The sequence below is a fragment of the Tetrao urogallus genome, assembly GCF_951394365.1.
Source record: "Tetrao urogallus genome assembly, chromosome: 29".
NCBI lineage: Eukaryota > Metazoa > Chordata > Aves > Galliformes > Phasianidae > Tetrao > Tetrao urogallus.
In genome coordinates this window covers 628918-698589 of record NC_136842.1, presented here as the reverse complement: position 1 = coordinate 698589, position 69672 = coordinate 628918, and the positions used below count along the sequence as shown (strand labels likewise).

The 69672-nt window shown below is 59.0% G+C and overlaps 3 protein-coding genes across 3 annotated transcripts in view; 2 read left to right on the top strand and 1 right to left on the bottom strand.

Moving 5' to 3' along the window:
- The window catches only part of LOC306956416 (uncharacterized protein), a gene marked incomplete at both ends in the record, with an annotated part of 3652 nt that extends 568 nt beyond the window's left edge, over positions 1-3084 (top strand). The window contains 9 exon segments of the mRNA XM_079547694.1: positions 282-373; positions 529-627; positions 884-1008; positions 1208-1381; positions 1383-1568; positions 1787-1900; positions 2052-2170; positions 2336-3027; positions 3031-3084. Coding sequence (XP_079403820.1) covers positions 282-373; positions 529-627; positions 884-1008; positions 1208-1381; positions 1383-1568; positions 1787-1900; positions 2052-2170; positions 2336-3027; positions 3031-3084 — 1655 coding nt within the window.
- A 20357-nt stretch (positions 3085-23441) lies between these two features.
- LOC306956415 (uncharacterized protein) lies at positions 23442-27090 on the bottom strand (the record flags this gene model as incomplete). Its single annotated transcript, XM_079547693.1, is given in 10 exon segments — positions 23442-23495; positions 23499-24190; positions 24356-24474; positions 24626-24739; positions 24958-25143; positions 25145-25318; positions 25518-25642; positions 25899-25997; positions 26153-26244; positions 26883-27090. Coding segments are annotated over 10 exon segments (1863 nt in total).
- Positions 27091-55566: 28476 nt separating this feature from the next.
- On the top strand, positions 55567-59164 carry LOC306956414 (uncharacterized protein; the record flags this gene model as incomplete). Its single annotated transcript, XM_079547692.1, is given in 9 exon segments — positions 55567-55777; positions 56416-56507; positions 56663-56761; positions 57018-57142; positions 57342-57515; positions 57517-57702; positions 57921-58034; positions 58186-58304; positions 58470-59164. Coding segments are annotated over 9 exon segments (1815 nt in total).
- Between the last annotated feature and the right edge of the window lie 10508 nt (positions 59165-69672).

The following is a 69672-nucleotide window of genomic DNA, read 5'->3' as shown; positions in this document are numbered from 1 at the left end:
CAGCTCGCAGCTCCCCATTGCCGGGCAGAGGGGGGCTGGGGGTCTGCCTGCGGCGGAGAGGGCAGGCGGGGGCAGGCCGTGCCGCTCTGCTCCTTGGCCAAGCGGCCGCGGCTGAGCTGTGGCTGCCTGCTGGCGCCGCTGGGCCTGCAATGCCCCTTCCTCTCCTCAGCCTCTGGCCCTGCCCCTCAGCTGGCACGGCCGGCACGGAGCAGCCCCTGGGGCAGCCCCCGGGGACACCTGGCCCCGCAAGGCGCTCACTGCTGTTACTCTCCCTTCTTCAGCATGCGTGCTGTGTGGCCGAGTGGATGAGCATTCGAGCATCCTTGGGCACAAAGTGCAGATCGGTGGATTCTATTTCCATACTTTCTGTGCGGTGAGTTCCCACGTTGTGGCTGTCCACGTTGTGTCCTGACACCTTTGTCCACGTTGTCCTGACACCTGTGTCCACGTTGGCTCCTGACACCTTCCTCCGAGCAGGGATTCCCTGCTTCCTGCCCTAACAAGATCATGCTCTTTCCTCTTGTACAGCTATTTGCCAATGGTCTTTATCAGCGTGTGGAAGGCAATATAAAGACCGGTTTTCGCACAGAAGATCTGGTACGCACCATGAAGCAGGCAGAGCAGACGGTGAGCACCGGACCACAACAGGGAGCTTTGTGACAGGACAGGCATGGCGAGCTTAGCCTGGCCCAAAGAAAGCAATCCCAGCCCTTCCAAGCAGCTCCAAGAGAAATTCCTGCTCTTGCAGACCAGCCCAGTTCACCAGGCAGCTCTGCAGAGTGCCACCCAGCCCTGCCCCCATCCTGTGCCCTGCCCACAGGTGCGGGCTCCGCTGCATAGGCCCTGGGGCTGCTGCTGATGGGGGCTGCTCTGCTCTTTCCAGCTCTGCTTCGTTTGTGGCAATCTGGGGGCCAGCATCACCTGCGCAGATCCGGGCTGTGACCGCAGCTTCCACCTCCCCTGCGCCTCGGAGGGTGAATGCATCACCAAGCACACTGGAGAGTTCAGGTAAGGGCTGCCAGCTATCACCTGCGAACCTCCACCCCCTGCTGTCAGCACCAGCCAAAGAAGCCAGGAACACAGGAACGCGCTGTGACACCTCCCAGCAGCCTGACAGAGCCACAGCCAAGGCCTGGGGCTCTTTCCTGTTCCTCTGCCCCTTCTCACAGCCCTTCTCTCCTTGCCCATCCCTCCCATCTTCCCCCAGGGCCTTCTGCTGGGAGCACCGCCCACACCAGGCAGTGGAGGCAGCACCTGCGCAGGACACGACCTGCATCGTCTGCATGGAGCCCGTGGGTGACAGCAGGTCATACAGCACCATGGTGTGCCCAGCCTGCCGACACGCCTGGTTCCACCGGGCCTGCATCCAGGTAGGAGCCCTCCCCTCACCCTGCAAGCACCGCAGCTGCTCAGCAGCACCAGGCCTGGCTCACACTCACACTGCTTGTGTTTCTGCTGCAGGAACAGGCTCTGCGCGCAGGGATTTTTTGCTTCCAGTGCCCCCTCTGCAGAGACCGGGTCAAGTTTATTAAAGACATGCTCTTTATGGGGATCCGAATCCCATTCAGGTTGGTGTCTTTCAGACAGCTCTTGAGATGTGAGGGCACATGAGCTGTGCCTGCCCAGGGACTGTCCCAGCAGGCCTGGCCCTTTGCAGCCACCAACATGGCCCTCAGCACCATTGGGAATCTCAAACTGGAGACAGGGTGGAGGGGGAGGGATTCCTTGGATTAGTTTTAGCCCTGGGGCAGCGGGTGCTCATCACATTCCCTCCCTTCTCTGGCAGAAGACCAACATGGGAGGACGACAACACCTACACATCTCTACTGGAGAGGCACAGGAGATGCGATGCCAGCGACTGCCGTTACCCACGCGGCAGGGAGCGGGCAGAGGGAGAGGGGTGAGTTGCCTCAGCAGCCCTCTGGGGCTCTGCGTGGGATCGCGGCCTGGCCACAGCCTGGGGCAGCACGGACTGAGCACCAGAGCCGTGCCGGGCACTCCCTGGCTCAGATCACTTTGTCCTCATGGCCGCAACCCCTTGGTTTCCCCAGGCCCTGGCAGCTGCTCCTCTGCAGCTCCTGTGCTGCGCAAGGCACTCATCGGCGCTGTTCCAACTTGAGTCAGAGCACAGCCAGCTGGGAGTGCAACGCCTGTGCTGGAGAGGGCACCGGTAAGAGGCAAACGGCCGCGTGCTGCTGGGCTGGGGCCAGGCGAGGCCTGGCAGCGGCTGCTCAGAGCGGCCTTGCTCAACTCCCTCTAGCCCTGGACAAATGGGAGCCAGTTCCACCCCGTGGCTGTAATTCCGTCCTGCTCACCTTCCTGCCTCCCCTTACAGCCTCCAGCAGCAACTCAGATCTTGCTGAATACAGCACCGTCAGCCAGCAGGAAATGGAGCCATCCCAAGGCTCTGCGACACCAGAGAGGAGCAGCTCCAGCACCACCAGCCAGCCACCATCGGGGCCAGCTGACTGTTCCCACGTGCCTGAGAGCGGCGGCCTGTCCAGGCAGCGCAGGACAGACCGGAGGAGAATCCGCCCACATCTACACCGGGATGAAAATGGCTTTAATGAGCCCCAAGGACACCGTGGGAGTAGCCACACTGCTGCCCCAGTTGCCGAGAGCAGCACCCTAAACTCTGCCAGCCAGGGGACATCAGAGTCCTCAAGGAACTCCCCTGCAGTTGGCTACAACCTCCGGAGCAGACAGCGGCGGCGAGCTCAGACAAGAAGCCGCTCTCCGTTGCAGCGCCGGGCCCCAGATTCTCCAAGCCAGCCCCGAAGACGCCAAACACGTGGGAGCAGGCAGGCACCGACCCGAAGTGCTGAGAGCGGCACCAACAGACGCACAAGACGGGGAGCACCGCGGCCCTCAAGGGCTTCCACAGCAGCTGATGGAAGCCGGTCCAGACAGCCAGGGCGGGCCCGGACTCGAAGCCGCTCCCCTCTTGAACATCGGGCTGCAGAGACCCGCAGCCAGCCCCGAAGATGCCGCAGGAGCCGCTCCAGGCGGCGAGGGCCAGCCCAGGGGTGAAGCCGCTCCCGGGTACCACGTCGGGCCCTGAACATCAACAGCCAGCCCCAATGATGTCGCGGGAGCAGCCATGTGCAAGCTCCAATTGTATCCAAAGTCATCACAGTCCATCACAATAAAACTGAGAGTTCCATCACGCCACTGTCAGTTTTGTTCTTCTCTGCCTTTCCCGGGGTGGGCAGCTGTACAGGCTGGCCCTTCCCCCCAGCACCCAACCCACTCCCTCCTCCCTGCGGCCCGGCTCAGGCTGAGCTGGGTTCTGGCCCCGACTCCGGCGGGGCGCAACGTTTCCAACACGCAACGCAGGCCAGGCTGGCAGCTGCGGCCCCGTCCTGGGGGCGTTTCCGTCGTCTTGGGCACGCCGCTGTGTTTGGGACATGCAGGCAGCCCTGGGGCTGCTGCCGGCTGCGGCGTGGGCCAGGACCCGGCCTTTCCTCCCGCATTCGGCCAGCGCCACAGTGCCACAGCTCTGAGGGCTGCTGCTGCTGCTGCTCTGGGGATGCTGCCAGGCAGGGGGTGACGCAGCCCATCGAGCGCGTGAGCCACTCTCCTCTGCCCCAAAGTCCGGCGTCACGCCTCCTGTGCGAGCAGTACCAGTGCTGCCACTGCTCCTAAGCGGGACGGCCACCCTTTACTTACTCGCTCCAACTGCCCAGAGAAGCAGCCCGCCGCTCTCTCCCTGCACCCAGTGTGTTCTCCTAACACACCCAGCGCAGCGCGTGACGTTTTGCTGCCGTGCCACAGCCGTCTTGCAGCCCCGAGCGCGGTCGCAGCCCCCTTCGCTCTCGCGACACGGCGCGTTAGCGGCCTCGTCTCATTCCAGCTTTGCAAACCCTCCTTCCCACGCCCGCTCCGGGCCCGTCGGCCGCACTCCGCCGCGCACCCAGCGCTCTCCGGCCGCTGTCCCCGCGCCATCCCCCGCCGGCCGGGCCGTCTGGGCGCGTTCCCTCCCCCTCCGGCTCTCGCTGGCCGCCGCGCACCCGGGGACGCCCCGCGCGGACTCACGGCGCGGGTGCGGAGCGCGGTCCGCTCGGCGCCTCCGCCCGTCTCCCAGCAACGCGCCCGCCCGCTCGCGCGGCCCTCGCGGCTCGCCGTAGCGCGGCGGGGCGCCGAGCGGGGCCCGGCACAGGGGCTGCCCCCGGCAGCGCGACCTCAGCCGGGGGGGGCGGAGAGGCCGCGTCCGCGTCCTTCCGGGCCGGGGCCGGCGGCTCGGTGGGAGGCTGCCCGCTTCTGGCCTTGGGGACGTCGCCGCGTTTGGCACGCGCGGGCAGAGCCGGGGCTGCTGCCGGCCGTGGGTGGGCCGGGACCCGGGCTTTCCTCGTGCGTTCGGGCGGTGCCGCGGGTCTGAGGGCTGCCGCTGCTCTGGGGATGCCGCCGGGCTGGCGGTGCTGGCCTTGTCTCCTCGCCCTTGCCGCGATGGAGGGTGGAGTGCAGCTGCCAGACAAAGCTGCGTTGGCTGGCCCTCCTGCCCATCCTGTGATTTAAAACCTGGCCTCCCTCGTGCCGTTTGTTCTGCGCTTCTTCTACAAAGGGTTCTGCTTGTGGCCGCCCAGAGTGGGGAGTCCAGTGCCTGGCCTCAGTCAGAGCCCACGTTTGCTGGGGCTGCATGGGCCGGCTTGTTTTCAGGCACCGAATCACCGATCCGGGCGGTGAAGAGGCTGATGTGTGTGCTGCTCTGCCCTCTCTCTGACCTGCTCCGGTGGGATATGCAGTGTGGCAAGGCAGCGGTGCTGCGCCCTCCTACTTGTTGAGGGCATCCAGAAGCTCAGGACCCTGGCCGCTCACTCCGCGAGGCACTTGCCGAGTTCCTAACTTGTCTCAGACCAACTTGCTACATGCTCTGTATAAGATGCGTTGCAGAATCACAGCATGGCTTGATTGAGAGGGACCTTATGGCCCCCCAGCCCCACCCCTGCCATGGTCTGGCTGCCCCCCAGCTCGGGCTGCCCGTGACCCCTCCATGGCCTGAGGCACCTCCAGGGATGGCACCCACAGCTCTGGGCAGTACTGCCAGCGCTTCACTGCCCTCTGAGCAAAGAACATCCTAATATCTCACCTAAATCCCCCCTCTTTTAGTTTGAAGTTGTTACCCCTTGTCCTCTTACTATCAGACGGTGTCGGAAGTCACTCTCCCTCCTGCCTGTAAGCTCCCCTCAAGTACTGGAAGGTCACAGTGAGGTCTCCCTGGAGCCTTCTCTTCTCCGTGCTGAGCAACCCATCTCCCTCAGCCTGTCTCCATAGGAGAGGTGCCCTTCGTGGCCTCCTATGGCGCCGCTCCAACAGCCCTCCTTTACTGGGGCCTCCAGGCCTGGATGCAGTGCTCCAGCTGGGGCCTCATGAGGGCAAAGCAGAGGTGGAACGATCCCCTTCCTGCCTGCTGCCGCCCTCTGCTGATGCAGCCCAGGATGCTGTTGGCCTTCCAGGATGCGAGCGCACGCTGCTGGCTCCTACAGAGCTTTTTGTCCATCAGGACCCCCATGTCGTTCTCTTAGGGCTGCTCTGAAAGAGCTGTTCTCCCAGTCTGGACACAATCTGGTATTGCCCCAAGCCAAGTACAGCACCTTGCCCTTGGACTTACTGAGCTTTGCTAAGTTCACATGGGCCCGCTTCTCAAGTTTGTCCCTCTGGATGGGATCCTTTCCTTCCATTGTATCAGCTGCCCCACGCAAGTTGGTGCAATCCACAGCCATGCTAATCCCACTGGATATGTCATTGGTAATGATGTTGAAGAGCACTGGTCCTAAGACGGACCCCCCGCGGGACACCGCTCGTCACTGGCTCCCACCTGGACATAACGCTGCCAACCAGCCACTTCCTCACCCACCAAATCGTCCACGCTTCAAATCCGTATCTTGGGAAGGACTGGGGAAATCCTGGGAAGATTTTGGGCAGTTGGACAAGTGGATCTGAGAGCAGGATTGGCAGCTGTTCCCGGCTTTGGGCTCTTGTGTGGTGGCGTTAGTGGTGGCACTTTGACTTCTTTGGCTGAACCCTGCTGTTTACTCCAGGTGCATGAACCCACAAGAAAGGGGGAAGTCCTCAGGTGGCAGCATCCTCCCCAGCAAGTTCTGTTCTAGGTGTCTGTCCTACCTCCGCTCTGGAGCTGGTGCCTGTGAAGAATGACCTCTCGGGGTGCTGGGACGGCTCTGTCAAGGAAGAACTGCAGGCTGAGCACTGGGCCAGAGAAGTCCAAGGTTGCAGGTACGGGCTGAGCATGCTTTGTATGAGCAGGACCGCTGTGGATCAGGGTGAGCGGCCCTGGCCTCACCTGAGGTCATCTGCATTGCAGTTGCGCTTATCTTGCTGACAAGAGGCATAGCGGGACTGCAACAGTAAATGTCTGAGCTGAGGTGAGGTTTTGGGAGGGCCTTTCCTTGCTGTATGAGCAGCTCAGGTCACAGTGCCCAGATGAGGCCTCAGCAGGGCAGAGCAGAGGGGGAAGATCACCTCCCTCGACCTGCTGGTCACGCTCTTTGCAATGCACCCCAGGATGCCATTGGCCCTCTTGGCCACAAGGGCACACTGCTGGCTCATGGCCGACCTGCCGTCCACCAGGACACCCAGCTCCCTCTCCGCAGAGCTCCTCTCCAGCAGCTCATCCCCCAACCTGTACTGGTGCATGCCATTATTCCTCCCCAGATGCAAGACTCTACACTTGCTTCTGTTAAACCTCATCCGGTTTTTTACTGCCCAGCTCTGCAGCCTGTCCAGCTCCCGCTGAATGGCAGCACGGCCTTCAGCCAATCCTCCCAACTTCGTCTCATCAGCAAACTTGCTGAGGCTGGCCACCATCCCCTCATCAAGGTCATTGATGAAGATGTTGAACAAGACCGGACCCAGCACCGACCCCTGAGGAACACCGCTGCTTACAGGCCTCCAGCCAGACTCTGCACCGCCAACGACGACCCTCTGCGCTCTGCCAGCAGCCAGTCCTCAACCCACCTCACTGTCCACTCATCTATCCCACACTTCCTCAGCTTTGTTATAAGGATGTCGTGGGGGACAGCATCAAAAGCCTTGCTGAAATCAAGGTAGACTACATCCACTGCTCTCCCCCCATCCACCCAGCCAGAGACAACATCATAGAAGGCTACCAGGTTGGTCGAGCACGACCTCCCCCTGGTGAACCCATGCTGATTACTCCTGATCACCTCCTTTTCTTCCAGCTGTCTGGAGATGACATCCAGCACAGCTGTTCCATCACCTTTCCAGGGACAGAGGTGAGGCTGACTGGCCTATAATTGCCTGGGTCTTCCTTCTTGCCCTTTTTGAAGACCGCAGTGGCATTGGCTCTGCTCCAGTCTTCAGGCACCTCCCCCGTCCTCCAAGACCTCTCAAAGATGACAGAAAGCAGCTCAGCAATCACCTCTGCCAGCTCCCCCAGCTCCCGTGGATGCATCCCATCGGGTCCCATGGATTGGTGAACATTGGTGTTGCCTGGGCGCTCCCAGACCACCTCTTCCCTGACTGAAGGGAGGTCTTCCATTCCCCAGACCGTCTCACTGGGGGGGAGGGGCAGAGTCCACTTTGGGGGTGGGGGGGGCAAAGGGGGACATTTCCTTCAGCCTCTGTTAATGATCCACCCCCCCCCCGCCCTTGGGCAAAGAGCACAGAGGGGGTGGGGACAGCGAGAGACAGTCCTGGGGGGCACCATGTGAGTTCTGGGGGAGGGGGGCACATGGTTAAGGGTCCTTTTAGGGGTTGTTACATCCAGGGGTGGGGGGTCCATGGAGGGAGGAGGGTCATGTGAGACCTTTATTTTTGGGAGGGGACATGTGGCAATAGAGATTTGGAGAAACAGGGTTCTGTGGGGTGATCCCAGGATCTGGGTTCCAGGTTTGGGAGGGGGGAATCCCACACCTTTTGCCATATAGATTTCCCACAAGCTCCCTGTACACCCCTGGTGTCATGCAGAAGAATCTGGACGTGTCCAAGAGGGGTCCTGGGGGCGTCCAGGGGGGTCCTGGCAAAGCTGGGGACACCTTTCACGTCACCCTGGTGGTGTTGCATCCCAGAGTTGGGGACTCCCTCCCCCCTCCCCCCCCAGTGTCACACCTGAAAGTTGGGGACTCCCCTCTGGGGACCCCATCTGTGTCCACCCCCACAGACCACACTGTTCCCATGGGGTGGGGGTGACTTTTGTCATTCAGTTTATTTTTTGTTAACGGGGGATTGGGGGATGCCCCCCCCCACGCCCCCATGTCAATAATGAAGGGCAGAGGAGCAGCTGTGGGACGCCACGTCTCGCGTCGGAGTGGGAACTCTGGGGACAGAGTCACTGCAGCATCCTGGCCCCATAGCCGCTGTGGCCCCATAACCACTACAGCCCCATCTCATAGCCATCCCATCCCATATCCATCAGATCCACCCCATGGCCACCACATAGCCATGTGCCACGACTTTATCCCATCCCATAGCCCATCCCATAGCCATCAGATCCACCCCACAGCCACCTCAAACCCATCCCATATCCACACCCCATCCTGTTGGGTTTGTTATGAGGCGACTAAGCGGGGATTCGGGCTGTCACGGTGCAGGCAGTTGGACTGTTTCATGATAAGAACATATGGGAGTTATTTAGGTGCTTGGAACAGCGCATCCATCGGCCTTGAGGAAGAACTTAAGCGAGGCAGAAGGAGCTGGAGGAACAAGAAGATGGACACCACCTGGAGATGGCCACCATGGCACAATGTAACCATGAAGGGCCAATGGCAGGACTGGTGCTGGGCAGCCTGGGCTGATACCACCAATGAGGTTCTGACAAGTGGACTCTGGAGGGTATAGAAGATACTGTTGCGGCACCGGGTGCCATTTTGCAGCATCCTCCGTGTGGGTGTCTGTGGTGCGATGGTCCCAGCGAGGAGAGATGGCGGGTAGAGCAAGGAGGGATCGCTAGCCCCTGCAGTGAGGGACCTGTAATGGCGGCGTGTCTGCGGCAAGTGGTGCCCGGTGTGAGGAGCGTGTGGCTGCTGTCCCTGCCGTGTGAGGGTCGTCTGACTGCAGTCCCTGCTGTCCCTTGGAATAGCTGAGCAGTGGCCACGGTGGACTCGGTGATCAAGGTACTGTTACAGCTGGGGAGGGACGATGGCGGTAAAGATACGCCTTCTAAGAAGGAAAGAAGCACCGTGGTGTGCCGGTTAGAACGGGAGGGGGTCTGTGCGGACCGCAGGGATGTTTTGAAGCCCCGCAAACGGGACGAGATTTCTCTCGCCCTTGCGCAGCATGCAACGACTGCGCGAAAGGCAAACGAGCTGAAAATACGGGGCTTGCTGCTAGGAATGCTTGGAACAGCTATAGAAGAAGGGGAGGCAAACGGAGCTGCCCGGCAGCCTCTTGGTGCTGCCCCGTCAGACTCATACAGAAGGAGCGCTCTGCAGTCGCGAAGGGCAGGCGGGGCAGGCGGGGGGGAATGTTTCCTGTCGGGATCCAGAGGCTGCGACACAGCCCTCCGCGCCCCCGGGAAGCGTCTGTGCGCTTGAAGGAGTTCTGCCGCCGTACCGCGACCCATCCCCCGCCCGTGGAGCTTCTGCGGTTCAAGGAGCTCTGCCCCCATACCCCGACCCATCGCTGCCGCTGCCACCACGAACGGAGCGTCCTTGTGCCGATGGCAGGGCGTGTGGCGCTGCTCGTGGCCACTGCGGAGATGGCAAGGAGGGCAGAACGAGCAGGGACGGTGATGGTGACGGGGAAAGGAGTTACCAGGGTGGCGGAAAGGGTGGATTAACGGACTGGGGAAAGTGAGATCTGGTCTGGTTGAGGAGGGGTTATCGTTGGATGCTGTCCCGGTCGTAATTGGCGATAGGGGAAGCCGCGAGCGGGTTTCCCTCGATCCAAAAGGAGCGACCCGCTGATTAGATCGTGTGGGCAAACGGGGCTCAATTCGCCCCTCACTCGGGATGCTTTGCAGGCTCTGACATCCGTGGGTCCCCTCCTCCCTCGTGATGTCCCCCAATTGGATGCGTGTGGTGCTGTCCCCTGTGCAATCCACTTCATGATGGTCCACGCAGTGGATGACGAGCCTTCGGGCAGTACTTGCGGCTGCTGAGGGGACCCCCAGCACCCGTTCCATGATTCCTCCTGCTGCGTTTGGCAGGGATGGCCGGGGGATGGGAACTCCCCAGGCCCGAGCAGCTAAGCTCCGAGCGGGGCAGCTTCTAGCAGGCGCCGATGCCGGGATCCAGGCATTGCAGAGGGCGGCTGGGGGGCGGAGTCAGCGGATCGTGGGAGCGAGGGGACTCCAAGTCCGACAGTCAGCGGCATGTGGAGTGGCGGCAGTCAGCTCTCAGCAGCCTCAGAGCTGCGTGACGGCTGTGGGCAGGCAGGCCGCTTGAAGGCAAATGGCCCCGTTGGGCGCGGGGGGAGGGGCCCGGTAAGCGCGGGGATCGGGTTGCAGCGGGCCGTTGGAGCTGCGGGCGGCGCGGACGGAGCGCTCGTCAGTGCCCAGTAGGGGAGGTGCGTGGAGCGAGCGGGCAGAAAGACGGAGCGCAGCAGGGCAACGGGAATGGGGGGGTCCCGCAGGCGCAGGGTCCCTCCCCCTTCTCTCGGAACGGGCCGGTTTCGCCGCTCGGGTTCGTCGCACGCCCGCAGCGGCATTAACGCTCGATGGCCGGGATCGGCCTCTCGTTCGAGCGATGGTCAGCTGTGCCGGCGACTCGCCTCCTGAATAGGCGGGACCGCGAGCCATTGTAGGTACGGCCTTGATAGACTGCGGGGCGGATGTTGCAGTGACTGCAGCGAGGGAATGGCCCGATGGGCGGCCGCGAGTGCCAGCCCGACAGATCCAAGGGGTAGGAGGTTTCCTTTGGACTGAAATGCAGAGACGAGGCTGCAACCATTTCCATGGACAGGGAGGGAGAGATGGAACGAGCGGTGCTGATTGTCCCGCTCAGAGCTCAGGTGCCCGGCACGCTGCTGGGGAGAGATTTTCTGACAGCTCTTAGGGCTCGCATCACAAATTCGTACTAGGGGCCACTGCCTGCCAGTTCTCACTACCTATGCAATTCCTTTGTATTGGAGGCAGGATGCTCATCCTGTCTGGTAGATCAGTGCCCCTCCTGCACCATAAACTCGAAGCGCTCAGACAACTGGTTGTGCAGGAATTGCGGTGTGGGCACACAGAACCATCGCTTAGTCGATGGAACACACCTGTTCTTGTCATCAAAAAGTCTTGTGGGGCTGATCGCTTGTTCCATGACTCACGTGCTGTTCATGCTCAGTTGGTTCCTTTTGGAGCTGTACAACAGGATTGGCCGACGCTTTTGTCGGCCATACCCAAAGGTTGGCCCTTGGTGATCGTTGATCTCAAGGATTGCTTTTTCTCCATTCCCCTTGCGGAGACAGACCGGGAAGCATTTGCTTTCACAGTGCCTACGGTAAGCAGTGAAGCGCCGGCGGAAAGGTATCAGTGGCGGGTGCTTCCCCAAGGCATGATGTGCTCCCCCACGATTTGCCAGCTGGTTGTCGGGCGGGCCTTGGAGGACGTCCGTAAGGAATTCTCTCAGTTAGGGATTGCCCATTGCATGGACGGTCTTTTACTCGCTGCCCCTTCCTATTTACAATTGCATGAGTTGGAGACCCAATTCCATTCCCTATACTGGAGGGGAAGGGAAGGAACGGGAGGGGAGGGGAGGGGAGGAGAGGAGAGGAGAGGAGAGGCTTACAGCGTATTTCCCAGCTCAGAACACTGCACCCAGATTGTTTAGAACCTTCAACATTTTTTGCTATTGCAGCTCTGTGAGAAAGCATTTATTAGGGAACTCAGTCGTTACGTGTCTGAAATACGTTACTAATATGTGTGTGGTGGTCTGACTTCCCACACCAGCCGTTCAGCTATTTCTAAGGATACGTCCCGGCTTAACTCTTCAGACCAATTGCCCTTCCCACCGTTCCATGCAGACACAGCTTCCACTTCCCACCCTGGTGGAATTTCAGCCTCGTGCTGGGCTCAAAGCCCCGGGTTCCGTCCTTCCTGGGCGCCCTGGGAGGTCACAGAAGGCGCCCTGCGCCTCGGCAGCCGCCAGCCAATATGACATCAGAGCCCCCGTCACCCTCAGCAGCAGCGCCGCGCAGCACTGCAGTCCCATGAGGATTGCGGAGCAGGCGAGGGGAGAGGTGCTCGTGTCCTGGCACGAGAGCCAGCTTTTGCCTGTGTCTGAGTTGGAAGGAGCCAAAATGCCGGCCCGGCGGGGCAGGTGGGTGCAGCAGGACCCAGAACGTGGGGAGGGGAAGCCAGGAGCACCGCGTGCCACCGGGCTTTGGGCAGCCAGGAAGCCCCAGGGTCTGCAGGAGGAAAACGGGGCTGCGGAGCAAACTAACGGTCTCTCCCACCTGATCTCCCCACAGCTGGAGCCTTTCCTCCTGCAGAAGCCCTGGCCGCGCTCCTTGTGCCTCCTCCCATCGAATGCCTTTCTCTTCCAGATGGCGTCAGCAGGACCTGTGCCTGAGCTCCCGTCTCTGGGGTAAGAACGCTTCCTCGCCCTGCGCCTGGCTCTGCAGGGTGGCCTTTGCACGCCTTCGCCTATCCACCCCAGGCATCATGCAGAAAAACCTGGAGAAAAAACCACTCCTAGAGTGGTTTGGGGCATTCAGGCGGTCCCCAGGTTGGTTGCGGGGGTCCCTTGAAGGATCTGGAAGCTCCCAGGATGGGTCCAGGAGCTCTGAGGAGCCACTGGGCTGATCTGGAGGTGTCCCAGTAGAGTCTGTTAGGGTCCAGAGAGTCCTCACGTGGGTCTGTGTGGTCCTGGAGTCATCCAGAAGGGTCTGGGGATGTCCCAGAGAGGACTTGGAGGGTCCAGGAGGTCCTTGGATTCATCCAGAGCAGGGAGCAGCTCGCGTTATGGCTTCTATGAAGCAAGGAGTGAGCATGCTGAAAATGCTGGGAAAGCAGGCAGGGGTTTCACTGTTGTCTAAAGCCCTAACGGCGCTGATTAATTGGGTTCAGCGCTGTGGTTACGGGAGTACTCCTACGGAGTGCTTATCCCGTACAAGTTAGATAAGGTCTGGCAGTGGGTCAGGTAAACACATGACAACAGGACAGCGTGGACAACTGTGATGGTAATTTGTATTTATTGGCACAGCGCAGCATGGAAAGCCCCGTTGATGGCAGCGGTGGTTCTCTGGCTGTCAGGTGATGCCCCCAAATCCGCACGCCGGGGGCGCTCCCACCTCCTGACTGATGGTGGAGAGGAGCAGGAGGGCAGAGGTGATGCTGTGGGGGGGGCTGGGGGCTGCAGGGCTTGGTATGCTTCCAGGCTGTGCGATGGATGATGCCCCCAGACTGACAGCCTGGGGGTGTTGCTCCCATCTCCCGAAGGGTGGTGGAGGGGAGTGGGAGGGCGGTGCTGATGCTCGGGGGGCTGCTGGGTCAGCCGGCTTCCCCCAGGCAGCGGTGGTCCGTCTCGGTTGCCCCCAAGGCTGCGCTCTGCTGGGCTCTCTTCCATCCCCCGATGGATGCTGGAGGGGAGAGCGAAGGCAGAGGTGGGGCTGGGGGCTGCCAGGCTCTCCAGCTTCCCCCAGGCGGTGGCTGCCCCCAGGCTGACGCCCTGAGGGACCGCTCCCGACCCCCGAAGGATGGCGGTGGGGTCGGGGGGTGGTGCTGATGTCGATGGTGTCGATGCTGTCGCTCATCGGCCAGGGTTCCGGTGTTGGGGCGCAGGCCGATGAGGACAAGCTTCCAAGCCAGGCAGGTTCCTCCCGTCCCCTGATGGATGGTGGGGGGGGACGGGGGGTGGTGTTGGCAGGCCTGGCAACCAGGGGCCGCCCTGGTGGTCGATGTTTCCATGGCCGCCTTCTCACAGATGTTTCACAAGTGGCCGTGAATTTCCAGCCGGTAAATGCAGGTGTGTTCAACGTTCCCCCAGTTGCTCTGCACATGAAACATGATGCGGCCGAAGGCTTTGTGGGGCTCCACCTGCCAACACAAAGAGGAGAGGCTTCGTTACACGTGGGAAGAGCCGCGGCGCAGCCGCTCGGCTCCCTTGGCCGAAGCCCAGCTCTGCTCCGCTGCCGTGGGACGGCGCTGCTGAAGGAAGGCAGCCGCCCTCCTCCCTCCCGCCGGCCGTCGTCCCTCCGCACCCGCAGGGGGACGGTTTGCCTCCTGCAGCGCCTTCCTGCTGCTGCGGCGGCTCTCTGGCTGTCATGGCCGCCCCCAAAGCCGCCCGCCACCTCCTGAGCGATGGTGGAGAGGAGCGGGAGGGCAGAGGTGATGCTGGGGGAGCCTGGGGGCTGCCGTGCTCGAGCAGGAAGAACCATCGCTGCCAAAGGTGGGACGGCCGCCTCGTCTGTGTTCCCCGCAGGAGGGAGAGCAGAGCAGGGCCCGGCTGAGCAGGCAAAGCCTTTCTTGCCAGGACTGGCCATACCTGCACGTGGAAGGTCTGGGCGATCTCTCCTCTGATGTCGTAAACGAAAAACCCCAGGGCGGTTGGTGGTTCGTCCTCGTCCATTCCCTGAAAGACAAGAGACGATTTCGGTCACGCTTTAGGGCAGGCCGTGCGAAAAGGATCGCTCGCCATTCTGCCCCCCCACACCTCAGGTATTCATAGGCCTGGATCAGCTCCCCTCTCAGCCTTCTTTTCCCAAGGCTGAACAGACCCAGTTCGCTCAGCCTTTCTCCATAGCAGAGATGCTTCAGGCCCCTCGCCATCTTTGTGGCCCTCCGCTGGACTCTTCCCAAGAGATCCCTGTCTGTTTTGTGCTGGGGAGCCCAGAACTGGACGCAGAGCTCCAGATGAGGCCTCAGCAGGGCAGAGCAGAGGGGGAGGATCGCCTCCCTCGACCTGCTGGCCACGCTCTGTGCAATGCAGCCCAGGACGCCATGTTTCCAGCAGGGCACACTGCTGGCTCATGGCAACTTGCCGTCCCCCAGGTCCCTCTGTGCAGAGCTCCTCTCCAGCAGCTCATCACAGCATCACAGAACGGCCAGGGTTGGAAGGGAGCTCAAGGATGACGAATCTCCAACCCCCTGCCATACGCAGGGCCACCAACCTCCACGTTGAATGCTAAACCAGGCTGCCCAGGGACCCATAGAGACACGTTAGGACCCATGGAGACACATTGAGACCCATTGGGACCCATAGAGACATATTGGGACCCATTGGGACCCACACAGACACACTGGGACCCATAGAATCACAGCATCACAGAACGGCCAGGGTTGGAAGGGATCTCAAGGATGACGAATCTCCAACCCCCTGCCGCACGCAGGGCCACCAACCTCCATGTTGAATGCTAAAGCAGGCTGCCCAGGGCCCATCCAACCTGGCCTTGAGCGCCTCCAAGGACGGGGCATCATCCGTTCTCCTCATCCCCCAGCCTGTATTGCTGCACGCCATTCTTCCTCCCCAGGTGCCAGACTCCACACTTGCTTTAGTTGAACCTCGAGACCCACTGGGACCCATAGAGACACATTGGGACCCATAGAGAAACATAGAGACCCATTGGGACCCTAGAGACACGTTGGGACCCATAGAGACACATTGAGACCCATTGGGATCCATAGAGACACATTGGGAACCATAGAGACACATTGGGACCCATAGAGACCCATTGGGACCCATAGAGACAACAGGTTGATGGCTGTTGTGACCTCTTCTCCTGCTGGTGGAGTCGCAGAGGCCGAATTCACGGTGGCTTTCTGCAGCTGAGGCCGGGCGCAGGGCTCTCCCGAAGCTGCGCTGCCCTGTGTTCCCCCTCACCACTGGGCTGTTTGCCCTTTTAACCCCCCTTGGTTTTGGTGCTCGCTCCCAATAGTTCTCACGATGGCGGTTAGAGCTCTCCCATCTCTGAACCCTTTCCCCGATCCACACCTCGTCACATCGCTTCCGTCGCGATATTCGCGCCCGCTGATGAGAGGGCTGTCACTGCATAGCAGCCGCTGTTCATGACCGGGGCTCCCACCGCTATGGGGCCTTATGGGGCTCTGTGCCAAAGCTTTTCCTCGGGGTTTTCCTCCCTTAGAAGCAGCAGCACAGACTTACCAAGACAGTAAACTCTCTGGGGGGCGCTGCTGACTTCCCCGGAGGGAGAGACCGCCGTGGAGATGTGCCACACGGTGAAAGCCGAGGGCCGGATTTTCTGCGGCAGCCGGATGACCACGTCACCCTCGGATCCTCGGAAAGCCCAGCAGTTGCCAGGAGAAATATCAGCCTGCAATGAGAGAGACGCGTCTGTCAGCAGCGAGGCCAAGAGCCCCAGAGCCGGCCGGTGGGCAAGGAGCGGGGACAGGAGGACAGGAGGGGAACGGGCACAGCTGGGGACGGCAGCTCTGGGCTCAGCCGCCTTTCTCTGCTTGCCCAGAGGTGGCAGGCAGCCCTCCCAGCACCCGTCAGCTCTCTGTCAGCCATCCATCACCCACGGTGTCAGTAATGTGGGGCAGTGTGGGCTGAGCAGTGCAGCTGGGCCAAAGGAAATCTGCTTGCTCCTGCGGCCAGAAGGCGAGGCGGCCAACGCACAGGCACCGTTTGTCCTGCCGTACCTGCAGCAGCGTCTCAGGAGGCTTGGCGGTGGAGAAGAGTGGGGAAAGCCAGCCGTGCTGCCAGCCTGCCCCGCCGTAACTCTGGGACGTCCTCTCTGCATCGATGGTGGCACCTGGAAGGAAGATGGAGAGACGTGCAGTGGGGCGGCCCAGAGGGGAGCTGAAGGAGCCAATGCTCGTTGCACGAAGCTCCTGGGGTGCAAAATCCCTCCCTGTGAGTGTGGGAAGTGTGGAGTCCCAGCCTGAGGCACTGATGGAGCAGTGGGGAGAGGAGCCGCTCAGCCCCAGGAGCACAGGTGGAGGCTTTGTGAATTCTCAGAGCGGGGAGATTGAATGGGATGGCAGGAGGAAATTCTTGCCGCCCACAGAAGCCGTGGGTGCCCCGTTGCTGAGACTGGGTTGGACGGGGCCCTGAGCACCCGATGCAAAGGGTGGCAGCCCTGCCAACGGCAGGGAGCTGGGCTGGATGGGCTGTAAGGTCCCTGCAGAGCTCAGCCGTTCCAAAGCTCTGTGAGACAGCGGGCAGAAAGCAGAGCTCGGCAGCTTTGGGGAGCGCCAGGCACAGAGCTGAGGACACTGAAGCTGCCTGTCGACGTACCCAGGGTTTGCAGAGCCCAGTTGGGCAGCCAGGCGCCGTTCTCCACCATTTTCTCAATGGCCTCCTGGGTCGACTGCAGGATTTCCTGGCAACAAACAGGGAACGGAGAGACAGCAGTGAGCACAAACGCTGCAGAAGAGATCTGAGCAGGGATGCTACCCAGGAGCTAGGGGAGGGAATCCGCAGCGCTGCACAGCACACCCTGATCCCAGCCAGCAGCGAGGGGAGCAGAGCAGCTCCAAGGCACGAGAGGGGCTGAGCTGAGAGCCAGGTGTGGGGCGCAGAGCTGCCTCTGGAAAGGGCTGAAACAGGAGGGAGCAGCGCCGTCACCTCGCTGTTGAATCCGTGGATCCCGTTCTCCTGCAGGACGTCAAACAGGGCTTGGAGAATGAGGCCCTTCTTGGCCGACAGCTGAGTGGATCTCGCCTCCAGCTCCTGCCTCTTCTCCATCTGAACCCGAGCGTTCCTGAAGGCAAAGGCAAAGCGAGCCTTGAGCACTGCTCACAGAGCTCAGAGCTGCAGAGGTGAAGGATCCTGGGGGGGGGGTTGTGCCCTTCCTTATCCCCCAGCCCCTTTCCTTCGTCCGCTTTGCCTTTGCCAAGGGCGGCCTTCTGAAAGGGAAGGGAAGGGAAGGGAAGGGCCTTGCGCAGGGCGAGGAAGCGTTCTTACCCCAGAGCTGGGAACTCGGGTGCAGGTCCTGCTGACAGCACCTGGAAGAGAAAGGCGTTTGATGGCAGGAGGCACAAGCAGCGCGGCCAGGGCTTCCGCAGGGGCTTCCCAGGGAACCGCCGGCAGAATTTCCTGCTGCTGCCCAGCCGTTTGCAGAGCGGTGCTGCCCAAAGTCGGGCTCTGAAGCCCTCCCCGTGCCGCACAGCATCTCTGCTTCTCCCTCAGCTTTCCGGGCCCCTTCAGGCTCCCTGGTGCCAGGCATGGGCCAAAGGCCCCTTCTTCCCCCGCGCTGCTGCCTTCAGCCCGAGCCGGGCGCTGGGAAGATGCTTCCGCACCGAAGCCCACCCTGCTGCCCAGGCGACCCCCAGCCCACCCTCCATCTCAGCCCGTGGCCAAACTCCCCCCGCTGCTCAATGGGGGTTGCTTCGGCCTCTGCTGCGCACCCTGCAGCACTGACCTGCAGGACGTCGCTCCTCCATGCCAGTACACAAAGGAAGGCTCCAGCTGTGGGGAGATCAGGTGGGACAGACCGTTAGTTTGCTCCGCAGCCCCGTTTTCCTCCTGCAGAGCCACGCCGTGTGGGACAGTCCCGCTGCCCAGCCCTGCTGGGATGGCTTTGGGTGGGGAGCACTCACCAGAAAGGACAGAAAGCAGCAGGACCGGAGTCCTCCTTCCCTTCTCTCCAGCAGCATGTTGCCTAAGGGAGAGAGCAGACAGCGGTGATCACGGCCCGGCTGGGATCTCCTGGGATCCTTGGAGTGGTTTCCTCTGCCCAGCAGAGATCATAGCATCACACTCCTCCACCTCCCTGGGCAGCCTGCTCCAGTGAACAGTGGGACCCATAGGGACACCTTGAGAGCCATAGAGACACGTTGGGACCCATAGAGACACATTGGGACCCACAGAGACACATTGGGACCCATTGGGACCCATAGAGACACATTGGGACCCATAGAGACAAATTGGGACCCATGGGCTCTGCTGTGCCACGGGGGCAGGGCTGTGCCCACCCGAGGCCATTCGGGGCTTCCTGGCTGCCCAAAGCCCGGCGCCACACGGTGCTCCTGGCTTCCCCTCCCCACGTTCTGGGTCCTGCTGCACCCACCTGCCCCACCGGGCCGGCATTTTGGCTCCTTCCAACTCAGACACAGGCAAAAGCTGGCTCTCGTGCCAGGACATGAGCACCTCTCCCCTCGCCTGCTCCGCCGTCCTCGTGGGACTGCAGTGCTGCGCGGCGCCGCGGCCCAGGGTGACAGGGGCTCTGATGTCATATTGGCCGGCGGCTGGGCACCTTCTGTGACCTCACGGGAGGGACGGAACCCGGGGCTTTGAGCCCAGCACCAGGCCCAAATTCGCCCAGGGTGGGCAGTGGAAGTTGGGTCTGCATTGGGAAGGGCGATGGGTCTGAGGAGCGGAGCCTTAGGAATGGCTGAACGGCTGGCGTGGGGAGTGAGAGCACTGTGTAGGAGCGACGTGTTTGGGACACGGAGCTGCTCAGTTCCCGAATAAATGCTTCCTCACAAAGCTGACATAGGTTTCCAATGCTCTAAACAACCTGGGTGCAGTGTTCTGAGATAGGAAACACCTAGTAAGGTTGCTCCCATCTCCCTCTTCCCCCCTCTCCCCTTCCCTCGTCTCTTCACCCCTTCTCTCCCCTCCCCCTCCCTCCAGAGGGAGGAGCTCTGCACAGAGGGACCTGGAGGACGGCAGGTTGCCATGATCCAGCAGTGTGCCCTGGTGGAAACATGGCGTCCTGGGCTGCATTGCACAGAGCGTGGCCAGCAGGTCGAGGGAGGCGATCCTTCCCCTCTGCTCTGCCCTGCTGAGGCCTCATCTGGAGCTCTGCATCCAGTTCTGGGCTCCCCAGCACAAAACAGACAGGGATCTCTTGGAAAGAGTCCAGCGGAGGGCCACAAAGATGGCGAGGGGCCTGGAGCATCTCTGCTATGGAGAAAGGCTGAGTGAACTGGGTCTGTTCAGCCTTGAGAAGATGCAGAGGCAGGAAGGCTTGCAGACACAGATCATCTAGACTGAACTCTCAGCTCTCTTTAATCTGTACACCTCACACCAGCTTTCACTGTGCAAAGCTATCCCTTGTGTCACAAAGCTCTGGGTGCCACTGAGCCCTCAAATCCCAGATCTGTGATCTCACAAGCACGGTTCTGATGGATTGGTCAGTCCAGGAGAAAATGGACTGCTTACCAGCTACCGACACCTCCAAGGAAAAGACTGATCTCAGGACCTGAGAAGCCATCTACCGCGAGTCAGATGAGACAAAGACGAGCAACTCCACGCTCTCCAGCCTCGCATCGCTGAAGAAAGGGCACTGTGACCTGAGCTGCTCATACAGCAAGGAAAGGCCCTCCCAAAACCTCACCTCAGCTCAGACATTTACTGTTGCAGTCCCGCTATGCCTCTTGTCAGCAAGATAAGCGCAACTGCAATGCAGATGACCTCAGGTGAGGCCAGGGCCGCTCACCCTGATCCACAGCAGTCCTGCTCATACAAAGCATGCTCAGCCCGTACCTGCAACCTTGGACTTCTCTGGCCCAGTGCTCAGCCTGCAGTTCTTCCTTGACAGAGCCGTCCCAGCACCCCGAGAGGTCATTCTTCACAGGCACCAGCTCCAGAGCGGAGGTAGGACAGACACCTAGAACAGAACTTGCGGGGGAGGATGCTGCCACCTGAGGACTTCCCCCTTTCTTGTGGGTTCATGCACCTGGAGTAAACAGCAGGGTTCAGCCAAAGAAGTCAAAGTGCCACCACTAACGCCACCACACAAGAGCCCAAAGCCGGGAACAGCTGCCAATCCTGCTCTCAGATCCACTTGTCCAACTGCCCAAAATCTTCCCAGGATTTCCCCAGTCCTTCCCAAGATACGGATTTGAAGCGTGGACGATTTGGTGGGTGAGGAAGTGGCTGGTTGGCAGCGTTATGTCCAGGTGGGAGCCAGTGACGAGCGGTGTCCCGCGGGGGGTCCGTCTTAGGACCAGTGCTCTTCAACATCATTACCAATGACATATCCAGTGGGATTAGCATGGCTGTGGATTGCACCAACTTGCGTGGGGCAGCTGATACAATGGAAGGAAAGGATCCCATCCAGAGGGACAAACTTGAGAAGCGGGCCCATGTGAACTTAGCAAAGCTCAGTAAGTCCAAGGGCAAGGTGCTGTACTTGGCTTGGGGCAATACCAGATTGTGTCCAGACTGGGAGAACAGCTCTTTCAGAGCAGCCCTAAGAGAACGACATGGGGGTCCTGATGGACAAAAAGCTCTGTAGGAGCCAGCAGCGTGCGCTCGCATCCTGGAAGGCCAACAGCATCCTGGGCTGCATCAGCAGAGGGCGGCAGCAGGCAGGAAGGGGATCGTTCCACCTCTGCTTTGCCCTCATGAGGCCCCAGCTGGAGCACTGCATCCAGGCCTGGAGGCCCCAGTAAAGGAGGGCTGTTGGAGCGGCGCCATAGGAGGCCACGAAGGGCACCTCTCCTATGGAGACAGGCTGAGGGAGATGGGTTGCTCAGCACGGAGAAGAGAAGGCTCCAGGGAGACCTCACTGTGACCTTCCAGTACTTGAGGGGAGCTTACAGGCAGGAGGGAGAGTGACTTCCGACACCGTCTGATAGTAAGAGGACAAGGGGTAACAACTTCAAACTAAAAGAGGGGGGATTTAGGTGAGATATTAGGATGTTCTTTGCTCAGAGGGCAGTGAAGCGCTGGCAGTACTGCCCAGAGCTGTGGGTGCCATCCCTGGAGGTGCCTCAGGCCATGGAGGGGCCACGGGCAGCCCGAGCTGGGGGGCAGCCAGACCATGGCAGGGGTGGGGCTGGGGGGCCATAAGGTCCCTCTCAATCAAGCCATGCTGTGATTCTGCAACGCATCTTATACAGAGCATGTAGCAAGTTGGTCTGAGACAAGTTAGGAACTCGGCAAGTGCCTCGCGGAGTGAGCGGCCAGGGTCCTGAGCTTCTGGATGCCCTCAACAAGTAGGAGGGCGCAGCACCGCTGCCTTGCCACACTGCATATCCCACCGGAGCAGGTCAGAGAGAGGGCAGAGCAGCACACACATCAGCCTCTTCACCGCCCGGATCGGTGATTCGGTGCCTGAAAACAAGCCGGCCCATGCAGCCCCAGCAAACGTGGGCTCTGACTGAGGCCAGGCACTGGACTCCCCACTCTGGGCGGCCACAAGCAGAACCCTTTGTAGAAGAAGCGCAGAACAAACGGCACGAGGGAGGCCAGGTTTTAAATCACAGGATGGGCAGGAGGGCCAGCCAACGCAGCTTTGTCTGGCAGCTGCACTCCACCCTCCATCGCGGCAAGGGCGAGGAGACAAGGCCAGCACCGCCAGCCCGGCGGCATCCCCAGAGCAGCGGCAGCCCTCAGACCCGCGGCACCGCCCGAACGCACGAGGAAAGCCCGGGTCCCGGCCCACCCACGGCCGGCAGCAGCCCCGGCTCTGCCCGCGCGTGCCAAACGCGGCGACGTCCCCAAGGCCAGAAGCGGGCAGCCTCCCACCGAGCCGCCGGCCCCGGCCCGGAAGGACGCGGACGCGGCCTCTCCGCCCCCCCCGGCTGAGGTCGCGCTGCCGGGGGCAGCCCCTGTGCCGGGCCCCGCTCGGCGCCCCGCCGCGCTACGGCGAGCCGCGAGGGCCGCGCGAGCGGGCGGGCGCGTTGCTGGGAGACGGGCGGAGGCGCCGAGCGGACCGCGCTCCGCACCCGCGCCGTGAGTCCGCGCGGGGCGTCCCCGGGTGCGCGGCGGCCAGCGAGAGCCGGAGGGGGAGGGAACGCGCCCAGACGGCCCGGCCGGCGGGGGATGGCGCGGGGACAGCGGCCGGAGAGCGCTGGGTGCGCGGCGGAGTGCGGCCGACGGGCCCGGAGCGGGCGTGGGAAGGAGGGTTTGCAAAGCTGGAATGAGACGAGGCCGCTAACGCGCCGTGTCGCGAGAGCGAAGGGGGCTGCGACCGCGCTCGGGGCTGCAAGACGGCTGTGGCACGGCAGCAAAACGTCACGCGCTGCGCTGGGTGTGTTAGGAGAACACACTGGGTGCAGGGAGAGAGCGGCGGGCTGCTTCTCTGGGCAGTTGGAGCGAGTAAGTAAAGGGTGGCCGTCCCGCTTAGGAGCAGTGGCAGCACTGGTACTGCTCGCACAGGAGGCGTGACGCCGGACTTTGGGGCAGAGGAGAGTGGCTCACGCGCTCGATGGGCTGCGTCACCCCCTGCCTGGCAGCATCCCCAGAGCAGCAGCAGCAGCAGCCCTCAGAGCTGTGGCACTGTGGCGCTGGCCGAATGCGGGAGGAAAGGCCGGGTCCTGGCCCACGCCGCAGCCGGCAGCAGCCCCAGGGCTGCCTGCATGTCCCAAACACAGCGGCGTGCCCAAGACGACGGAAACGCCCCCAGGACGGGGCCGCAGCTGCCAGCCTGGCCTGCGTTGCGTGTTGGAAACGTTGCGCCCCGCCGGAGTCGGGGCCAGAACCCAGCTCAGCCTGAGCCGGGCCGCAGGGAGGAGGGAGTGGGTTGGGTGCTGGGGGGAAGGGCCAGCCTGTACAGCTGCCCACCCCGGGAAAGGCAGAGAAGAACAAAACTGACAGTGGCGTGATGGAACTCTCAGTTTTATTGTGATGGACTGTGATGACTTTGGATACAATTGGAGCTTGCACATGGCTGCTCCCGCGACATCATTGGGGCTGGCTGTTGATGTTCAGGGCCCGACGTGGTACCCGGGAGCGGCTTCACCCCTGGGCTGGCCCTCGCCGCCTGGAGCGGCTCCTGCGGCATCTTCGGGGCTGGCTGCGGGTCTCTGCAGCCCGATGTTCAAGAGGGGAGCGGCTTCGAGTCCGGGCCCGCCCTGGCTGTCTGGACCGGCTTCCATCAGCTGCTGTGGAAGCCCTTGAGGGCCGCGGTGCTCCCCGTCTTGTGCGTCTGTTGGTGCCGCTCTCAGCACTTCGGGTCGGTGCCTGCCTGCTCCCACGTGTTTGGCGTCTTCGGGGCTGGCTTGGAGAATCTGGGGCCCGGCGCTGCAACGGAGAGCGGCTTCTTGTCTGAGCTCGCCGCCGCTGTCTGCTCCGGAGGTTGTAGCCAACTGCAGGGGAGTTCCTTGAGGACTCTGATGTCCCCTGGCTGGCAGAGTTTAGGGTGCTGCTCTCGGCAACTGGGGCAGCAGTGTGGCTACTCCCACGGTGTCCTTGGGGCTCATTAAAGCCATTTTCATCCCGGTGTAGATGTGGGCGGATTCTCCTCCGGTCTGTCCTGCGCTGCCTGGACAGGCCGCCGCTCTCAGGCACGTGGGAACAGTCAGCTGGCCCCGATGGTGGCTGGCTGGTGGTGCTGGAGCTGCTCCTCTCTGGTGTCGCAGAGCCTTGGGATGGCTCCATTTCCTGCTGGCTGACGGTGCTGTATTCAGCAAGATCTGAGTTGCTGCTGGAGGCTGTAAGGGGAGGCAGGAAGGTGAGCAGGACGGAATTACAGCCACGGGGTGGAACTGGCTCCCATTTGTCCAGGGCTAGAGGGAGTTGAGCAAGGCCGCTCTGAGCAGCCGCTGCCAGGCCTCGCCTGGCCCCAGCCCAGCAGCACGCGGCCGTTTGCCTCTTACCGGTGCCCTCTCCAGCACAGGCGTTGCACTCCCAGCTGGCTGTGCTCTGACTCAAGTTGGAACAGCGCCGATGAGTGCCTTGCGCAGCACAGGAGCTGCAGAGGAGCAGCTGCCAGGGCCTGGGGAAACCAAGGGGTTGCGGCCATGAGGACAAAGTGATCTGAGCCAGGGAGTGCCCAGCACGGCTCTGGTGCTCAGTCCGTGCTGCCCCAGGCTGTGGCCAGGCCGCGATCCCACGCAGAGCCCCAGAGGGCTGCTGAGGCAACTCACCCCTCTCCCTCTGCCCGCTCCCTGCCGCGTGGGTAACGGCAGTCGCTGGCATCGCATCTCCTGTGCCTCTCCAGTAGAGATGTGTAGGTGTTGTCGTCCTCCCATGTTGGTCTTCTGCCAGAGAAGGGAGGGAATGTGATGAGCACCCGCTGCCCCAGGGCTAAAACTAATCCAAGGAATCCCTCCCCCTCCACCCTGTCTCCAGTTTGAGATTCCCAATGGTGCTGAGGGCCATGTTGGTGGCTGCAAAGGGCCAGGCCTGCTGGGACAGTCCCTGGGCAGGCACAGCTCATGTGCCCTCACATCTCAAGAGCTGTCTGAAAGACACCAACCTGAATGGGATTCGGATCCCCATAAAGAGCATGTCTTTAATAAACTTGACCCGGTCTCTGCAGAGGGGGCACTGGAAGCAAAAAATCCCTGCGCGCAGAGCCTGTTCCTGCAGCAGAAACACAAGCAGTGTGAGTGTGAGCCAGGCCTGGTGCTGCTGAGCAGCTGCGGTGCTTGCAGGGTGAGGGGAGGGCTCCTACCTGGATGCAGGCCCGGTGGAACCAGGCGTGTCGGCAGGCTGGGCACACCATGGTGCTGTATGACCTGCTGTCACCCACGGGCTCCATGCAGACGATGCAGGTCGTGTCCTGCGCAGGTGCTGCCTCCACTGCCTGGTGTGGGCGGTGCTCCCAGCAGAAGGCCCTGGGGGAAGATGGGAGGGATGGGCAAGGAGAGAAGGGCTGTGAGAAGGGGCAGAGGAACAGGAAAGAGCCCCAGGCCTTGGCTGTGGCTCTGTCAGGCTGCTGGGAGGTGTCACAGCGCGTTCCTGTGTTCCTGGCTTCTTTGGCTGGTGCTGACAGCAGGGGGTGGAGGTTCGCAGGTGATAGCTGGCAGCCCTTACCTGAACTCTCCAGTGTGCTTGGTGATGCATTCACCCTCCGAGGCGCAGGGGAGGTGGAAGCTGCGGTCACAGCCCGGATCTGCGCAGGTGATGCTGGCCCCCAGATTGCCACAAACGAAGCAGAGCTGGAAAGAGCAGAGCAGCCCCCATCAGCAGCAGCCCCAGGGCCTATGCAGCGGAGCCCGCACCTGTGGGCAGGGCACAGGATGGGGGCAGGGCTGGGTGGCACTCTGCAGAGCTGCCTGGTGAACTGGGCTGGTCTGCAAGAGCAGGAATTTCTCTTGGAGCTGCTTGGAAGGGCTGGGATTGCTTTCTTTGGGCCAGGCTAAGCTCGCCATGCCTGTCCTGTCACAAAGCTCCCTGTTGTGGTCCGGTGCTCACCGTCTGCTCTGCCTGCTTCATGGTGCGTACCAGATCTTCTGTGCGAAAACTTGTCTTTATATTGCCTTCCACATGTTGATAAAGACCATTGGCAAATAGCTGTACAAGAGGAAAGAGCATGATCTTGTTAGGGCAGGAAGCAGGGAATCCCTGCTCGGAGGAAGGTGTCAGGAGCCAACGTGGACACAGGTGTCAGGACAACGTGGACAAAGGTGTCAGGACACAACGTGGACAGCCACAACGTGGGAACTCACCGCACAGAAAGTATGGAAATAGAATCCACCGATCTGCACTTTGTGCCCAAGGATGCTCGAATGCTCATCCACTCGGCCACACAGCACGCATGCTGGAGAAGGGAGAGTAACAGCAGTGAGCGCCTTGCGGGGCCAGGTGTCCCCGGGGGCTGCCCCAGGGGCTGCTCCGTGCCGGCCGTGCCAGCTGAGGGGCAGGGCCAGAGGCTGAGGAGAGGAAGGGGCATTGCAGGCCCAGCGGCACCAGCAGGCAGCCACAGCTCAGCCGCGGCCGCTCGGCCAAGGAGCAGAGCGGCACGGCCTGCCCCCGCCTGCCCTCTCCGCCGCAGGCAGACCCCCAGCCCCCCTCTGCCCGGCAATGGGGAGCTGCGAGCTGCGTGCAGGGATTCTTTACTCTCACCTGGCTCCCTAGAGCTGGCGGCCTCCTGTGTCCCTGCGCACACTGTGCGCGGTGACAGCAAGCACTTGCAGAGTCTCTGTCCCATCTGAGCTGGGCTTCGTCCTCTGCGTGCCAACCTATGGGAGAAGCGGGACGAGGCTGAGTTCTCAGCTCAGGCCCCTGAGCGCTGGGGAAGCCTCCTCGTTCGGCAGCCTCAGGCAGCCCCTTCCTCCCTGCTCACCTCACCAGGTCGCACTGAGCTCGGCCTGAGCCCCGCAGCCTCAGCTCTGTTCCGCACCCCGCGTGTCACAATGGCCGTTCCGTGCCACCCTCTGTGACGCCATCACACCTCACAGGGGCTGAGGGCACCCAGGCAGGAGGGCGGCGGCTCTTGCAGCCAGTGCAGGGCGAGGGGCCCGGTGCCGGACGCAGCCCCGCTGGAGCCCGGCGTGTTGGTGCTGCTGAAGGCACTGGGCGACACGTCCACCCTCCCGGCCCCACCTGAGTGCTGCCGGGCCTGTGGCTCCATCAGTATCCCAGTCAAGTGTTTGCGTGTTTCCATGACTTTTTGGCTGTTTGCTGCTCATTACCTCTCGTTACAATAAATGACTCGATCCACAGGATCACAGAATCCCTATGGTTGGCAAAGAGCTCTGAGATGACCAAGTCCCACCCCCCACCTGCCCACGTCCCTCAGTGCCACATCCCCACGGTTCCGGGACGCCTCCGCGGACGCTGACTCCCCCAGCTCCCCGGGCAGCTGTGCCAGTGCCCGACCGCTCTTTCAGCAAAGATGTTCTTCCTAAGGTCCAACGGGGATCCCCTGGTGCAACTGGAGGCCGTTCCCCCTCGTCCCATCGCTGTTACCTGGGAGAAGAGGCTGACCCCCCCCTCTCTACAGCCTCCTTCCAGAGAGTCGTACGGAGTGGTGAGGCCTCCCCTGAGCCTCCTCTCCACTGAGCAACCCCAGTTCACTCCGCCGCTCCTCATGGCACCTTTGCTCCAGACCCCTTCCTGCCCCGTTGCCCAGACACACCGCAGGGCCTCCATGTCTCTCTTGTAGTTGGAAGCCCAGAACTGAACACACTACTGTGGGCATGTCATCACCGGTGCTGAGAGTACGTTATGCTAGCTTGAGAGCTTGAAATTGGGTGTGAAGAGGAAGAACGCAGGAGCTGTGGGTGTCAGCAATGTCTCGGCTGCAGTGCATCTGCAGCAACGCACACAGCAAGTGCTAGAAGCAGGAGCTGGAAGCCATTGTGCAGCAGGCAAACTATGACTTATGCCATCACTCCCACGCGTGTTTTGCTACAAGGGAGGGCTATAAGCTCTTTGGAGGGGATAGGCAAGGAAGGAGGGGTTGTGGCATGGCTCTCAAAGTTAGAGAGTGTTTCAGTGTTGTTGAGCTTGGGGCTGGGAATGATCAGGTTGAGTCCCTGTGTGTAAGGATCGGGGACGGGGGGGGAACACTGTTGCCATCCTGGTGGGGGTCTCCTGCAGACCGCCTAACCAGAATGGAGAAACAGGTGAGGTGTTCGACGAGCAGCTGGCAGAAATCGTGCAATCGCCAGCCCTTGTTCTCATGGGGGACTTCAACTTCCCTGATACGTGCTGGAGATACGGTACAGTGCCGAAGCAGCAGTCTAGGAGGTTTCTAGAGTGCGTGGAAGATGTGTGCCTCCTGACACAGCTGGTAAGAGAGCCCACCAGGAAGGTGCCCCGCTAGAGCTGCTGTTCACAGACAGCGGAGGACTGGTGTGAGATGTGGAGGTCGGGAGCTGTCTAGGGCGGAGTGACCACCAGATGGTAGAGTTTTCTTTTCTTGGTGAAGTCAGGAGTCAAAAGTGCTGCCCTGGGCTTCTGGAGAGCAGGCTTTGAATTACTCAGGATACTGGTAGGGAGGGTCCCTTGGGATTCAGCCCTGAAGAGCGAGGCGGTCCAGGGAGGCTGGTCGCTCCTCAAGAAGGAAGCCTTATGCAGCATCTGATGCACGCACTCAGATGTGAATGGTCCAAGTCGTTTATTACAAGTTCTCACATCACTTACATACCTTGGCAAACCTACAGGTTTTCTTCTTCTAGCTTTCCCACCCACCCCTCCACATTGACAGAGCATTCTACAAAGCACTCTTCAACCGTTCATGCAGGCACTTATCCAGTCAGAGCCGTGAGACGTTCTTTCTTCTTCTAGAGGTGTCCTTGGTTCTCACGCTGTTTATCTTGCTCCACAGCTGCTGCTCTGAACAGGTTTTCTTGTATTCCACAGTCTTAGGGGCACAAGAGCAGGCTGTCCCTCCATGCTGTAAAATGAGCCGACAGAGAAGGACAGGGAACTTTTGCTGAGGCTCCAGGAGAGAAGAAGAGTTTACTTCCTGTAGAAGAAGGGACTGGCAACTCAGGGCGAGCACATAGAAGTGGTCAGGACCATGCAGGGAGAAAATCAGAAACACAAAAACCCAACATGAACTCAACCTGGCCACTGTAGGAAAAGAGAACGAAAAAAACCTTCTTACAAATATGTTAACAGTAAGAGGAGGGCTAAGGAGAATCTTCAGGGGAACATGACCACTGTGGATAAGGAAAAGGTTGAGGTTCTTTACATCTGTCTTTAAAAGTCAGACCAATTATCCTCAGGTACTCCACCCCCTGACTTGGAAGTCTGGGATGGAGAGCAGAATAAGGCCCCCACAATTCAGGTTGGAAACACATAGAGACCAACTTCTTCATCTGGACTGTCACAAGTCCATGGGGCCAGATGGGATCCACCCGAGGGTGCTGAGGGAGCTGCAAGTGGTGATTGCCAAGCTGTTTTCCACCACCAGTCAGCCTTTCTGCTCAACTGGAGAGGTCCCAGGTGATTGGAATCTTGCCTGTGTTACTCCCATCCAGAAGAAGGGTTGTGCGAAGGACCTGGGCAACTACGGGCCGGTCAGTATTACCTCGGTGCCAGGGACAGTTAGGTAGCAGATCATCCTGAGTGAGATCATCGAATCACAGAATCACGGAATGTCTCGGGTTGGAAGGGACCTCAAGGATCACCAAGTTCTAGATCCCTTGATGCAGGCAGTTGCCAACCAACCGCTAGACCAAGGACTAGATCTGGCTGCCCAGGGCCCCATACAACCTGGCCTTGAATACCTCCAGAGAAGGGGCTTCCACGGCTCCTCTGGGCAGCCTGTTCCAGCGCCTCACCACCTTGTCAGTGAAAAACTTCCCTCTAACACCGTACCTAAATCTTCCGTCCTTTAGGTCAAAACCATTCCCCCTTGTCTGTCACTATTTACCACGACAGGTCGGCCATGAGCCAGCAGTGTGCCCTCGTGGCCAAGAGGGCCACTGGCATTCTGGGGTGCATTGCACAGAGCGTGGCCAGCAGGTCGAGGGAGGCGATCCTCCCCCTCTGCTCTGCCCTGCTGAGGCCTCATCTGGAGCTCTGCGTCCTGTTCTGGGCTCCCCAGCACAAAGCAGACAGGGATCTCTTGGAAAGAGTCCAGCGGAGGGCCACAAAGATGGCGAGGGGCCTGGAGCATCTCTGCTATGGAGAAAGGCTGAGTGAACTGGGTCTGTTCAGCCTTGGGAAAAGAAGGCTGAGAGGGGAGCTGATCCAGGTCTATCAGTATCTGAGGTGTGGGGGGCAGAATGGCGAGGACAGACTCTTTTCAGTGGTGAGTGGACACAGGACAAGGGGAAACGGCCGGAAACTGCAGCATAGGAAGTTCTGCACCAATGTGCAAAGGAACTTCTGTACAGTGAGGTGACGGAGCGCTGGAACAGGCTGCCCAGGGAGGTGGTGGAGTCTCCTCTGGAGATGTTCAAGTCTCGCCTGGATGCCGACCTGTGCGACCTGCTGTAGGGAACCTGCTTTGGCAGGGGGTTGGACTCGATGAGCTCTGGAGCTCCCTTCCAACCCCTACAATTCTGTGATTTACCCGTTCATGAAGCTGATTTCCTGGGACAGCTGGGGCATCCGGCCTAGCCTGTGGGTTTGTGGAAGGCAGGTCCTGCTCAATCAACCTGATCTCTTTCTATGATCAGGTGATCTGCCTGGTAGCTGAGGCAAAGGCTGTTGACGTAGTCTACCTACACTTCAGCAAAGCCTTTGGCACTGTCTCCTGCTGTGTTCTCCCAGAGAAACTGGCACCCCGTGGCTTGGATGGGTAAAGCAGTGGCTGAAGGGCTGGGTGCAGAGCGGTGGTGAATGGAGTTAAATCCGGCTGGCGACCTGTCACGAGTTGTTCCTGTGAGAGTTAGATGGTGTTTTTGCCACTGTCATGGTTGTATGATTTTTGTTATCAGTATTCCACACCGTAACTGCACGTGAAGCTTTGGTGACTCCTAACAACATCCCCTCCTCTTGCTTAGCCAAGCTCTTCAGTGAGCCGCTGGGCCAGCATAACACTTTCCCACCCTTGCAGCTCCACTCAGAGCTATGAAAGCAATCAGCACGCTCAGTCAACTGTAGTATTAAGCATCCCAACATGTGCCTTCTGCTTCAAAATCCCAGCAAACTTTACAGCGATTTAGGAGCTTGAGCACTTTTCTAACAACTGCTCTCACCTGAACCTAGGAGACTCAAAAGCTCACTTACATGGCTTCTCAACGCAAGGCAGAAAAGCAGAGGCTGGAGCTACTAACGAACTTAAAGGGGAGGAGAAAGAAAGAGGGATCAGCAACCTGCTGAGCAACGAGGAAACATGTAGATTACATGCAGCCATTCACAGAACAGAGAACTGGGCAAAGAGGCTTACAGGCAGAAAGCAGTAGTGCCTCCCTTAAGGTCTATCGGACAGCTGACGATGTCTCCTGCAGCCCACGACTGCATTCAAAGGAGAAAAAAAATTGTTAGACACATTCCCAGCCTGTTCCCACATCAGAATAAGGGTTGTAAGCCCTTTGCTTACAGGTTAAGGCTTTGCTGAAGTGTAGGTAGACTACGTCAGCAGCCTTTGCCTCAGCTACCAGGCAGATCACCTGATCATAGAAAGAGATCAGGTTGATTGAGCAGGACCTGCCTTTCACGAACCCACAGGCTAGGCCGGATGCCCCAGCTGTCCCAGGAAATCAGCTTCATGAACGGGTAAATAGTGACAGACAAGGGGGAATGGTTTTGACCTAAAGGGCAGAAGATTTAGGTAGGGCGTTAGAGGGAAGTTTTCACTGTAAGCTCGTGGTCGGGGGATGAAGGAGTGACAGCTCCTTCTGACAGCAGCTCACATTGCATTTTCAGACACTTCTGGAAGCCTCTGGATGGGATTTTCTTTTTTCCCTTGAGCACTAGGAACATGCACAGACCAGAACACTGCTTATCCCAACACTGCATCATCCTCTGACGCACTACAAAGAACCAGCGCCGTAGAAAATAACCTGGCACAGAAAGGGTATTTGCAACATCCCCAGGACTCCCCTCCCAACTCTTCGCTTGGGCACCACACAATTCTTCACCCTCCTGACTTCCTGGGAAGACAGAGCTCTGCAACTGCAACATATGCCAGATTTCCTGTGCTCGCCAGCTGTGTAACTCTCCATGCGTTCTTCCTGGGATCTTAACCACAGCATCACCCACTTACCTTCTTACCTTTGTACACGCACGTTGTGGCCCTGACAGAGCCAAAGTTACTGTGGCCAATCGCCTGGACCACTAAACAGAAGATATTACAAAGTTAGGCAATAAGGCCTGAAACCCAAAAGTGTAGTGAAGAATATCAGCTAACAGACCAGCAGGAAACTGACAGAGACAAAGGAGAATGGAAAAAGTACAGCAGCTCGTCCTCAGCTTGTCCTCACTGTTAAACAACATAACAAGAAAGGAAGGAAGAGGCAGCCACTGGAAGGAGGGACAGGAAACTTGATTGCCATCCCCTCCTCTTGCTTAGCCAAGCTCTTCTGTGAGCCACTGGGCCAGCATAACACTTCCCCACCCTTGCAGCTCCACTCAGAGCCTGCTAAGACTTGGGGGTACTGCTAGACCTTTTCCCTCCTGGGTGACATCATTTCCTCCAGGACTCCTCAGCTTTTGGAGTAGATTCCATTTAACATACTACAAAGCCAGTGAAAGGGACCTGCCGTGACAAACAAACCGAGAGCTTTTAGTCTCACAAGCCCATTTCCCGCAGCAGCCAGCATCACACTCACCCCAAGTAAGTCATCATCAACCAGCAGGAGCCCCTCAAAGCCACTCGTGTGGTCCAGCGCCACAGTAGAGGCACCGAGCCGGCCCTCTGGTAACTGATCTGAAACAGAGAGTTGCAGATAACTTGTAAGAAAAAGATGTGCAGGATTTAAAGGTAGCTCTGAAGTGTCGCCAGATAGACTACAATGGCACCTGAATTCTGCTGCAGTGCAGGAACCCTCAAACAGTGTTACACACGTCAGACCTTGAGAACTCCAGAAAAGGAGACACCCATGAGATTTAAAAGGAAGCTTGCACAGCAACACCCGAGGCCTAAGTTATGCAGCAGTCACATCATAAGTGAAGCCTTCATGTCATTTGAAAATTTTACCTCTGCAAAGTTCAAAGGTCAGACCCTGAGCCAAACGTTTGGCCAACATATCACATAACTGAAAGCAAGCTCTGACTGCGGTCTGCAAGAAAAATGCTTTGTAAGAGAAGAGCCAGGATGCATCCCGCCACAGCCTGCCTCATTCAGGGAAACGGATGCTAGAGAGGCACCAGGCTGAGGCCCTAACCAAACATCCAGAGCGGAGACCCATCCACAGGCCTCTGCGATTCCCAGTGAGGACAGCACTCCTCACAGCTGGTCATGGCAAAGGCTCTGCATGTCGTTGTCATTGAAATATATCCAACTACTGCTCCAAAGCTGCTTTTTCAGGCATTGCCACCTGGAAACTCGCCTCCTCCATCATCAAGCAGACCTGCTTGAGGGCTGTCTGACGGACTGCTAGCAGGCAGGATAAACAGGGACAATAAATTAGAGCAGAAGATGGCAGAAAACTGCTTACTCAGGAAACTGTGTTGCATGACATGACTTGTCCCCCCCAGTCAGACAGCACAAACACAGACTGCAGGCATCTTGTGCCTCCTACCTTGGCTGTCTTTGGAGCCATTCTCCTCTGCTAGCAACCGGTCGAGGTGCTCCTGCAGGCTCTGGAACGTCAGGAGCTTTCTAGGGAATAAACACACACAGGAGCACTTCAGAAAGCTCTGCCTTCAAGTTCTAAAGCGTTTCAGTCCGGACACGTGTCAGCATGGGGTTGTGTTGACACATGAACCAGGAAGTTCAGTCGATCTGAGCTTCTTGTCATGGATCTGAGGAATTTGCTGACCGGCATCCCGGTGCGATGGATGAAACAAGAACCAAATACAGCGCGAACAAATGAAGCAGTTAACAGGATCCTTCAGTCTTCAGCCTGCTGAGGAGTATTTTGCCAGCCTGTACTGGCAATAAGTAAAGGCTGGGACATTGCTGAGGCTGGCATCATACAGACACAGCACTGGACAGGATTTAGTTCTTTTCCCAAGTACTTCATAATACAAAACCAGAAAGAAGACCACAGCAGCAGCTGTAGCAGCTCAGACAGAGGTCAAGCTCGCCCAGCATCACCTCCATGAGAACAGCCAAAAACGTTTTGTCTTCACACCTCCTGTAATAAAGCAAAATGCCTCGCCAACACCCTCCAGGCTGCCACTGCAGAGACCTTCCACACAGACCCCCTCAGTTCTCTCGTCTCGAGGTTGGCTCACTTATTCCTGGTACGGGAGACCTTCCAGACTCGTGGAAGGTCTGTTGCTCTTACTCTTCCTCTAAATCTCAGCGGCTCCAAGATAGCCTTTTGGAGCTGGTGCCACCACAGCAAGCTAATCAAGATGAGGCTTGACCGCAAATTCGTTCTGTGGCATAATGATTTTCCTTTTCCAGAATCCCAGGCCCCACTACTTTATGCGTGAAGTTGGGGCTGTTCCCCTTTCACTGCATCATTTTGTAACACAGCAAACTTTGTCATTTCATACTCTTTTCCTTTTAAAACTTCCCAAGGATTAACAGGACAGCGCTGCTTGTGTGGTGTTTGCGGGACCACCGTGATTTCCCTTTGTTACTGTGAGAGTTGCTGGCTTTTTTCCTATCCTGCTTGCCATTTCCACTCATCTGTGGAACAACCATTCCACTTCTCTGGGACTAGGGGTTTCTCCAAGAAGTGGTGGAGACATTCTGAAAGCCCAGTACATAGCCCACTTTGCCTCCCCACCCACAAGAACCTCAGCTCATCAAGCACGCATAGGACCAAGAGCTTTTTTAGCACCACAGGCTCACGTCTGAGCTGGCACTACTAAGTACAGCCCAGGGAACATGACTCTGCAGTACACCGCTCTGCAGCAGCGCCCACCCAGCAGCAGCCACGCGCCAGCCTCTCTGCAACACCTGGACCTGCTCTGCACCCAGCTGACTTGCCTCTGCCAAAACATTTAAATACAAAGCACCTTCCCCTCATCCAAAGCTACAAGTTGCTGGACTACAGGGTGAAGGAGAAATGAAAGCAAAGAGATGGAAACAGGCATTGTACAGTGTATGGGAACTACTGAGTCATGGCGGATATAAGAAATAATACTTTAGAAACTGAAAATCAGCTTTTGAAAGACCGCATTGAAAAACTGGAGCACGAACTTGGCGTTTTAACAGGGAAGAAGCCAATTCTACAATCCTACATCTTCCCGTAGGCCAAACTCGTAACATTTCAATAAATGATGACCTGTCTCCTGAATCAACAGACTTCGTTGATCAGGAAAACAAGAAATCCAAATCAGACCTTGAATGTCCAATTCTGACCGATCCACTGGAAGTCCGTCCTGTTGTAACCCAGAAAACAACAACAGTGCAGGACAGACCGGCAGGGGTGCCGCCTGATCAGTGCCCCCTGTCCAGACTCATTGACACGTAACGGCCCGGCCATACACAGCAACAGAATTGATGGACTTAGTACAGCGATTTCGGCAGAAGCCTAGAGAAAGTGTGCCGGCTTGGTTATTGAGACTGTGGGATTCTGGGGCAGAAAGTGTCTTGGTGAATGGCCCAGAAATAGCCAAGTTGGCCACCATGACTGTCCATGCTGCTCTCAGACAAAGGTTATATGTGGGTCATCCATATCGTGATGAAAACCATTCTATACTAGAATGGTTAATGGCGGCCTGCCGTGTGGTATGGCCGAATAAATCGGATATAACTCTACATACAGGCATGTGGTCCTCCATGGAGGACCTCCAGAATTACATCCGCGAACTGGGTGTAAGAGAGGCTATCTATGAAGACACATTTGATGGCCCTGATATGGTTAAATTTTCAGTAGGGATGAGAGATTTAATTTTACAGCAAGCTCCCTCCCATCTGTACGGCACCCTAGTCTCCACATTAAATCCCCTTGTAGCCTCAGAAGCCGTAGCCCAGCAGGCTGCCCAGTGAGTGGCCAACCTGGGAGAAACAGAACGCCTGCGGACTAGGCGCAATGTTCGGTTTTTGGAGGAAGCAGAGGTCCTGCCGGTAAGTAAAACCAAAATGCCGGCTACTCGAGCTCCTCCATCGGGACCCTTAAGGGTATCCAGAAAACAAATGTTTAATGATTTAATTCGGGCTGGGGCCCAATTTGCTAAGATCGACCGCCAGCCCAACCGTGTCCTTCTCCAGCTCTGGAGACAACTAAAGGACAATCAACAATTCCAGAGCTACCCTAAGAAATCAAGGGTAAGAGTTATAGAGAGGGTACCAACAACAACATGGAACCTAGAAGATTTTATTGTTCCAAATAGGAAAAAGAAGCCACCTCAGGTGTCTCGGGCCACAATGCCTGAGCCGTCAGAAGCAAAAGAATTGGCCCTAGCACAATTCATGGCGTGACAAGGGATGTTAGTCCCCGTAGGGCCTCCAGACGGGACCGGAGGCCCTATGTAGAATGAACGATTTATTGGTCCCGAAAAAATATTCAGAGAGTGATGGCATTGGTGGACACGGGAGCAGAAACATCAATTATCTATGGAGATCCGAGGCAATTTGATGGGGACAGAGCGATGATTGGTGGTTTTGGGGGACAGACTATTCCTGTCACACAAACATGGTTAAAACTGGGGGTTGGGCATCTCCCACCCCGGGAGTACAAGGTGCCTATTGCCCCAGTCCAGGAATACATCCTGGGCATAGATATTCTATGGGGTCTGGCCCTCCAAACAACTGTGGGAGAGTTCAGACTTCGACAAAGATGTATCATATCCGGGCGGTGTGGGCAATATTAAGAGGCCATGGGAAACATGGGCCTGTTTGCCTGCCGAAACCATACCGGATTACTAATGTCAGACAGTATAGACTCCCGGGTGGGCAGGATGAAACATCGAGAACGGTGCAGGAATTAGAAAAAGTGAGCATTATAAGACCTGCACACAGCCCATATAACTCCCCCATACGGCCAGTGCAAAAGTCAGATGGCACATGGAGGATGACAGTAGTTTACAGAGAATTAAATAAGGTCACGCCGCCTATTCATGCGGCCGTACCCAATATTGCCTCCCTAATGGACACATTGAGTAGGGAGATAAAAACCTATCATTGTGTCCTAGATCTAGCAAATGCATTCTTCAGTATCCCAATTGCTGAGGAATCGCAAGATCAGTTTGCGTTTACGTGGGGAGGCAGGCAGTGGACCTTTCAGGTCCTGCCACAGGGGTACGTGCATTCACCAACGTATTGTCACAATCTAGTGGCGCGTGACCTGGCTGATTGGAGAAAACCTGATGATGTTAACCTGTATCATTATACTGATGATCTCCTGCTGACATCCGACTCACTGGAGGCAGTAGGACAGGCGGCAGATTCATTAACCGCCTATTTACAACAGAGGGGATGGGCTATAAATCCCCCAAAGGTGCAAGGTCCAGGCCTGTCCGTAAAATTCCTGGGGGTGGTTTGGTCAGGAAAGACCAAAGTGCTACCCAGTGCTGTCATAGATAAGGTTCAGGCGTTCCCAGTCCCTACAACATCAAAGCAGCTGCAAGAGTTTCCAGGTATATTGGGTTATTGGCGTTCCTTTATACCTCACCTAGCGCAGCTGCTAAGGCCACTGTACAGACTCACAAAAAAGGGGCAGCTATGGGACTGGGGGAAAACCGAACAGGATGCTTTCCAACAAGCAAAACTGGCAGTTAAACAAGCTCAGGCATTGGGTATATTCGATCCTACCCTCCCAGCCGAGTTGGACGTTCATGTTACTCAAGACGGCTTCTGTTGGGGCCTGTGGCAACGCCAGAGCTCTGTTCGGACCCCCATTGGTTTCTGGTCTCAGGTTTGGCACGGAGCAGAAGAAAGATACAGCATGATTGAAAAACAGTTAATGGCTGCCTATTCGGCATTACAGGCAGTAGAGCCAAGAACTCAAACAGCTGCAGTTATAGTCAAGACCACTCTGCCAATTCAGGGGTGGGTGAAAGATCTGACCCACCTTCCTAAGACAGGGCTGGCCCAAGCACAAACAGTGGCACGATGGGTCGCCTATCTCAGCCAAAGGAGCAGTCTGTCTTCATCACCCTTGAAAGAAGAACTCCAGAAGATCCTAGGCCCAGTTACGTATCACAGCGATGCACCAAAAGAAATACCAGTCGCTCCACCAGAGAAGAGTCCCGTTCAGGAGGGAAAATATCCTATCCCTGAAGATGCCTGGTACACAGATGGGTCCAGCAAGGGCAACCCGAGCAAGTGGAGAGCAATAGCATACCATCCTTCCACTGAGACAATCTGGTTCAATGAGGGGGAAGGTCAGAGCAGCCAATGGGCAGAACTGCGAGCAGTGTGGATGGTTATAACCAAGGAACCCGGTGATGGTATCCTGAACATCTGCACAGATAGTTGGGCTGTGCACCGGGGGCTCACTCTTTGCATTGCACAGTGGGCCACCCAGGAATGGACTATCCATGCCCGACCGATCTGAGGCAAAGACATGTGGTTAGATATATGGAATACGGTCAAACACAGGACTGTACGTGTCTACCATGTTTCTGGTCATCAGCCCCTACAGTCACCGGGAAACGATGAAGCCGACACACTGGCCCGAGTTTGATGGATTAAGAATTCACCATCTGAGAACATCGCCCGCTGGCTACATCAGAAGCTACGGCATGCTGGACAAAAGACAATGTGGGCAGCTGCTAAAGCATGGGGACTGCCCATACAACTATCTGATATCGTCCAGGCATGCCAGGATTGCGACGCTTGCTCCAAGATGAGACCGAGATCGTTGCCCGAAACAACAGCCCATCTTGCTAGGGGACACAATCCTCTCCAGTGATGGCAGGTCGATTACATCGGGCCCCTTCCTTGTTCCGAAGGGGCAAGATACGCCCTGACCTGTGTCGACACTGCAAGTGGGCTGCTGCAGGCCTACCCAGTACCGAGAGCAGACCAGGCATATACCATCAAGGCACTCACTAAACTGATGTCTGCCTACGGGACACCGCAAGTCATCGAGAGCGACCAAGGGACTCATTTTACTGGTGCAACGATTCAGCACTGGGCAGAAGAAAATAACATCGAATGGCGATTCCACCTGCCATATAATCCAACGGGGGCAGGCCTCATCGAACGTTACAACGGTATTCTTAAGGCTGCCCTGAAGACAGACTCCCAGTCCTTGCAGGGGTGGACGAAAAGACTGTATGAAACCCTGCGGGACCTGAATGAAAGACCTCGAGACGGCAGACCCAGTGCCCTGAGAATGTTGCAGATGACATGGGCCACCCCATAGGCTTAGGATCCAAATTACGGGCACTGAGCATCAGGTAAGACCCCAGATTGGTAATGAAAATAATCTTCTGCTCCCTGCCCCTGAGAATTTAGATCTGGGTACCCATAAAATAAAATGGCCCTGGAAGGTGCAGGTAGGACCCAAGTGGCCTACTTGCACCTTGGGGGAGACTATTGGAGGTGGGAGGCTCAGCAGTCCCTCCAGTAACAGGTACATGGCCTACTGATATTGTGGTCAACACTCCGATCTTTATTGCTAAAGGGACCCCCATTGTGTCCCTGTGGCAGATCAGGACACCTCCTTTGGTGCCTGATATCGTTACGCACCGCAGACATCCGGCCAGAAGGTGTGGTACAGGCAGCCAGGATGTGCCCCAGTACAGGTGGAAATGTTGACCCAGGATAGAAATACGGCCTGTATGTTGCCCTGGAGAGCAGACCTTCCCCTCCTGGTACCTGTGAAACATCTGTATGACTCCCCGTGAGTCTGTGAGCCTTCAGGACCACCGGAAGGAACAAAACGCCATCAAGCGTTCCAGTGTTGCTGTCAGATCACGTACAACACCCAGTGATGGTCTGCATGGGACTGATGGAACATAGAACGGACCTGCACCTCAGGACCTCATGCCTCCAGTCACATCATCGAGCACTGGCCCAAAGAAGAGTATGGACATCCACTGATCATCACTCGTCTTGAATTGTACCAACACACGTCACGATAAAATTGTATAAGCGTCGTGATATACCGGATCTCTGTATTAGGGAAAGCTTACCCTTTTGTTAACCTGATCATTGGTACACGCCGTGAAGGGGTGGAGTGTATGGGAACTACTGAGTCACGGCCTGAACCTCTGATTGATCACCTGAGGGGAGCCGTGAGTCAGCCAGAGGAGCACAGGGGAAGGCAATTCAGCTGTGCTGCCAGAAGCCAAGCTGCACCCTTCCTAGACCCAAAGCTGCCGAGCTCTGCTTTCTGCCCGCTGTCTCACAGAGCTTTGGAACGGCTGAGCTCTGCAGGGACCTTACAGCCCATCCAGCCCAGCTCCCAGCCGTTGGCAGGGCTGCCACCCTTTCCATCGGGTGCTCAGGGCCCTGTCCAACCCGGTCTCAGCAACGGGGCACCCACGGCTTCTGTGGGCGGCAAGAATTTCCTCCTGCCATCCCCTTCAATCTCCCCTTCCCTTCAATCTCCCCTTCCCTTCCCTTCCCTGCCTTTCCCTTTCAGAAGGCCGCCCTTGGCAAAGGCAAAGCGGACGAAGGAAAGGGGCTGGGGGATAAGGAAGGGCACAACCCTCCCACCCCCCCCCCCCCCCCCCAGGATCCTTCACCTCTGCAGCTCTGAGCTCTGTGAGCAGTGCTCAAGGCTCGCTTTGCCTTTGCCTTCAGGAACGCTCGGGTTCAGATGGAGAAGAGGCAGGAGCTGGAGGCGAGATCCACTCAGCTGTCGGCCAAGAAGGGCCTCATTCTCCAAGCCCTGTTTGACGTCCTGCAGGAGAACGGGATCCACGGATTCAACAGCGAGGTGACGGCGCTGCTCCCTCCTGTTTCAGCCCTTTCCAGAGGCAGCTCTGGAGAACAGCGCCTGGCTGCCCAACTGGGCTCTGCAAACCCTGGGTACGTCGACAGGCAGCTTCAGTGCCCTCAGCTCTGCGCCTGGCGCTCCCCAAAGCTGCCGAGCTCTGCTTTCTGCCCGCTGTCTCACAGAGCTTTGGAACGGCTGAGCTCTGCAGGGACCTTACAGCCCATCCAGCCCAGCTCCCTGCCGTTGGCAGGGCTGCCACCCCTTCCATCGGGTGCTCAGGGCCCCGTCCAACCCCGTCTCAGCAACGGGGCACCCACGGCTTCTGTGGGCGGCAAGAATTTCCTCCTGCCATCCCCTTCAATCTCCCCGCTCGGAGAATTCACAAAGCCTCCACTGTGCTCCTGGGGCTGAGCGGCTCCTCTCCCCACTGCTCCATCAGTGCCTCAGGCTGGGACTCCACAATTCCCACACCCACAGGAGGGATTTTGCACCCCAGGAGCTTCGTGCAACGAGCATTGGCTCCTTCAGCTCCTCTCTGGGCCGCCCTCGTGCACGTCTCTCCATCTTTCTTTCAGGTGCCACTCTTGATGCAGAGAGGACGTCCCAGAGTTACGGCGGGGCAGGCTGGCAGCACGGCTGGCTTTCCCCACTCTTCTCCACCGCCAAGCCTCCTGAGACGCTGCTGCAGGTACGGCAGGACAAACGGCGCCTGTGTGTTGGCTGCAGCTCTCTAGGGAGCGCCAAGCGCAGAGCCTGGAGAACGGAGAGACAGCAGTGAGCATAAACGCTGCAAAGGAGATTTGAGCAGGGATGCTACCCAGGAGCTGCACAGCACACCCTGATCCCAACCAGCAGTGAGGGGAGCAGAACAGCTCCAAGGCACGAGAGGGGCTGAGCTGAGAGCCAGGTGTGGGGTGGGCAGCAGGAGCACAGAGCTGTCTCTGGAAAGGGCTGACACTGGAGGGATCCGTGGATCCCATTCTCTTCGAGGACATCAAACAGGGCTTGGAGAATGAGGTCCTTTCTGGCCGACAGCTGAGTGGTTCTCACGTCCAGCTCCTGCCTCTTCTCCTTCATCCCAACCCGTGAGTTCCTGAAGGCAAAGGCAAAGCGAGTCTTCAGCACTGCTCACAGAGCTCAGAGCTGCAGAGGTGAAGGATCCTGGGGGGGGTGGGGGGCGGGAGGGTTGTGCCCTTCCTTATACCCCAGCCCCTTTCCTTCCTTCGCTTTGCCTTTGCCAAGGGCTGCCTTCCGCCCTACAGATGGGAAAGGCTGAGCCCTGGGCACAAGGCGAAGGCGTGCAAAGGCCACACTGCAGAGCCAGGCGCAGGGCGAGGAAGCGTTCTTACCCCAGAGACGGGAGCTCAGGCACAGGTCCTGCTGACGCCATCTGGAAGAGAAAGGCATTCGATGGGAGGAGGCACAAGGAGCGCAGCCAGGGCTTCTGCAGGAGGAAAGGCTCCAGCTGTGGGGAGATCAGGTGGGACAGACCGTTAGTTTGCTCCGCAGCCCCGTTTTCCTCCTGCAGAGCCACGCCGTGTGGGACAGTCCCGCTGCCCAGCCCTGCTGGGATGGCTTTGGGTGGGGAGCACTCACCAGAAAGGACAGAAAGCAGCAGGACCGGAGTCCTCCTTCCCTTCTCTCCAGCAGCATGTTGCCTAAGGGAGAGAGCAGACAGCGGTGATCACGGCCCAGCTGGGATCTCCTGGGATCCTTGGAGCAGTTTCCTCTGCCCAGCAGAGATGCAGGTCCCAGGGCCCTTTAGCAAGAGCCTCTGGTGCCAGGGCAGAGCGCAGGGCTCTGCTGTGCCACGGGGGCAGGGCTGTGCCCACACAAGGGCATTTGGGGCTTCCTGGCTGCCCAAAGCCCGGCACCACGCGGTGCTCCTGGCTTCCCCTCCCCACGTTCTGGGTCCTGCTGCACCCACCTGCCCCGCCGGGCCGGCATTTTGGCTCCTTCCAACTCAGACACAGGCAAAAGCTGGCTCTCGTGCCAGGACACGAGCACCTCTCCCCTCGTCTGCTCCGCCATCCTCGTGGGACTGCAGTGCTGCACGGCGCTGCTGCTGAGGGTGACGGTGGCTCTGATGTCATATTGGCTGGCGGCTGCCGAGGCGCAGGGCGCCTTCTGTGACCTCCCAGGGCGCCCAGGAGGGACGGAACCCGGGGCTTTGAGCCCAGCACGAGGCTGAAATTCCACCAGGGTGGGAAGTGGAAGCTGTGTCTGCATGGATCGTTGGGAAGGGCGATTGGTCTGAAGAGTTAAGCCGGGACGTATCCTTAGAAATAGCTGAACGGCTGGTGTGGGAAGTCAGACCACCACACACATATCTCCTCCACTCATTTGCTCAGCCAGTGAGAAACCAGGGCAGGAAGAGATCAGTGTCTGGCCATGGGGATAAAAGATGGAAGGCTGTTTTCGGGGCTCTCCTCTTGCAGGAAGCCGCCATCACGACTGCGAATAGAATCTGCTTTATCAGAGAAACCATCCTAGGAAATGATTTGGACATTTCCAGCACCAGAAACACCTCCGAGCGCAGAGAGGAGCTGCTTTGGGTGCCCGGCGAGGATGGCTGTGCCATTGCAGGCTGCTCCCGGCCTGGGCACGGACAGGCTGAGTGCTTCTGGCGGGGCCTGCGGAAGTCACAGACTCCCAGAAGGGCCTGAGTTGCAAAGGACCACAGTGATCATCAATTGCAACCCCCTGCTGCGTGCAGGTCGCCAACTTGCAGCCCAGGCTGCCCAGAGCCACATCCAGCCTGGCCTCGAATGCCTGCAGGGTTGGAGCTTCCACAGCCTCCTTGGGCAACCTGTTCCAGTGCCTCACCGCGCTCTGGGGGAAAAACTTCCCCCTAACATCCAACCTCAACCTCCCCTGTCTCACTTTAAAGCCATTCCCCTTGTCCTATCGCCATCCACCCTCACAAACAGCCGTTCCCCCTCCTGTTTATACTCCCTTCAAGTACTGGAAGGCCGCACCGAGGTCTCCCCTCCCCTCCCTTCCTCTCCCCTCCTGGATGATGCCCCCAAACTGACACCCGCAAACTGCAATGCTCTCTCCACATTTGCTTCCTCTACACTTACATGCATGGCTCTTTACTTTTCATTCTCTTTTTCTCCTCTTTCTTTCCATTTTCCTTACAACCCTCCCCATTTTTTGTTTTTGCTGACGCTTGTTTGCTTCTTGGCTGCTTTTTCTTTTTTCATCTTTTTATCCTTTCTTTTCTCTTTTTTTTTTTCTTCCAGCCCCCTGCAGTCGCTTTATATCCATCCGTTGGCCCCTTTTTCCCCCCTTACTGTTTCTAGATCTGGGCCTTTCCCTGTGCCTCCTCTCCCCACATCACCCCATGCCCCCCGTAGCCCCATATTCCCCAGTACTTCCCTGGAGCCCACTGTGAGAATCCTTTGTTGTTTTTTGCCTCAACGCTTCCTGAGGTTTTTCTTGTGATCAGACTCTGAATGATTTGTCGAGGAGGCAGGTGATGGGTGCTGACCGTGCGACAATCCGCATCGCTTTGGGGACATCTGAAAGCCCCTTCCTGCAGAGCTGCTTGCTCTGTAGAAGAGCGGAAGAGCTCAGCAGTGTTCACTGGCAGATGTGGCCTGTGACTGAACAGCTCCAGCTCGCTACAGGAGGCTGGGGGACGCTGCCATGGCATCCTGTGAAGGCAAGGCACAAGTTGGTGCCTCCCTGCTCCCTCCGATCTGCTGGCGAGGCCAGCAAGAGAAGAACAAAGCAATTTCCTGCTGGGGTCCCGGAGCCAGAAGCTGCCACCGCAAGGAGAGCTGCCTCGACCACCTCGTCCTCCCCTTCCCCATCCCCCTGATTAAGACTTGTAATAAACTGCTCGGACCAACATTTGAACCGTTGTTTCTTAATCTCATGCTGGGTATGGAGATGATAAAAGAGCCTCCTCTGCCTCCTATAAATTGGAGCGAGACACCCACGCAAGCCCCCTATTGCCCCCTACAGCCTTTTGTGACCTCCTGTCTCCCACCCGTACCCCTCCACAGACCCCTATCGTGCCCGTTCCTCCATATCGCACCCACAGCCCTCCCACTGCTCCCTCTAGCCCCACATCCCCTCCCAGCCCACCTATTTGCCCCCTACACACATCCCTACAACCACATTCTCTTATACCCTCCCCCTTCTTCACTGACACGCTATTTGCTGTCACGCTCTCTCACATAGATGCCTTTAATTGGTCCCCAAAAAAGTCAACTTCTCTTGCCAGTGGCTCCTACAACTATTACAAAAATCACCTGCGGGTAATAATTCTTGGTGTAGCACAGATAAGAGGCACCCAGAGGTATCAGAACATAAACCTCTTTCCCCTGCTTCCCCAGCTGCTTTCGGTCCTGTGGGGTGGAACTCTGCCTGAGCCCTTCCAGGCTCCCCCTCACCTCTTCTTCTAGGTAAGGACATCCCTGTTACACCCTGCTCAACTCTGCCTTCCTCAGCCTGTTTTTCCCAAACCCTTCTCACTTTCCAAACTCCCATCATCACAGCCATTACTAACATTATGTTGCAGTTTCACCCCCTCCCCTCCCCAGGCTTCCCGTGCTCACTCTGGATGTCGGGTTTCCCCAGCTCTGCAGATGCCGGCTGTTCTCACTCCCTGTCCCGTCCCATCCCCGTTCACAACTCATGCACCCTTCACATCACAGCGGAGGCTCCAGCCCCCACTTCTTTCTCCCACTCCGAGTTGTTCTTACAAGCCGCAGTGGGGGGGCGGGGGATGTGTTCTCGTGCCGGCCCAACTCCAACATCCCAAACTCACTGCTTTCCTTCACCTTTTTGCCTTTTTCCTTTGTTTGTTTCTTTGTTTCTCCACAATTCCACTATTCGTACCCTCAGCTGCATCGCCACCTCCCATCAACAGCTGCATCGCCACCTCCCATCAACAGCTGCATCGCCACCTCCCATCAACAGCTGCATCGCCACCTCCCATCAACAGCTGCATCGCCACCTCCCATCAACAGCTGCATCGCCACCTCCCATCAACAGCTGCATCGCCACCTCCCATCAACAGCTGCATCGCCACCTCCCATCAACAGCTGCATCGCCACCTCCCATCAACAGCTGCATCGCCACCTCCCATCAACAGCTGCATCGCCACCTCCCATCAACAGCTGCATCGCCACCTCCCATCAACAGCTGCATCGCCACCTCCCATCAACAGCTGCATCGCCACCTCCCATCAACAGCTGCATCGCCACCTCCCATCAACAGCTGCATCGCCACCTCCCATCAACAGCTGCATCGCCACCTCCCATCAACAGCTGCATCGCCACCTCCCATCAACAGCTGCATCGCCACCTCCCATCAACAGCTGCATCGCCACCTCCCATCAACAGCTGCATCGCCACCTCCCATCAACAGCTGCATCGCCACCTCCCATCAACAGCTGCATCGCCACCTCCCATCAACAGCTGCATCGCCACCTCCCATCAACAGCTGCATCGCCACCTCCCATCAACAGCTGCATCGCCACCTCCCATCAACAGCTGCATCGCCACCTCCCATCAACAGCTGCATCGCCACCTCCCATCAACAGCTGCATCGCCACCTCCCATCAACAGCTGCATCGCCACCTCCCATCAAGACAGTTTCTCCCAGTGCCTTCACAATCCACAAATCAAACAACACAGTTCCTCAGCTTCCACAAACACCCAGCACTTGCTCTCATGATTCGGGCACTCAATTATACAACTGCTCCCATTACTCCATTTACGTTCCTGGTTTCTTATTCAATATTCCCCTGGCTCACCAGCACTGTTTCTCCAGTGAGCCAAAATACAACCCAGGCTCTTCTCGTATCCCTTCAGACACCCCTTGTTCCATGACAGCCTCGTACACAACATCACAGAACACTGTCACCACACAAACATTTCACACTCACAAAGGCAGTGACAACAACCAGTAGGAAAGAGTTCAATGCCCTTACCTTGGTCCGTGCACCAAGTTACCGGGTCGCCAGGGCCAACACCCGTGCCTGCCTGCCCCTTGGCTTTCACAGAGCCCATCCTTATGTAACAGTCTCGGCTTTTTATCGGCCGTCCCAAGGAGTCACCTCAGCACCCAGACAGGACCGCTGCCATCAGCGGGGTGCCCCTATCCTGTGCAGGGCGGTAGGGAAACTCCCACAGAGGCGATCGTAATCCCGCACGAACCCCCAAATTGCTGGGAATATCCAAGTCATGTTTCTCAGGACGGTATCTCTCATAACAGCACGTTTTACTCGCGGTTGCAACGGCGGCATCCCGCAAGCAGGAGTGCACCTATGGACACAACATGGCAGCCTTTAGACCCGGTTTTCTCCCCCTTGCCTCCCCCTCCCCTGGTTCCCCACTGGCTGCGTACTCCAGGTTCACAGTCTTATCAGAAGGTTTACATTTGCTATTTACTTGTTCATTTATTTGTTACCTGCTGTCAGTCAGCAGCCATCCTGTTGTTTCCAAGCTGTCTCGGCGCTCTCCTTGCCGTATTGATGTGGTGATCTTCTTTAAAGTCATCGTTAAACAAAGAGCTCTGGGGATGATGCCAGGCCTGCCGATGTCTCTTCAGGCGCTTCCTCGGGCAGCCCATGGCTGTTCTCCGGTTTGCTGCCGTGCAGGATATTCTTGCAGTGTGCATGACAAAATATACACCTATACACCTACATACAGAGTGTGCGTGCCTGGGAAGGTTCGTCTAGAGGATCAGTGATGTAAACTACCAGAGATCTTCCCCAAGTGAAGTAGAAGGACTCCCAAAAAGAACTACGATACGGAGATCATGACTGTATAATCAAGATGCTATAACTGCAATATAGTTGTTTAATCAACAGATATCAAGATGTTGTAATCACAATATAATCGAGAGAATCAAGCAAGGTAGACAATGATCACAAAGAGAATAAGCGGAAGAGCTTACCCTTCAGCTGAGCTCACCAGAAGACACCAAGAAAGGAGATCTCCAGAAGAGATCCTTCCCCTCTGGTAGCCAGCTCTTAAATAGGTCTAGGAGGGGTGGAGCCTGGCTCCACCCCTTCCGGCAGCACAGGTGAATTGCCTTCACCTGTGCTCCTCTGGCTGACTCATGGCTCGCCTCAGGTGATTAATCAGAGCTTCAGGCCGTGACTCAGCAGTTCCCATACAATGACATAAAAACAATATTATCCAATTCCAATGCAGAACGTTCTCCAGCGCCATCGCCGGGCCGCGCCGCCCGCTCGGACGCCCCGCTCCCCAACCTGCCGGCGGCCGCCAGCCCGTGCTCGCCGCTCTCCAGGAAGGCCCGCACGGAGCGGGGCGGCGCGGCGCGGACTCGGCCTCGCTGAGCTCCCCCACGTCCCCGCCCTCCTCCTCCTGCAGCCGCAGCCGGGGCCCCGGAAGCGGAGCGGGCCCACGACGACAGGCATCGCCGCGAGCAGCCGGGCCGGGGCCATGCGGACGCGCGCGGTGATGACGCAATGACGGCGCGCCCGCGGACCCAAAGCACCCCGCCCGCAGTGCCCGCCCCGTTCGGCGGACTGACCAATGGCAGAGCCGAGGGGCGGCTGCGGACGCGGGGCAGCCGCGATGGCGATGGCGCCGGCGGGATGGCGGAGCCGCGGGGCTCCGCGCGGGGAAAGCGGCGTTTCGCCGCCCCCCGCCCCGTGCTTCGGGGACGCCGGGCGGTCAGGGGAAGGCGGCGCGGGCGCACCGCCGCCGGCCCCGTCCGTCCCCCGTCCGAATCCAGCTGTCCTCGGAGGCGGAACCGAGCCGTCCTCCGTCGTTGCGGCGAGGCGCCGCCGGGCTGCGAGAAGCGGCGGCTGACCGCGAGCGGCGAGACCCGCCCGGTGTCCGGGAGCGGCTCCTCGCTGAGCCGGGCAGCCCTGAGAGGGAGCGGTCCCACGGATCAACTCGCGTTCGAGCCCGGCACGGAGTCCGGCCAGCGCCTTCGCTTCTCGCTCGGCCGTTTTCCATCTGGCTTCAGGCCGTGCAGTCGTCCCCGCGGCGACAGCGCATGCGTGCGGCCTCGCCAGAGCGTCAGCGCCTGCGCCGGTCCGTCGTTGTGGCGCAGCGCCGTCCGCGCTGAGTGACGTCATCAGCCCCGCCACCCGAGCAGGAGGCGGCCGTGCGGAAGCGGTGCGGGGCAGCCCGGGGCAGCGAGCGCCGCTTGGACTTGTACAGGTGGCTGTTCGGGGGAGCACCGGGGTTAAGGTGCTGGGGGGCCGCGTGCCCTGGGTCTCCCCGCCTCCCCCACCCCGTGTGTTTCACTGCCCTCCTCCCCTCCCCCCGCCGCCGATCGCCGACAACCCCCCCGTCCGTCTGTGTGACCCCCGGGGTTGCGCCTCCCTCCCCCTGTTTCCCTCTTCCGTTTCCCCCATTCTGATCCCTGTAGTCTTTTTCCACCCCTCCCCTCTCTCCTCCCCCATTCTGACCCCCAGGCTCCACCTGTCTGCTCCCCGCCCCCCCGATCCCTCCCCAGTCCCCCGTTCTGATCTCTAATGTCCCCCCGCCCCCTCACGAGTCTCCCCATTCTGTCCCCTGGAGTCCCCCCACTTTCGCAGTCCCCTCCATCTGACCCCCAGGATCCCCTCTCCTCCTTGCAGGTACTCCCGCTCCAGTTCCCCCATTCTGATCCGTAGAGTCTCCTACCACCCCCCATTCCCATCTCTTTGACCCCCAGGGTCCCGTGTCCTTTCTTCCCCCACCTCCTCACCCCTTTTTCTGACCGCTAGAGTCCCCTGTACCCCCCCCGTGTGCTCCTCCCTGACCCCTGGAGTCTGTTCCCCCATTTTGACCTGCAGTCCCACCCAGCCTTTCTCCTTTTCTGCCTGATAGAAGCCCCCCATGAGCCCTGGCCATCTCCTCCCACCCCTCCCTCCAGCCCCAGATGGACTTTCTGCCTTGTAGAGGCTCTGTTCACCCCTTTCCCTTGCACAACCCACTGAGTGCCCCTCCAACTCTTTTTCAACCCCATAGGCACCCCACTCCCCTCTTCTCCTCCCAAATATTAAGCTCTACCCCCGGCTCCTCTTCCACCCCATAGAAGCCCCGCACAACCCCCCGATTTCCCCTGCCACCCCCTCTCCACTCCTAGACCTCCTTTCCTCCCAGTAGAAACCCTACTCCCCTTTTTTTTCCCCTCACAATCCTCTGTCCACTCCTAGAACAGCCCCTTCTGCACAAAAGCCCCCTTCCAACTCCTGAAGTTGCCCTCCACAACATTGCCCTCCACAATGTACCCCTGCACCCCCAGGCCCCCTTCGCACTCACAGAAGCCTCTTTCTCCTGTTTTCCCCCTCAGAATCCCCTCTCTCCACCCCCAGGCCCCCTTTCCACATCACAGGGCTTCTAGCCCACCACAATGCCCCGCTTTCCCTCTTCCACCCTTTCTCCACCTCCAGACCCTCTTTCCGCCTCACAGAAGCTCCACTCACACCTTTCCCCCCGTAGATTCCCCACAACCCCCCTATCCAGCCCTGCAGTCATGCAGAAGAATCTGGAGATGCCCTCGAGGGGTTTGGGACATGCGGGGGGTTCCCAGGTGGGTCCAGGGGGTTCTTGGATTCATCCAGAAGGGTCTGGAGATGTCCAAGTGGGGTCTTGAGGGTGTCCAGGGGGTCTCCAGGATGCTCCCGGGGATCCCTTGAAGGATCTGGAAGCTCCGAGGATGGGCCCAGAAGCTCCGAGGAGCCTCTGGGATGACCTGGAGATGTCCCACCAGTAGAGCCTGGTAGGGTCCAGAGAGTCCTCATGTGGGGCTGAGTAGTACTGGAGTCATGCAGAAGGGCCTGGGGATGTCCCTGAGGGGTGTCGGGGTGACCAGAGGGTCCCTAGTGGTTCCTGGTGTGCTCCAGAGCTCTCAAGTGGGGATTTTGAGGACAACCTCACGTAGTGACCCGCTCTCGGGCTGCTTTGTCCCCGTGAGATCGCCCCCAAAAGCGTCTGTTTCCATTCAAATCAATCCTATGTCAGTTTTGTTGTTCCTTTCAGAAATGGATGGTTTTCGCCAAACCACCGTGCAAGGCCCCACAGAAACAACTCCCCCCAGGGCCACCGGGTGACAGCGGCACAACCGCCGGCGGTGCCAGCACCGGGACAACCGCCTGTCCCCGAAGTTCTCACTGTCAGTGTCACCGTGGAACCTGGGGCCGGAGCAACGAACCTCGAGAGCCCCGTCAGCGTCCTGCAGCTCCTGGAGCCGGGTGCCGCTGTGGCCCTGGCTGCCCATGACTGTCCCACGCTGTGCCCCCTGCCGTGGGGGGGGGGAGCCCTCTGGTGCCCATCGTCGTCTGTCACGAGGACAGGACACGCACGGTGGTGAACTCTGTGCCGCCACCAGAGGAGACCGCGTGTGACATCGGCGTGGCACAGCCGTGCCGCGCTGTCATCATCTTCGTGTGTCGCTTTGGGCAGCCGGCGTCGGGTGTCACCGCCATGAGGGGGGGGCAGAAGGACCCCCTGGGGACATTGCGCCGGAACTGTGGGCACCATGACCAGCTGGAGGACGTGCTGGGCAAGTGGGGACACTGCATCACGGTGTCACAGCCCCAAAGTTGGGGACATCCCGTGTCACGTCTCAGTGCTGTGGTCTCACCCACAGCGTCACACCATGAAGTTGGGATGCCTGTGTCCCCCGTGTGGTGTCACACTCTGAAGTTGGGGACACCTTCACGGTAGCGTTGCATCCCAGAGTTGTGGACCCCCCCCATTCTCACACCATGAAGTTCGGGACAGCCCTCTGGGACCCCATCTGTGTCCACCCCCACAGACCACACTGTTCCCATGGGGCGGGGGTGACACCCCTTACTTTTGTATTTCAGGTTTATTTTTTGCTAACAGAGGATTGGGGAACACCACCCCCACCCCATGTCAGTAATGAAGGGCAGAGGAGCGGCTGTGGGGCTCCACGCGCCTCATCGGGGTTAAACTTTGGGGACAGAGGTCACTGCAGCATCGTGGCTCCATAGCCCCTCTGGCCGCATAACCACTGCAGCCCCATCTCGTAGCCATCCCGTATCCTTATCCCACACCTTTATCCCATCCCATATCCATCCCATCCGCCCCATAGCCCTCTCAAACCCATTTCGTATCCCTGCCTCCACACCACGTCCCCATCCCCCACACCCATCCCAAATCCATGTCCCTACAGATCCTCCTTGCAAACGGGGCTCCCCAGCAGCTGCGGGTCTGGCTGATGGCAAAGTGCTGGGGCAGGTGGTGATGCACCTTTCTCCATCGCTGAGCTCACGTGGCAGTGAGTAGGGCCACTGCCTCGCTTATTGTCCTGTCTGTTAAGCTTCTCTTCTGGCTACAGACGCTGCCAGTAAATACTATTGCTGGTGTCACGTTGTCACAGGCAGTAAAATAAGCCTGTCCCAAAGGCGTTGGTGTCTTTGTTCTCCCTGTTGAGCCATCGATTGGCACAGCAGCATCACAGAATCACAGAATTGTAGGAGTTGGAAGGGAGCTCCAGAGCTCATCGAGTCCAACCCCCTGCCAAAGCAGGTTCCCTACAGCAGGTCGCACAGGTCGGCATCCAGGCGAGACTTGAACATCTCCAGAGAAGGAGACTCCACCACCTCCCTGGGCAGCCTGTTCCAGCGCTCCGTCACCTCACCTAAACAAGTTCTTGCGCACATTGGTGCGGAACTTCCTATGCTGCAGCTTATGTCTGTTTCCCCTTGTCCCGTCTCCACGTACCACTGGAAAGAGAGTGGCCTCACCACTGTGGCCCCCACACTTCAGATATTTATAAACCTGGATTAGATCCCCTGTCAGTCGTCTTTTCCCAAGGCTGAACAGACCCAGTTCACTCAGCCTTTCTCCATAGCAGAGATGCTCCAGGCCCCTCGCCATCTTTGTGGCCCTCCGCTGGACTCTTTCCAAGAGATCCCTGTCTCTTTTGTGCTGGGGAGCCCAGAACTGGACGCAGAGCTCCAGATGAGGCCTCAGCAGGGCAGAGCAGAGGGGGAGGATCGCCTCCCTCGACCTGCTGGCCATGCTCTGTGCAATGCAGCCCAGAATGCCAGTGGCCCTCTTGGCCACGAGGGCACACTGCTGGCTCATGGCCGACCTGTCGTGGTAAATAGTGATAGACAAGGGGGAATGGTTTTGACCTAAAGGACGGAAGATTTAGGTACGGTGTTAGAGGGAAGTTTTTCACTGACAAGGTGGTGAGGCGCTGGAACAGGCTGCCCAGAGGAGCCGTGGAAGCCCCTTCTCTGGAGGTATTCAAGGCCAGGTTGTATGGGGCCCTGGGCAGCCAGATCTAGTCCTCGGTCTAGCGGTTGGTTGGCAACTGCCTGCATCAAGGGATCTAGAACTTGGTGATCCTTGAGGTCCCTTCCAACCCGAGACATTCCGTGATTCTGTGATTCGATGATCTCACTCAGGATGATCTGCTACCTAACTGTCCCTGGCACCGAGGTAATACTGACCGGCCCGTAGTTGCCCAGGTCCTTCGCACAACCCTTCTTCTGGATGGGAGTAACACAGGCAAGATTCCAATCACCTGGGACCTCTCCAGTTGAGCAGAAAGGCTGATTGGTGGTGGAAAACAGCTTGGCAATCACCACTTGCAGCTCCCTCAGCACCCTCGGGTGGATCCCATCTGGCCCCATGGACTTGTGACAGTCCAGATGAAGAAGTTGGTCTCTATGTGTTTCCAACCTGAATTGTGGGGGCCTTATTCTGCTCTCCATCCCAGACTTCCAAGTCAGGGGGTGGAGTACCTGAGGATAATTGGTCTGACTTTTAAAGACAGATGTAAAGAACCTCAACCTTTTCCTTATCCACAGTGGTCATGTTCCCCTGAAGATTCTCCTTAGCCCTCCTCTTACTGTTAACATATTTGTAAGAAGGTTTTTTTCGTTCTCTTTTCCTACAGTGGCCAGGTTGAGTTCATGTTGGGTTTTTGTGTTTCTGATTTTCTCCCTGCATGGTCCTGACCACTTCTATGTGCTCGCCCTGAGTTGCCAGTCCCTTCTTCTACAGGAAGTAAACTCTTCTTCTCTCCTGGAGCCTCAGCAAAAGTTCCCTGTCCTTCTCTGTCGGCTCATTTTACAGCATGGAGGGACAGCCTGCTCTTGTGCCCCTAAGACTGTGGAATACAAGAAAACCTGTTCAGAGCAGCAGCTGTGGAGCAAGATAAACAGCGTGAGAACCAAGGACACCTCTAGAAGAAGAAAGAACGTCTCACGGCTCTGACTGGATAAGTGCCTGCATGAACGGTTGAAGAGTGCTTTGTAGAATGCTCTGTCAATGTGGAGGGGTGGGTGGGAAAGCTAGAAGAAGAAAACCTGTAGGTTTGCCAAGGTATGTAAGTGATGTGAGAACTTGTAATAAACGACTTGGACCATTCACATCTGAGTGCGTGCATCAGATGCTGCATAAGGCTTCCTTCTTGAGGAGCGACCAGCCTCCCTGGACCGCCTCGCTCTTCAGGGCTGAATCCCAAGGGACCCTCCCTACCAGTATCCTGAGTAATTCAAAGCCTGCTCTCCAGAAGCCCAGGGCAGCACTTTTGACTCCTGACTTCACCAAGAAAAGAAAACTCTACCATCTGGTGGTCACTCCGCCCTAGACAGCTCCCGACCTCCACATCTCACACCAGTCCTCCGCTGTCTGTGAACAGCAGCTCTAGCGGGGCACCTTCCTGGTGGGCTCTCTTACCAGCTGTGTCAGGAGGCACACATCTTCCACGCACTCTAGAAACCTCCTAGACTGCTGCTTCGGCACTGTACCGTATCTCCAGCACGTATCAGGGAAGTTGAAGTCCCCCATGAGAACAAGGGCTGGCGATTGCACGATTTCTGCCAGCTGCTCGTCGAACACCTCACCTGTTTCTCCATTCTGGTTAGGCGGTCTGCAGGAGACCCCCACCAGGATGGCAACAGTGTTGCCCCCCCCACCCCGTCCCCGATCCTTACACACAGGGACTCAACCTGATCATTCCCAGCCCCAAGCTCAACAACACTGAAACACTCTCTAACTTTGAGAGCCATGCCACAACCCCTCCTTCCTTGCCTATCCCCTCCAAAGAGCTTATAGCCCTCCCTTGTAGCAAAACACGCGTGGGAGTGATGGCATAAGTCATAGTTTGCCTGCTGCACAATGGCTTCCAGCTCCTGCTTCTAGCACTTGCTGTGTGCGTTGCTGCAGATGCACTGCAGCCGAGACATTGCTGACACCCACAGCTCCTGCGTTCTTCCTCTTCACACCCAATTTCAAGCTCTCAAGCTAGCATAACGTACTCTCAGCACCGGTGATGACATGCCCACAGTAGTGTGTTCAGTTCTGGGCTTCCAACTACAAGAGAGACATGGAGGCCCTGCGGTGTGTCTGGGCAACGGGGCAGGAAGGGGTCTGGAGCAAAGGTGCCATGAGGAGCGGCGGAGTGAACTGGGGTTGCTCAGTGGAGAGGAGGCTCAGGGGAGGCCTCACCACTCCGTACGACTCTCTGGAAGGAGGCTGTAGAGAGGGGGGGGTCAGCCTCTTCTCCCAGGTAACAGCGATGGGACGAGGGGGAACGGCCTCCAGTTGCACCAGGGGATCCCCGTTGGACCTTAGGAAGAACATCTTTGCTGAAAGAGCGGTCGGGCACTGGCACAGCTGCCCGGGGAGCTGGGGGAGTCAGCGTCCGCGGAGGCGTCCCGGAACCGTGGGGATGTGGCACTGAGGGACGTGGGCAGGTGGGGGGTGGGACTTGGTCATCTCAGAGCTCTTTGCCAACCATAGGGATTCTGTGATCCTGTGGATCGAGTCATTTATTGTAACGAGAGGTAATGAGCAGCAAACAGCCAAAAAGTCATGGAAACACGCAAACACTTGACTGGGATACTGATGGAGCCACAGGCCCGGCAGCACTCAGGTGGGGCCGGGAGGGTGGACGTGTCGCCCAGTGCCTTCAGCAGCACCAACACGCCGGGCCCTGCGTCCGGGGCTGCGTCCGGCACCGGGCCCCTCGCCCTGCGCTGGCTGCAAGAGCCGCCGCCCTCCTGCCTGGGTGCCCTCAGCCCCTGTGAGGTGTGATGGCGTCACAGAGGGTGGCACGGAACGGCCATTGTGACACGCGGGGTGCGGAACAGAGCTGAGGCTGCGGGGCTCAGGCCGAGCTCAGTGCGACCTGGTGAGGTGAGCAGGGAGGAAGGGGCTGCCTGAGGCTGCCGAACGAGGAGGCTTCCCCAGCGCTCAGGGGCCTGAGCTGAGAACTCAGCCTCGTCCCGCTTCTCCCATAGGTTGGCACGCGGAGGACGAAGCCCAGTACTGCTGGGACAGAGATTCTGTGAGTGCTTGTCATCAACACACACAGTGTCCATGGACACACAGGAGGCCGCCGGCTCGAGGGAGCCAGGTGAGAGTAAAGAATCCCTGCACGCAGCTCGCAGCTCCCCATTGCCGGGCAGAGGGGGGCTGGGGGTCTGCCTGCGGCGGAGAGGGCAGGCGGGGGCAGGCCGTGCCGCTCTGCTCCTTGGCCGAGCGGCCGCGGCTGAGCTGTGGCTGCCTGCTGGCGCCGCTGGGCCTGCAATGCCCCTTCCTCTCCTCAGCCTCTGGCCCTGCCCCTCAGCTGGCACGGCCGGCACGGAGCAGCCCCTGGGGCAGCCCCCGGGGACACCTGGCCCCGCAAGGCGCTCACTGCTGTTACTCTCCCTTCTTCAGCATGCGTGCTGTGTGGCCGAGTGGATGAGCATTCGAGCATCCTTGGGCACAAAGTGCAGATCGGTGGATTCTATTTCCATACTTTCTGTGCGGTGAGTTCCCACGTTGTGGCTGTCCACGTTGTGTCCTGACACCTTTGTCCACGTTGTCCTGACACCTGTGTCCACGTTGGCTCCTGACACCTTCCTCCGAGCAGGGATTCCCTGCTTCCTGCCCTAACAAGATCATGCTCTTTCCTCTTGTACAGCTATTTGCCAATGGTCTTTATCAGCGTGTGGAAGGCAATATAAAGACCGGTTTTCGCACAGAAGATCTGGTACGCACCATGAAGCAGGCAGAGCAGACGGTGAGCACCGGACCACAACAGGGAGCTTTGTGACAGGACAGGCATGGCGAGCTTAGCCTGGCCCAAAGAAAGCAATCCCAGCCCTTCCAAGCAGCTCCAAGAGAAATTCCTGCTCTTGCAGACCAGCCCAGTTCACCAGGCAGCTCTGCAGAGTGCCACCCAGCCCTGCCCCCATCCTGTGCCCTGCCCACAGGTGCGGGCTCCGCTGCATAGGCCCTGGGGCTGCTGCTGATGGGGGCTGCTCTGCTCTTTCCAGCTCTGCTTCGTTTGTGGCAATCTGGGGGCCAGCATCACCTGCGCAGATCCGGGCTGTGACCGCAGCTTCCACCTCCCCTGCGCCTCGGAGGGTGAATGCATCACCAAGCACACTGGAGAGTTCAGGTAAGGGCTGCCAGCTATCACCTGCGAACCTCCACCCCCTGCTGTCAGCACCAGCCAAAGAAGCCAGGAACACAGGAACGCGCTGTGACACCTCCCAGCAGCCTGACAGAGCCACAGCCAAGGCCTGGGGCTCTTTCCTGTTCCTCTGCCCCTTCTCACAGCCCTTCTCTCCTTGCCCATCCCTCCCATCTTCCCCCAGGGCCTTCTGCTGGGAGCACCGCCCACACCAGGCAGTGGAGGCAGCACCTGCGCAGGACACGACCTGCATCGTCTGCATGGAGCCCGTGGGTGACAGCAGGTCATACAGCACCATGGTGTGCCCAGCCTGCCGACACGCCTGGTTCCACCGGGCCTGCATCCAGGTAGGAGCCCTCCCCTCACCCTGCAAGCACCGCAGCTGCTCAGCAGCACCAGGCCTGGCTCACACTCACACTGCTTGTGTTTCTGCTGCAGGAACAGGCTCTGCGCGCAGGGATTTTTTGCTTCCAGTGCCCCCTCTGCAGAGACCGGGTCAAGTTTATTAAAGACATGCTCTTTATGGGGATCCGAATCCCATTCAGGTTGGTGTCTTTCAGACAGCTCTTGAGATGTGAGGGCACATGAGCTGTGCCTGCCCAGGGACTGTCCCAGCAGGCCTGGCCCTTTGCAGCCACCAACATGGCCCTCAGCACCATTGGGAATCTCAAACTGGAGACAGGGTGGAGGGGGAGGGATTCCTTGGATTAGTTTTAGCCCTGGGGCAGCGGGTGCTCATCACATTCCCTCCCTTCTCTGGCAGAAGACCAACATGGGAGGACGACAACACCTACACATCTCTACTGGAGAGGCACAGGAGATGCGATGCCAGCGACTGCCGTTACCCACGCGGCAGGGAGCGGGCAGAGGGAGAGGGGTGAGTTGCCTCAGCAGCCCTCTGGGGCTCTGCGTGGGATCGCGGCCTGGCCACAGCCTGGGGCAGCACGGACTGAGCACCAGAGCCGTGCCGGGCACTCCCTGGCTCAGATCACTTTGTCCTCATGGCCGCAACCCCTTGGTTTCCCCAGGCCCTGGCAGCTGCTCCTCTGCAGCTCCTGTGCTGCGCAAGGCACTCATCGGCGCTGTTCCAACTTGAGTCAGAGCACAGCCAGCTGGGAGTGCAACGCCTGTGCTGGAGAGGGCACCGGTAAGAGGCAAACGGCCGCGTGCTGCTGGGCTGGGGCCAGGCGAGGCCTGGCAGCGGCTGCTCAGAGCGGCCTTGCTCAACTCCCTCTAGCCCTGGACAAATGGGAGCCAGTTCCACCCCGTGGCTGTAATTCCGTCCTGCTCACCTTCCTGCCTCCCCTTACAGCCTCCAGCAGCAACTCAGATCTTGCTGAATACAGCACCGTCAGCCAGCAGGAAATGGAGCCATCCCAAGGCTCTGCGACACCAGAGAGGAGCAGCTCCAGCACCACCAGCCAGCCACCATCGGGGCCAGCTGACTGTTCCCACGTGCCTGAGAGCGGCGGCCTGTCCAGGCAGCGCAGGACAGACCGGAGGAGAATCCGCCCACATCTACACCGGGATGAAAATGGCTTTAATGAGCCCCAAGGACACCGTGGGAGTAGCCACACTGCTGCCCCAGTTGCCGAGAGCAGCACCCTAAACTCTGCCAGCCAGGGGACATCAGAGTCCTCAAGGAACTCCCCTGCAGTTGGCTACAACCTCCGGAGCAGACAGCGGCGGCGAGCTCAGACAAGAAGCCGCTCTCCGTTGCAGCGCCGGGCCCCAGATTCTCCAAGCCAGCCCCGAAGACGCCAAACACGTGGGAGCAGGCAGGCACCGACCCGAAGTGCTGAGAGCGGCACCAACAGACGCACAAGACGGGGAGCACCGCGGCCCTCAAGGGCTTCCACAGCAGCTGATGGAAGCCGGTCCAGACAGCCAGGGCGGGCCCGGACTCGAAGCCGCTCCCCTCTTGAACATCGGGCTGCAGAGACCCGCAGCCAGCCCCGAAGATGCCGCAGGAGCCGCTCCAGGCGGCGAGGGCCAGCCCAGTGGTGAAGCCGCTCCCGGGCCCTGAACATCAACAGCCAGCCCCAATGATGTCGCGGGAGCAGCCATGTGCAAGCTCCAATTGTATCCAAAGTCATCACAGTCCATCACAATAAAACTGAGAGTTCCATCACGCCACTGTCAGTTTTGTTCTTCTCTGCCTTTCCCGGGGTGGGCAGCTGTACAGGCTGGCCCTTCCCCCCAGCACCCAACCCACTCCTCCCTCCTCCCTGCGGCCCGGCTCAGGCTGAGCTGGGTTCTGGCCCCGACTCCGGCGGGGCGCAACGTTTCCAACACGCAACGCAGGCCAGGCTGGCAGCTGCGGCCCCGTCCTGGGGGCGTTTCCGTCGTCTTGGGCACGCCGCTGTGTTTGGGACATGCAGGCAGCCCTGGGGCTGCTGCCGGCTGCGGCGTGGGCCAGGACCCGGCCTTTCCTCCCGCATTCGGCCAGCGCCACAGTGCCACAGCTCTGAGGGCTGCTGCTGCTGCTGCTCTGGGGATGCTGCCAGGCAGGGGGTGACGCAGCCCATCGAGCGCGTGAGCCACTCTCCTCTGCCCCAAAGTCCGGCGTCACGCCTCCTGTGCGAGCAGTACCAGTGCTGCCACTGCTCCTAAGCGGGACGGCCACCCTTTACTTACTCGCTCCAACTGCCCAGAGAAGCAGCCCGCCGCTCTCTCCCTGCACCCAGTGTGTTCTCCTAACACACCCAGCGCAGCGCGTGACGTTTTGCTGCCGTGCCACAGCCGTCTTGCAGCCCCGAGCGCGGTCGCAGCCCCCTTCGCTCTCGCGACACGGCGCGTTAGCGGCCTCGTCTCATTCCAGCTTTGCAAACCCTCCTTCCCACGCCCGCTCCGGGCCCGTCGGCCGCACTCCGCCGCGCACCCAGCGCTCTCCGGCCGCTGTCCCCGCGCCATCCCCCGCCGGCCGGGCCGTCTGGGCGCGTTCCCTCCCCCTCCGGCTCTCGCTGGCCGCCGCGCACCCGGGGACGCCCCGCGCGGACTCACGGCGCGGGTGCGGAGCGCGGTCCGCTCGGCGCCTCCGCCCGTCTCCCAGCAACGCGCCCGCCCGCTCGCGCGGCCCTCGCGGCTCGCCGTAGCGCGGCGGGGCGCCGAGCGGGGCCCGGCACAGGGGCTGCCCCCGGCAGCGCGACCTCAGCCGGGGGGGGCGGAGAGGCCGCGTCCGCGTCCTTCCGGGCCGGGGCCGACGGCTCGGTGGGAGGCTGCCCGCTTCTGGCCTTGGGGACGTCGCCGCGTTTGGCACGCGCGGGCAGAGCCGGGGCTGCTGCCGGCCGTGGGTGGGCCGGGACCCGGGCTTTCCTCGTGCGTTCGGGCGGTGCCGCGGGTCTGAGGGCTGCCGCTGCTCTGGGGATGCCGCCGGGCTGGCGGTGCTGGCCTTGTCTCCTCGCCCTTGCCGCGATGGAGGGTGGAGTGCAGCTGCCAGACAAAGCTGCGTTGGCTGGCCCTCCTGCCCATCCTGTGATTTAAAACCTGGCCTCCCTCGTGCCGTTTGTTCTGCGCTTCTTCTACAAAGGGTTCTGCTTGTGGCCGCCCAGAGTGGGGAGTCCAGTGCCTGGCCTCAGTCAGAGCCCACGTTTGCTGGGGCTGCATGGGCCGGCTTGTTTTCAGGCACCGAATCACCGATCCGGGCGGTGAAGAGGCTGATGTGTGTGCTGCTCTGCCCTCTCTCTGACCTGCTCCGGTGGGATATGCAGTGTGGCAAGGCAGCGGTGCTGCGCCCTCCTACTTGTTGAGGGCATCCAGAAGCTCAGGACCCTGGCCGCTCACTCCGCGAGGCACTTGCCGAGTTCCTAACTTGTCTCAGACCAACTTGCTACATGCTCTGTATAAGATGCGTTGCAGAATCACAGCATGGCTTGATTGAGAGGGACCTTATGGCCCCCCAGCCCCACCCCTGCCATGGTCTGGCTGCCCCCCAGCTCGGGCTGCCCGTGGCCCCTCCATGGCCTGAGGCACCTCCAGGGATGGCACCCACAGCTCTGGGCAGTACTGCCAGCGCTTCACTGCCCTCTGAGCAAAGAACATCCTAATATCTCACCTAAATCCCCCCTCTTTTAGTTTGAAGTTGTTACCCCTTGTCCTCTTACTATCAGACGGTGTCGGAAGTCACTCTCCCTCCTGCCTGTAAGCTCCCCTCAAGTACTGGAAGGTCACAGTGAGGTCTCCCTGGAGCCTTCTCTTCTCCGTGCTGAGCAACCCATCTCCCTCAGCCTGTCTCCATAGGAGAGGTGCTCTTCGTGGCCTCCTCTGGCCCCGCTCCAACAGCCCTCCTTTACTGGGGCCTCCAGGCCTGGATGCAGTGCTCCAGCTGGGGCCTCATGAGGGCAAAGCAGAGGTGGAACGATCCCCTTCCTGCCTGCTGCCGCCCTCTGCTGATGCAGCCCAGGATGCTGTTGGCCTTCCAGGATGCGAGCGCACGCTGCTGGCTCCTACAGAGCTTTTTGTCCATCAGGACCCCCATGTCGTTCTCTTAGGGCTGCTCTGAAAGAGCTGTTCTCCCAGTCTGGACACAATCTGGTATTGCCCCAAGCCAAGTACAGCACCTTGCCCTTGGACTTACTGAGCTTTGCTAAGTTCACATGGGCCCGCTTCTCAAGTTTGTCCCTCTGGATGGGATCCTTTCCTTCCATTGTATCAGCTGCCCCACGCAAGTTGGTGCAATCCACAGCCATGCTAATCCCACTGGATATGTCATTGGTAATGATGTTGAAGAGCACTGGTCCTAAGACGGACCCCCCGCGGGACACCGCTCGTCACTGGCTCCCACCTGGACATAACGCTGCCAACCAGCCACTTCCTCACCCACCAAATCGTCCACGCTTCAAATCCGTATCTTGGGAAGGACTGGGGAAATCCTGGGAAGATTTTGGGCAGTTGGACAAGTGGATCTGAGAGCAGGATTGGCAGCTGTTCCCGGCTTTGGGCTCTTGTGTGGTGGCGTTAGTGGTGGCACCTTGACTTCTTTGGCTGAACCCTGCTGTTTACTCCAGGTGCATGAACCCACAAGAAAGGGGGAAGTCCTCAGGTGGCAGCATCCTCCCCCGCAAGTTCTGTTCTAGGTGTCTGTCCTACCTCCGCTCTGGAGCTGGTGCCTGTGAAGAATGACCTCTCGGGGTGCTGGGACGGCTCTGTCAAGGAAGAACTGCAGGCTGAGCACTGGGCCAGAGAAGTCCAAGGTTGCAGGTACGGGCTGAGCATGCTTTGTATGAGCAGGACCGCTGTGGATCAGGGTGAGCGGCCCTGGCCTCACCTGAGGTCATCTGCACTGCAGTTGCGCTTATCTTGCTGACAAGAGGCATAGCGGGACTGCAACAGTAAATGTCTGAGCTGAGGTGAGGTTTTGGGAGGGCCTTTCCTTGCTGTATGAGCAGCTCAGGTCACAGTGCCCAGATGAGGCCTCAGCAGGGCAGAGCAGAGGGGGAAGATCACCTCCCTCGACCTGCTGGTCACGCTCTTTGCAATGCACCCCAGGATGCCATTGGCCCTCTTGGCCACAAGGGCACACTGCTGGCTCATGGCCGACCTGCCGTCCACCAGGACACCCAGCTCCCTCTCCGCAGAGCTCCTCTCCAGCAGCTCATCCCCCAACCTGTACTGGTGCATGCCATTATTCCTCCCCAGATGCAAGACTCTACACTTGCTTCTGTTAAACCTCATCCGGTTTTTTACTGCCCAGCTCTGCAGCCTGTCCAGCTCCCGCTGAATGGCAGCACGGCCTTCAGCCAATCCTCCCAACTTCGTCTCATCAGCAAACTTGCTGAGGCTGGCCACCATCCCCTCATCAAAGTCATTGATGAAGATGTTGAACAAGACCGGACCCAGCACCGACCCCTGAGGAACACCGCTGCTTACAGGCCTCCAGCCAGACTCTGCACCGCCAACGACGACCCTCTGCGCTCTGCCAGCAGCCAGTCCTCAACCCACCTCACTGTCCACTCATCTATCCCACACTTCCTCAGCTTTGTTATAAGGATGTCGTGGGGGACAGCATCAAAAGCCTTGCTGAAATCAAGGTAGACTACATCCACTGCTCTCCCCCCATCCACCCAGCCAGAGACAACATCATAGAAGGCTACCAGGTTGGTCGAGCACGACCTCCCCCTGGTGAACCCATGCTGATTACTCCTGATCACCTCCTTTTCTTCCAGCTGTCTGGAGATGACATCCAGCACAGCTGTTCCATCACCTTTCCAGGGACAGAGGTGAGGCTGACTGGCCTATAATTGCCTGGGTCTTCCTTCTTGCCCTTTTTGAAGACCGCAGTGGCATTGGCTCTGCTCCAGTCTTCAGGCACCTCCCCCGTCCTCCAAGACCTCTCAAAGATGACAGAAAGCAGCTCAGCAATCACCTCTGCCAGCTCCCCCAGCTCCCGTGGATGCATCCCATCGGGTCCCATGGATTGGTGAACATTGGTGTTGCCTGGGCGCTCCCAGACCACCTCTTCCCTGACTGAAGGGAGGTCTTCCATTCCCCAGACCGTCTCACTGGGGGGGAGGGGCAGAGTCCACTTTGGGGGTGGGGGGGGCAAAGGGGGACATTTCCTTCAGCCTCTGTTAATGATCCACCCCCCCCCCGCCCTTGGGCAAAGAGCACAGAGGGGGTGGGGACAGCGAGAGACAGTCCTGGGGGGCACCATGTGAGTTCTGGGGGAGGGGGGCATATGGTTAAGGGTCCTTTTAGGGGTTGTTACATCCAGGGGTGGGGGGTCCATGGAGGGAGGAGGGTCATGTGAGACCTTTATTTTTGGGAGGGGACATGTGGCAATAGAGATTTGGAGAAACAGGGTTCTGTGGGGTGATCCCAGGATCTGGGTTCCAGGTTTGGGAGGGGGGAATCCCACACCTTTTGCCATATAGATTTCCCACAAGCTCCCTGTACACCCCTGGTGTCATGCAGAAGAATCTGGACGTGTCCAAGAGGGGTCCTGGGGGCGTCCAGGGGGGTCCTGGCAAAGCTGGGGACACCTTTCACGTCACCCTGGTGGTGTTGCATCCCAGAGTTGGGGACTCCCTCCCCCCTCCCCCCCCAGTGTCACACCTGAAAGTTGGGGACTCCCCTCTGGGGACCCCATCTGTGTCCACCCCCACAGACCACACTGTTTCCATGGGGTGGGGGTGACTTTTGTCATTCAGTTTATTTTTTGTTAACGGGGGATTGGGGGATGCCCCCCCCCACGCCCCCATGTCAATAATGAAGGGCAGAGGAGCAGCTGTGGGACGCCACGTCTCGCGTCGGAGTGGGAACTCTGGGGACAGAGTCACTGCAGCATCCTGGCCCCATAGCCGCTGTGGCCCCATAACCACTACAGCCCCATCTCATAGCCATCCCATCCCATATCCATCAGATCCACCCCATGGCCACCACATAGCCATGTGCCACGACTTTATCCCATCCCATAGCCCATCCCATAGCCATCAGATCCACCCCACAGCCACCTCAAACCCATCCCATATCCACACCCCATCCTGTTGGGTTTGTTATGAGGCGACTAAGCGGGGATTCGGGCTGTCACGGTGCAGGCAGTTGGACTGTTTCATGATAAGAACATATGGGAGTTATTTAGGTGCTTGGAACAGCGCATCCATCGGCCTTGAGGAAGAACTTAAGCGAGGCAGAAGGAGCTGGAGGAACAAGAAGATGGACACCACCTGGAGATGGCCACCATGGCACAATGTAACCATGAAGGGCCAATGGCAGGACTGGTGCTGGGCAGCCTGGGCTGATACCACCAATGAGGTTCTGACAAGTGGACTCTGGAGGGTATAGAAGATACTGTTGCGGCACCGGGTGCCATTTTGCAGCATCCTCCGTGTGGGTGTCTGTGGTGCGATGGTCCCAGCGAGGAGAGATGGCGGGTAGAGCAAGGAGGGATCGCTAGCCCCTGCAGTGAGGGACCTGTAATGGCGGCGTGTCTGCGGCAAGTGGTGCCCGGTGTGAGGAGCGTGTGGCTGCTGTCCCTGCCGTGTGAGGGTCGTCTGACTGCAGTCCCTGCTGTCCCTTGGAATAGCTGAGCAGTGGCCACGGTGGACTCGGTGATCAAGGTACTGTTACAGCTGGGGAGGGACGATGGCGGTAAAGATACGCCTTCTAAGAAGGAAAGAAGCACCGTGGTGTGCCGGTTAGAACGGGAGGGGGTCTGTGCGGACCGCAGGGATGTTTTGAAGCCCCGCAAACGGGACGAGATTTCTCTCGCCCTTGCGCAGCATGCAACGACTGCGCGAAAGGCAAACGAGCTGAAAATACGGGGCTTGCTGCTAGGAATGCTTGGAACAGCTATAGAAGAAGGGGAGGCAAACGGAGCTGCCCGGCAGCCTCTTGGTGCTGCCCCGTCAGACTCATACAGAAGGAGCGCTCTGCAGTCGCGAAGGGCAGGCGGGGCAGGCGGGGGGGAATGTTTCCTGTCGGGATCCAGAGGCTGCGACACAGCCCTCCGCGCCCCCGGGAAGCGTCTGTGCGCTTGAAGGAGTTCTGCCGCCGTACCGCGACCCATCCCCCGCCCGTGGAGCTTCTGCGGTTCAAGGAGCTCTGCCCCCATACCCCGACCCATCGCTGCCGCTGCCACCACGAACGGAGCGTCCTTGTGCCGATGGCAGGGCGTGTGGCGCTGCTCGTGGCCACTGCGGAGATGGCAAGGAGGGCAGAACGAGCAGGGACGGTGATGGTGACGGGGAAAGGAGTTACCAGGGTGGCGGAAAGGGTGGATTAACGGACTGGGGAAAGTGAGATCTGGTCTGGTTGAGGAGGGGTTATCGTTGGATGCTGTCCCGGTCGTAATTGGCGATAGGGGAAGCCGCGAGCGGGTTTCCCTCGATCCAAAAGGAGCGACCCGCTGATTAGATCGTGTGGGCAAACGGGGCTCAATTCGCCCCTCACTCGGGATGCTTTGCAGGCTCTGACATCCGTGGGTCCCCTCCTCCCTCGTGATGTCCCCCAATTGGATGCGTGTGGTGCTGTCCCCTGTGCAATCCACTTCATGATGGTCCACGCAGTGGATGACGAGCCTTCGGGCAGTACTTGCGGCTGCTGAGGGGACCCCCAGCACCCGTTCCATGATTCCTCCTGCTGCGTTTGGCAGGGATGGCCGGGGGATGGGAACTCCCCAGGCCCGAGCAGCTAAGCTCCGAGCGGGGCAGCTTCTAGCAGGCGCCGATGCCGGGATCCAGGCATTGCAGAGGGCGGCTGGGGGGCGGAGTCAGCGGATCGTGGGAGCGAGGGGACTCCAAGTCCGACAGTCAGCGGCATGTGGAGTGGCGGCAGTCAGCTCTCAGCAGCCTCAGAGCTGCGTGACGGCTGTGGGCAGGCAGGCCGCTTGAAGGCAAATGGCCCCGTTGGGCGCGGGGGGAGGGGCCCGGTAAGCGCGGGGATCGGGTTGCAGCGGGCCGTTGGAGCTGCGGGCGGCGCGGACGGAGCGCTCGTCAGTGCCCAGTAGGGGAGGTGCGTGGAGCGAGCGGGCAGAAAGACGGAGCGCAGCAGGGCAACGGGAATGGGGGGGTCCCGCAGGCGCAGGGTCCCTCCCCCTTCTCTCGGAACGGGCCGGTTTCGCCGCTCGGGTTCGTCGCACGCCCGCAGCGGCATTAACGCTCGATGGCCGGGATCGGCCTCTCGTTCGAGCGATGGTCAGCTGTGCCGGCGACTCGCCTCCTGAATAGGCGGGACCGCGAGCCATTGTAGGTACGGCCTTGATAGACTGCGGGGCGGATGTTGCAGTGACTGCAGCGAGGGAATGGCCCGATGGGCGGCCGCGAGTGCCAGCCCGACAGATCCAAGGGGTAGGAGGTTTCCTTTGGACTGAAATGCAGAGACGAGGCTGCAACCATTTCCATGGACAGGGAGGGAGAGATGGAACGAGCGGTGCTGATTGTCCCGCTCAGAGCTCAGGTGCCCGGCACGCTGCTGGGGAGAGATTTTCTGACAGCTCTTAGGGCTCGCATCACAAATTCGTACTAGGGGCCACTGCCTGCCAGTTCTCACTACCTATGCAATTCCTTTGTATTGGAGGCAGGATGCTCATCCTGTCTGGTAGATCAGTGCCCCTCCCGCACCATAAACTCGAAGCGCTCAGACAACTGGTTGTGCAGGAATTGCGGTGTGGGCACACAGAACCATCACTTAGTCGATGGAACACACCTGTTCTTGTCATCAAAAAGTCTTGTGGGGCTGATCGCTTGTTCCATGACTCACGTGCTGTTCATGCTCAGTTGGTTCCTTTTGGAGCTGTACAACAGGATTGGCCGACGCTTTTGTCGGCCATACCCAAAGGTTGGCCCTTGGTGATCGTTGATCTCAAGGATTGCTTTTTCTCCATTCCCCTTGCGGAGACAGACCGGGAAGCATTTGCTTTCACAGTGCCTACGGTAAGCAGTGAAGCGCCGGCGGAAAGGTATCAGTGGCGGGTGCTTCCCCAAGGCATGATGTGCTCCCCCACGATTTGCCAGCTGGTTGTCGGGCGGGCCTTGGAGGACGTCCGTAAGGAATTCTCTCAGTTAGGGATTGCCCATTGCATGGACGGTCTTTTACTCGCTGCCCCTTCCTATTTACAATTGCATGAGTTGGAGACCCAATTCCATTCCCTATACTGGAGGGGAAGGGAAGGAACGGGAGGGGAGGGGAGGAGAGGAGAGGAGAGGAGAGGCTTACAGCGTATTTCCCAGCTCAGAACACTGCACCCAGATTGTTTAGAACCTTCAACATTTTTTGCTATTGCAGCTCTGTGAGAAAGCATTTATTAGGGAACTCAGTCGTTACGTGTCTGAAATACGTTACTAATATGTGTGTGGTGGTCTGACTTCCCACACCAGCCGTTCAGCTATTTCTAAGGATACGTCCCGGCTTAACTCTTCAGACCAATTGCCCTTCCCACCGTTCCATGCAGACACAGCTTCCACTTCCCACCCTGGTGGAATTTCAGCCTCGTGCTGGGCTCAAAGCCCCGGGTTCCGTCCTTCTTGGGTGCCCTGGGAGGTCACAGAAGGCGCCCTGCGCCTCGGCAGCCGCCAGCCAATATGACATCAGAGCCCCCGTCACCCTCAGCAGCAGCGCCGTGCAGCACTGCAGTCCCATGAGGATTGCGGAGCAGGCGAGGGGAGAGGTGCTCGTGTCCTGGCACGAGAGCCAGCTTTTGCCTGTGTCTGAGTTGGAAGGAGCCAAAATGCCGGCCCGGCGGGGCAGGTGGGTGCAGCAGGACCCAGAACGTGGGGAGGGGAAGCCAGGAGCACCGCGTGGTGCCGGGCTTTGGGCAGCCAGGAAGCCCCAGGGTCTGCAGGAGGAAAACGGGGCTGCGGAGCAAACTAACGGTCTCTCCCACCTGATCTCCCCACAGCTGGAGCCTTTCCTCCTGCAGAAGCCCTGGCCGCGCTCCTTGTGCCTCCTCCCATCGAATGCCTTTCTCTTCCAGATGGCGTCAGCAGGACCTGTGCCTGAGCTCCCGTCTCTGGGGTAAGAACGCTTCCTCGCCCTGCGCCTGGCTCTGCAGGGTGGCCTTTGCACGCCTTCGCCTATCCACCCCAGGCATCATGCAGAAAAACCTGGAGAAAAAACCACTCCTAGAGTGGTTTGGGGCATTCAGGGGGTCCCCAGGTTGGTTGCGGGGGTCCCTTGAAGGATCTGGAAGCTCCCAGGATGGGTCCAGGAGCTCTGAGGAGCCACTGGGCTGATCTGGAGGTGTCCCAGTAGAGTCTGTTAGGGTCCAGAGAGTCCTCACGTGGGTCTGTGTGGTCCTGGAGTCATCCAGAAGGGTCTGGGGATGTCCCAGAGAGGACTTGGAGGGTCCAGGAGGTCCTTGGATTCATCCAGAGCAGGGAGCAGCTCGCGTTATGGCTTCTATGAAGCAAGGAGTGAGCATGCTGAAAATGCTGGGAAAGCAGGCAGGGGTTTCACTGTTGTCTAAAGCCCTAACGGCGCTGATTAATTGGGTTCAGCGCTGTGGTTACGGGAGTACTCCTACGGAGTGCTTATCCCGTACAAGTTAGATAAGGTCTGGCAGTGGGTCAGGTAAACACATGACAACAGGACAGCGTGGACAACTGTGATGGTAATTTGTATTTATTGGCACAGCGCAGCATGGAAAGCCCCGTTGATGGCAGTGGTGGTTCTCTGGCTGTCAGGTGATGCCCCCAAATCCGCACGCCGGGGGCGCTCCCACCTCCTGACTGATGGTGGAGAGGAGCAGGAGGGCAGAGGTGATGCTGTGGGGGGGGCTGGGGGCTGCGGGGCTTGGTATGCTTCCAGGCTGTGCGATGGATGATGCCCCCAGACTGACAGCCTGGGGGTGTTGCTCCCATCTCCCGAAGGGTGGTGGAGGGGAGTGGGAGGGCGGTGCTGATGCTCGGGGGGCTGCTGGGTCAGCCGGCTTCCCCCAGGCAGCGGTGGTCCGTCTCGGTTGCCCCCAAGGCTGCGCTCTGCTGGGCTCTCTTCCATCCCCCGATGGATGCTGGAGGGGAGAGCGAAGGCAGAGGTGGGGCTGGGGGCTGCCAGGCTCTCCAGCTTCCCCCAGGCGGTGG